Source organism: Periophthalmus magnuspinnatus, chromosome 4 (genome assembly GCF_009829125.3).
Source record: "Periophthalmus magnuspinnatus isolate fPerMag1 chromosome 4, fPerMag1.2.pri, whole genome shotgun sequence".
Classification (NCBI taxonomy): Eukaryota; Metazoa; Chordata; class Actinopteri; order Gobiiformes; family Gobiidae; genus Periophthalmus; species Periophthalmus magnuspinnatus.
This window is the reverse complement of record NC_047129.1, coordinates 13,863,157-13,935,245: the sequence shown is the minus strand read 5'-3', so window position 1 is coordinate 13,935,245 and position 72,089 is coordinate 13,863,157. Positions and strand designations below refer to the sequence as shown.

The following is a 72,089-nucleotide window of genomic DNA, read 5'->3' as shown; positions in this document are numbered from 1 at the left end:
CGACCAGACACAAAAATAAAGGGTCTGACTCAATCCTAACACTGTCTGGGCTTACATTGACTAACACAGATCACATTGAAAGTGCAAATAGATCTCTTATCAAAGCATCAATCTGCCTGACACTCTCACTGTATAAATATACTATTACAGGAATGCACGATGTTCTTTAGACAGTGTGACTGCATAAATTGTGCAATTCTGTCTCAGAAGGCAACAGCGCCTCCTAAAGGTCAGCTGGAGTGCATGCGGTGTGCCAGCTGCAGCGTGTGAACAGGACATCGTGTACAGCAGTCAGCAGATGTGCATGTGCGAAGGATCATGTTTGTCTTTGTGTTTTAGGGGCCACTGGGTTTCATATTACAGTGTGAATCATTTTATTATGTTTTAGTCAAGTGTGCTTCTGCAGGTCTATGAAATATTTGTCAATCTTTTTTTTTTTTTTTTTTAATGAGGAATGAGAAAATGTTTAGGATTCACATCAAGACAGTCCAGAGGTAAGTGACTGAATACATATGAGTTTACATATGAGACCATGAGCCATAGAGCTGTAGCAGTAGTATCCTACATCATAAAGGGCCAATATTACACTATTTTCTGATCTATGTTATAATGTTGTTCTCATCAGTAACATACCTGGAGTTGTGTTTTGTTTTATTCACACATTTAATACACAAATCCTGCATATTTTGGCAGTGTTCTTCTTTCAAACGGAAAACACTCTGTTCCACCTTTTAATGTCATGTGGTAATACAAGAAATGCCCCACTCAAGTGTAAAACTCCATTCACATTCACTAGAATCATTTGGATAATTTCAGCTCTGGAACTGCCCAACACTATAGAACAAAAGATAACTATCGCTTCATGACCTCACAAGGTGGAACAGAGCATTCTGAGCATTCTGACAACCTAATAATGCAGAATTACTCAAACATGTGTGAATGAAACAAAACAGAACTCCAGGTATGTTTTTGATGACGAACAACATTCTAACATGGCTTAAAGCTCACAGGTGTCAATTTTGCGCAATATAGGCCCTTTAGCCTTAGGCTCTCAGTTTGGTCCCTACCCCGACCAGCAGTGATGTTATTCCCTTGAGCAAGACACTTCACTTTGTATGAATGCAGTGTGTGTATTAATTATTGTTAGTGGTTGAAAGGTGCTGTATCTGTTACTCCTGAGCCACTGTGGTTACCAAATTAATTATTCTTTTTTAAGTATGGCGAGTGCACAATACTTGAGATTGTAAAGTGATTTTGAGCATTACAAGAGGAACAATAACAAATCATGTCCATTAGTCTGGGTGGGCAATAGTGCTGAAGCCTGCAGATCCACACAGTTAAGAATAGCTCAGCACAATGAGAGCAACTGCAATCAGGCATTGATAAATCCAACTAGCCTCTGTAGTGAAGGCCATAAACGATGAGCTAAAAAAACCCACACTTATGTAACGCAATTAGCAAAAAGTACAGCAGCAGCTTTAGGCGTACGCTTGAACAATAGTATCACAAATTCTACTTCAATACAGCTCCTCATATATCAGGAGCAAGCTCAAATCATGACAGCATTGGAGGATGAGCAGTGGTGGAAGAAGTATTACATTTTTTTTTACTTAAGTAAAAGTACAGAGCAAAAAAATACTCAAGTAAAAGTATAGCATGAAAAAATCTACTTAAATACAAATATTAAAGTACCCATTTAAAAAATGTACTTGAAGAGTAAAACATAAAAGTATTATGTGAAAATTTTGAGATCTAATAAGATACCTTCTCTCAAATGTAGTTAAGTAAAAGTAAAAAGTATCCACTTTAAAATCTAGTTAAGTAAAGAACAGACACCTAAAAATTGTACTTAAGCATAGTACTTTATTACTTTTACTTTGTCATGTTCCACGACTGAGGATGAGTTAGAAATATACACGTAGTTTTAAAGGTGCTCTGTGTAAATTTTCTGGAGGATGGAACAGCAGCTGGTGATAGGACAGACCAAATGATTCATCATTATTCAAATGTTCCACACAGTGAAATGAATTATAAAACTCCTCCTTGGATTGAATACATTTCTTAATTTGTCTTATGAATTTTGTGCATTTATTTTTATTTGCTCAAAGCCAAAGCTTGAACATGGTCAAAATAACCCTTCAAATCAGATGAAAAATACTTTTCAGTCCAGTCCAAAAATGTAGTGACTGCTCTCAAATGTAGTGACTTAAAAGTAAAAAGTATCCTCTGTAAAATGTACAGTATAGTACAGTATAAATACCTGAAAATTCTACTTAAGTACAGTACTTTAGTACTTGTACTTTGTTACCTCCCACCACAGCTTGTCACAATGTGCTGATTTGTAGATGTTGTGTAATTGTTCTGTAGCGCTAGTTTAGCATTATATAACAAAGTTAGCCAAGTCCTACGGCATAATTACAAAAGCAGATCCCAATGAATGTGATTTGAAAGGTTTTATTTTCACTGAGGCACAAGTAAATAAATAAGCATGTTAAATGTGTCTCAAAAGCCCTAGCCTTGAGGGTTAATTACTTTGTGATCTGTTTTGTTTTAAAATACCTATAATTTCTTCTTGTATTCTCAAAAATAGCAAGACAGTTTGTTGATCGCTGAGAGACAAAAGCAACAATCTTTCCGTCTCTTTGGAATAATGTTCAGTTTAACAGGTGCTGTGGCCTTTTTGTGAAACTGGCACACATGGAACAAAATATTCCCTGAGAGATTTGTAGATCACACTTTAGAAACAGTGTCAGTGCCTCTGTAAACACCTTCACCTGAGCAGAATGTACTTTTCATTAGACCTTGTTATCACATTGGATAAAATGGACCAGTGTAGCAGTAAAGCACCTGTCTCTTCTTTGTCTCCAGAATGTGGGTCAAAATTATAAGAGGTGACATTTTTCTGCAGCAGACGTCAACAAAGGCCTCCCTCCTCAGCCCACGGTTTGTTTTGTGACTGCCTTCTTCAGCTGTCTGTGAGTTTAATCAAGCGCTCACCTGCACACAGAACTGCCATTTAAAAGCCTGTCCTCATTCTCGCGCTGCGTCATACTCTTGTCATTCATAGTCATTCACAATCTGCTCCTTTGTGGGTCAAATTGCCAATATTGAGGAATGCGGAGGTTTAAATTCAGATTTTAAGAGTTAAAGGTCCTATATTACACAAAATCGACTCTTGTGAGTTTTAACCCATGTTATAGTGTTGTGTTTTGTTTCATTCACACATGCTTGAGTAACCCTTTATTATTAGTCTGTCAATTTCTCCAAAGCCCAAAATGCTCTGTTCCACCTTGGGATGTCATGAAGTGGTAGTTTTCAGGTTAACAGCTGCATTTTTAGTTTAGTAGCCATTCCAGGGCTGAAATCATCTAAATGATTCAAGTGACGATGTATGCAGTTTAAAAACACTCTGGAGCACTTCCTGTATTGCCACTTGACATCACAAGGTGGAATGGAGAGTTTTCTGTTTTAGGAAAGAACTCAGAACAACTACACAGGGCTTGTGTGTTAAACATGTGTGAATGAAACAAAATACAACTCCAGGTCTGTTTGTCATGAGGAAACAACATTATAACAGATCGGAAAATAGCATAAATTGGCCCTTTAAATAAAATAATATAGAAATATGTGTGTATATTCTAAAATACAATGGATTAAATAATGAATTAAGTAGAAAGGGCATCAATAGAGATCGGGATTGTGTCTTAAATTGGTAAAAGGTCACGTTAAATGCAGCACTTTTAATGCAGCACAATGGCTATGAAGTAAAATGATGTCTAGATTGATCAACTTAGAAATAGCACTTTAAATATGCACAACCTATTTTTTATAGTTCCACGGCTGCCATAGCTCCGCTTAATATTGAGGTCAATGGATATGACACAGCATTTTAGTCTTTAATCATTTTATGCAGGCCAAGTCATCGGGGAAGAGAAATTGTATACACACAAGGATTGGAAATACAGCCATAACTGCACTCATCAATATTTTTAGCCCAATCCAATGTTATAAAATGTCATTGCTGTGTTAACAACCTATTGTGCTGGCCCACTTCTTGTGAGTAAACACTCCAAAGCACTTTCCGCCTTTGTGAGGAATGGAGCCTTTGTACCAGTGATGAAAGAAATGATGTCAAAGAAGTAGATAGAAACGTAGATAGCACATGTTGGCAGTGATTTACAGACATCTTGATGACATGTGAGCTGTTGAGACAGTCCTAAACTGCAGAGCTATGACTGTCACGACTGAAGAGCTCCCAGGAGCGCTGACTCTACTGCAATTACAAAGTCATGCATGGAGCGACTAAGTAGACGTTCAGTTACCTCGGCTTGGGTATTGGTGTGCAAATCCTATTAACTCCCACATATGAATGCTTTCAAATTTGGGAATCCAACTTACAGAATAATTAAATTTATCTAACCCTTTTCACTGTTGGTAACATCTCAAGTAACCAAGATGACAGAATACAGATACAAGCCATACACATTGTCAAGGCCTGATCATATCTGACCTCGGAAAGTGAGCAGAGCTGGGCTTGGTCAGTACTTGGATGGGAGACCTCTGGGAATACCAAATGTGTCTAGCGCCTGGTCCATACTGTTATTGTGTCCTTGTGATTGTTGATGGTCGGACGAGCCAATGGGGCAGATTGCCAGCCTCACTTCCCTCAGGCTATCCCAGGGCAGCTGTGACTACAGTAGCTTACCATGGACAGTATGGAATGAATAATGCATGAAATGGCAAAGCGATTTTCAGCTACTGGAAAAGTGCAATATCGGACTTTTGCATTATTTTTACCAGCCTCATCACAGTGAGCCCAGCACTTGTCCAACACTAGTTCCTGAGCAAAAATTCAGATTAGAGATGGTGTTTAAGTTTAGGTTTTGTTTTGGAGACCATATGAAGCAGCTATAATATCTCGGACAAAAATGGCACTGAAGAGAACACAACCTGCCTTGATCAGCTGGGTCTATGAATGTTGCACATTCAGTTTGCCTTTTGACAGCCCATAGAAAATCTGTTTGTGAATAGAAACAGAAGGCTAAAATAAACACAAAATAGACTGTGGTCACAACCTATAGTACAAAGGCAAGTACATGTATCCAGTGACACAAACTTATGAGGTGGTATTCTTTTAACTTGTTTTTGTACTGTTAAAAATGTGTTAATAAAAGACAATGCAACCAACAAACAGAGAAAAATGGGAACAGAAATGACTTCTGTTGTTACTCACATGACATCAAGCTGGTCAGAAGATCCAACCCATGAATCATAAATGGTGCTCATTAAATAGTCCAAAAGTCACATTATGTAAGCACATAACAGAAATGGCAAGATGAATTTTCACCAGTTTACTGGATTAGCTGAAGCAATTAAGCAATTACCAAAAGCCTTGTGTTAAACAGTGACACATGTTGCTATGCGCTTAAGGTCATAGGTCACCAAAAAGACTGACTTAAGCAGTGTAGTGTTTACTTGTCCTTTTGTTTATTCACTGAAATAAATGTCAAAATTTGTCAAGGTTTTTTTTTTGTTTTTTTTTTTTTTGCATTACTTTCAATTAAAAGTAAAAAAAATCTACTTAAAAAGTAAAATTACAAAAGAAACCAGCAACAAGAATATTTTTAATTACTTTCAACCCCCAGTCAGACATATCTTGAAATTAAAAGTTTCAAGTCTAAATTAATTCAATTCAATCATATATAGCACATTTAAATACAACTTCAACTGTCCAAAGAGTGTCACATAAAAAGTAAAAAAAAAAAACAATTACATGATACATAGGAAAAGTACAATAAAACAACGAAACACCAATAAAACACCAGAGTATTCTGTCTAGCTAGTATTAAATGCCAGGGAGAAGAGGTGGGTTTTCAGTCCAGTCTTAAACTGCATTAAAGACAAAATTAAAACTGACAAACTCCAGATTCATATTTTGAATTCAAGTCACTTCAAATGTGTCTAAGATAGCACACTTTTGCGGTATAAGTCTTGTCATCCTAGGCCTATATGATATCTACGTCCTGTTTAGAAGCCTGTCACCCACTTATTACACTCGACATTCACATATTCCAGACACTGCTGCTGTTTGCCTGTTGCATGTGATGTACCACACTGACCTACTTTTCTGTCTCCCTCTATAGCCTATATGTCCCCATTACCCAAGTAGTTTGACACAACCTGCAAATTGTTAGCATCTCAGAAGTCGTCCACTGACCTTAAATGGAATTATTAACAAAAGGGTAAATAATAATAATAATAAATAATAATAAATAGTTTGTGAAACATTTTATATAATCGTAGTATATATCTCCAGATTGTGCAGAAAAAACTACTTTTCCCTGATGATCTCTTCTAGATTATTGTTGTTTTCACTTATGATATAATTGTTTGAATGATTTGTTAATATTCACATTATAATTATTAATTATCCATATCCATAACATCTTTAAACTGTCAGCAACTTTATTGATCGTCAAGATATAACCATTAATCGTAATAATTTTATTCCATAATAATCGTGACACCAAATTTCAACATCATCCCAATCCCTACTGACCAAAAAATGTGAAAAATGGGTTACTAATCTGTAAATGAGCTAAACGGTAGAAGAGTGAACACTATATAGCGGTTTTACACACACGGGCTCTTGGGTATAAACTGTTGCCATAGTGACATTTGACCTACATCTAAACATCTGGGTCATTCACACCGTAGTGGTCTTTTAAGGTCAGAGACAGGACCTTGTAACCCAATAAAAAGGTCACTTGAGTCTTCATTGAGTGGACAGAAAGAATAAGCAATAATCAGATTAGTGTAATAATTAAATTTTAACATTAACTATTGACGTCATTGGTCAGGCATGTCCATTGTCGCTAAAATAGGTCACTAACACCAAGTGCATGGTTAAGTGTTAGGACGACACTAGAACTAGCAAATTCAAGGTTTCACATCTGCTGGTGCAAAAAAATTAGATAAACTTGCAGATGGTAGATTTAAAAGGAAAGGGACATTTTTAGCCTTTTTACCCAACCCAAAGTTATATTTTAAGTCATGCATTTTTGAGTAGCCCTTTATATTTCTGTATCTGAGACTTGAGTGATCAGAATGTCTGTTTTCGCCTTCTCCCATCCCCGCCCACTTCCACATAGTAACAAAAAAAAAATAAAAATAAATAAAAATAAAAAATAAAAATGAAAATCCATTTGCTTTCTAGAGAGATTTGCTGCTATTAAAAGGCGCACTCATCAATTCTCTATTTTTTAAAAGGAACTCAATGGTCCCATTTCTATTATTGAGCCATTTTAGATCAATTTTGCGGTTTACAGTGAACAAGATGTTTTATTAAAAAAACAGCTGAGACAGGGAGATGCTGGTATCCACATAACCAACGATGTTCATGAGGAAGGGAGGAGTTTATTTAGAAAAGCACAAATATCAGGCACTTGGTTTAAAGGGCCTGTGTTACACTATTTTCTGATCTATGTTATAATGTTGTTTCCTCATCACAAACAGACTTGGAGTTGTGTTTTATTTCATTCATATATGTTTTACACACGATACCTGCATATTTAGACTATGTTCTTCTCTGAAACACTCTGAAAACACTCTGATCCACCTTGTGATGTCATGTGGTTATACAGGAAGTGCTTCACTAGCATCATTTGGATAATTTCAACCCTGGAATTGCCAGTCTCTACTGAACTAAAGGTAAAAAGTAGCTGTTAACTTTAAAACTACCGCTCTGTGACATCACAAGGTGGAACAGAGCTTTGGAGATATAGACTAATAATGTAAGGTTACTCAGACATGTGTGAATGAAACAAAACACAACTCCAGGTATGTTTTTGAGGAGGCAACAACATTGTAACATGGCTTAAAGCTCACAAGAATCAATAATATAAGATCTTTAAAATGCTTTAAAAGCCTTTATTGTAACATATTGTAATTACTATGCAGCTATATCTTATAAATAGCTATACACTGTCATTTAATCAAACATAAAGGAATGAATTGACTCGATATAGCTCTAAATCAGTTAATCCCCTGGTGTATATGCTGGCCAGGGCTGAACTACACAGGTTTAGTGTGGGCAGGGGCCTGGCCTTGTGCACCTGTCCTGTCCTGTAGGATTAAAGTAGGGCAACACAGAGACCTCATTTGTGACAGACACTCCCATATACTGCATTATGTGGGTTGACCTTCTAGTTCTCACAGCTGGTATTTTCCCTATCTGAATTCAGGTGAATGAGGGCAAAATTCTACAGCAGTTCTTGAGACAGTCTAGTCATATATCTGTCTGTGTGCTCTTTGTCACTGACTACATCGCCTGTGGAGTTCTTCAAAAACTCATCTCCAGCAGACCTCATGTTATTGTTCGCATGAGTATCGGCACATATTAAAGACAGGCTTGAGTCAGGTCTTGTTTATATATACAGCTAGAGCCTCTATGTGAACTACAGGTTGCATAAGTCATATAATACAAAGGATATCCCATAGCACTAGTACTTTTCATTCATAATTTCTGCTCAGTAAAGAAATAAAGAATTTAATAGGTGCACATACTTGTTTCCATGGAGATGTAAATGCTTTGCTCCACAGTTTGGCATTGAACCGCTCTCAGGAAGAATGCATGTGTTTTTCAAGGCACTTCTTTAACAATAAAAAGCTCTGTAACTGCTTGTTTTGTGGGAACATAACACTGCAATTTCCAGATCATAATCTTGACCATAAAAATATTGGTCAAGATTATGATCTTGACCAATATCAAGATTATATTTTTATAATCTTGACCATAAAAATATTTGTACATATACGTAGGTTTATAAAAGTCATTCTGAGTCATAATCTAGTTATAAAACCTACAGTACATATGTATGCAAATTACTGTTTTAGGCGTGTGCTGTTTACAAAGTGTATTTTCTTTAGTATGCTTGATGATTGTGTAATCCCTCAGTCATCCAGGTATGATCTATAGTGAATGAAAAATGTAATTCTGTCAACAAACAAACGTCCGGCTGACAGAACAGAATTTTTCTTTTACTACTGTGCTTAATGTTAATGTAATGCAATAATTTGTATTGTGTTGTATATTTTGTCATTTTGTAAGACACTAAACTAAAACTAAACCAAACACTTCACTTTTCTTTTGGTCCATTGTGATGTTGACACCCATGGCCCAATTTTGGGGGAATAAAACAAACCAGTGCTGTCGTTGCTCCCACTGTAAACACTACATGAGGACAAAACAAATGTTGAGAGCCCAGTCACCACCACAATATCACATTTCTTAATATTGGTTCTTATTAGTTTTCATTAGACCACAGGCTGAAAGAGATACATCACTACACATCTGTCCTTCATGTGCAGACTCTCGTAAAACTTCAATAAACCATTTGAAGTCAGTCACTTCCCCCATTTCTTCAAATGTATCATAAATGGTGTTGTTTGTGACTGCCGTTTTGTGCTCGGGAAGCAGCTATGGCGGATTGAGTTGTTTGGTCGGTGCGAGTCACGAGATGCACAGGCACGTGAGAGGCCTTCCCATGTGAGGCGTTTTCTGTTGTTTCCTTTCACTATTGTTGAGAGTTTTATCCAGAGTTGTCAAGAAATGATGAGAGTTCAGGTCAGTCCTTTGTGGCACAGCCAGAATGTGAGCAGAAAAGAGTGATGACAAATGTGGAACTGCCAACATAAAATTGTTTGTGTGATCTGTGAAAATGATTTATATTTGGGCAACTTCAGCAAATAGATCGGAATGGCTTTGGTTGAAGATTAACACTGCTTGGCCTAAAATAAGAGTACGCCCTCCCATTGGATAATTTGGTTCAGTAGGTTCAACATAATGTGAACCAATGAGCCAGCTGACTTAACTACAGTATCAGAGGAAATTGGGTGATTTATATGTGTTTTTTTTTCTGATGACAGAGACATGGTTAACCCCATTGAGGCCTATGTCACACTTTGCCATTATCTTTCATTATGCATACATACCCTGTGATACTGTGGCATCTGCAACATTAAAAAAATCCTTTATTTATGTAATTGTTTGTGAATAATTTGCAGTGATGTTGAGAGAGGTTCTTGCAGCTCTCTTTCAGAAGATGAGCTTAATGAATTGGCTTTATCTCGAAATAATGTGTTTCATGTTTATTCATTTTTATTGCAAGGCTTCTGTACGTCTAGCACTGAGAACAACAAAAATCACTTGTGAGACTCTTTAATACTATTCCCTGTTATTAATGAACCAATGACCAGTGGTGGATGAACTACTAAATTTTGTTACTTAAGTAGAAGTACAAATACACAGGTAAAAAGTTACTCATGTAAAAGCAAAAGTATAATATGAAAAAAATCTACTTAAGTAAAAGTATTTACCGTAGGTACCCGTTTAAAAAGGTACTTTAAGAGTAAAAAGTAAAAGTATTTCACACAAGTGTTCATTTGTTAAAGTGTAAATGCAGTGATACTTTTTTTTTTTTAAATGACACGGATTTTGGTCAACATTTACATTACGAATCGATTTCTTAATTTTTCTTATGAATTTTGTTTATTTATTTTTGTTTGCTCAAAGCTGAAGCTTGAACTCGAAAACTTTAGTCAGGATGTTACCACGAACATGGTCAAAATAACCCCCTCAAATAAGTAGAAAGTACAGATACCTGCTCTCAAATGTAGTAAAGTAAAAGTAAAAAGTACCTTCTGTAAAATCTACAGATAAATAGTACAGTACAAATTCTACTTAAATACAGTACTTTACCACTTTGACTTTGCTCCCTTCCACCACTGCCAATGATCATACGGATATTGTGTAATTTTAACAACAAGATTCCAGCTGGACCTCTACAAGTGAGATCGTTTATTACACACTCTTTCCAACCTAAGATCTTTGGGTGAATCCACTTTGGTGAACAGCCCGTTTGTCACAGGGCTAAGACGTGATTGTTATTACAACAATCAGTCACGTATGCAGATGAATCGACCCACACATGCGTGCCTAAAAGGTAAGAGCAAATAGATGTCTCTCTATAAGGCAGAGTGTGCTATTACCATAAGTGCAGCTGGGTGAGAGATGTTTCAGAACAGATGAAAGTGGCTGCTCTAAGCCTCTTATTTGGGTGACTGCGTACTGTCTGGTCCCCGCATGCACTGGGAAAGGAGGCAAGAGAACATTATGATTTACTTCGCGACCTATATTTTATGCCCAATTACAATTTGTTTTGTTTATTGGTGGTCATGACATGCATAGTTGGCCAAGTAGAGTCTAACAGCAAGCACTCCAAAAATATAAACAAAAAGTGTTTCATAATTCTCACCAGTCATATAAAACAGAAATTGAAGTGTGTCATAACCAAAGTATGTCATTCCCAATTTGTACAATACAGACAGAAATGAAAAGCCACAAAAGCCTAATTTTAACTGCTCAAAGCCATGAGTGCATTTACAGTTTTAACTAGGGCACTTGGACAGAGCATTCTTTTAAAACGGCACTTACACAACACGATTTGACCAAAATATAAACAAGAATATGCATCCTTTTGGGCTTTTCTTAATGGAAAGGAAATTGCCTATAATCAGCTGCCTGGAGGCTTAAAATTAATTTCAGTTTACAAATATCCGGGTTTGTTCTGACCCATTTAATGTCAAAAACAAAGGAGAAGAGTTTCATAAATGTATAATACCAGTCTCTGTCTGTTCTTGGGCAATTCCCCTCTTCAAATCAAAATATAGCAAAATTTCTCTAATTGAAGGGACATGCTGTGGTGCCATGTTCACGTGTTGCACATCTTATCCTACTTCTTCTCCACTGGAACAAAAAAACATAATTTGTGCTATTTTAAGTTGTTTCAGCAACTATTTCACTTTTTTGGGGATTACAGCCCGGTCACACTTTTTAGAGGTCCTTTGGTTTCATTCATATATGTTTGAAGATGTCTACATCTTCAAAACTGAAAAAGTTCCACTTTGTGATGTCATGAAGTGGTAGTTTGTTCAAGTTAACAGCTACCCTCTACATTTAGTTCAGTAGAGATGGCAATTCCAGGGCTGAAATCATCCAAATGACTCTATTGAAGGTGTATGGAGTTTAAAAACACAGTGGAGCACTTCCTGTATCACCACATGACATCACAAGGTGGAATAATTTTCAGTTTGAGAGAAGTATTAAATGCGTTAAACATGTGTGAATGAAACAAAACACAAAAGAAACATCATAACATAGATTTTTTTTTTAAATAATTAAAAAATTTGCGTCATTTAGACTATGGTTCTTGGCTTTTGGGTTTAAATTTCAAAACAAAAATATTTAATAAAGTTCTTCATGCAGTAAGTGCTACACTTTATCTTAGTAGTTTTCAGTTATCAGTTTCAGTGGGAGCTTGGAGCTTTCCCTGACTCCTATATGTTCCTTTTCCCAAAAGGTTTGTCCTTGAACATTGTCATTCTAGTGCATTCACAGGAAAGGGTGGGTATCTTGCATTTCCTCATTAGCTTCTTATGCAGCCCTTCTATGAATCTTTATTGGTAACTAACATTTCTAAGAAGTCTGGTGACAAAGCCCAGGAAACTGCCCTAACTCTGTAGGTTTCACAGCACCAGCCAGAGACTAAACGGTTTTTAACTGATGAATTTTCAGTGTGTGCTCTCAGTCTGAGTGACACAAGTGGGCCATCAATGTAAGTGCACTAACACACATGTATATAAGGGAAAAAAAAGACACAAATCAAAAATTCTTTACATGTATTTATTTAAGGAAACAAATGAATAAAAAGAGCAATCTGCTGTATGATTTCTTTTCAGTGGGACTTTGTGAAATCATAAAGAATCATTAAAAGGCCTATATTACGGCATTTTGTCATCTATGTTATAATGTTGTTTCCTCATCAAAAACATACCTGAAGTTGTGTTTTGTTTCATTCACATGTTTAACACACAAACCCTGCATATTTAGGTTGAGCTCTTCTCTCAGACAGAAAACACTCTGTTCCACCTTGTGATGTCACGTGGTAAAACACGAAGTGCTCCACTGTGTTTTTAAACTCTCACTGGAGTCATATGGATGATTTCAGCACTGGAATTGCCAATCTCTATTGAACTAAAGGTAAAGGATAGGTATTAACTTGAACAATACCACTTCATGACATCATAAGGTGGAACAGAGCATTTTGAGATTTGGAAATGTAAACAGCCTAATAATAAATAGTTACTGAAACATGTGCGAATGAAACAAAACACAACTTCAAGTATATTTTTGAGGAGTTAACAGCATTATAACATTTCTAAAATCTCACAAGAATCAATTTTGCCTGATACAGGACCTTGAAAAAGTAATACTCTGTAGAAATAAAATATATAAATCGGAATAGGAGTGGTATGCCCCCAAAACAGTAAAAACATATAGTCCCTTGTCGGTTTTCAAAGTGCACTCACAAAAAGGTAAATCATGTCTTCTAATCTCTTCTATGTGCATCCCTTATACAGATATCAAGCTTCATTTACATTCAAAGACTTGCGTACATGTTGCGCTGCTTTGATCCCCTTTTGGAAGAACTCAAGGATAATGAATTGATTTTGGAGGAACGTTTATTCTTGAGTATTTCATTTCCCAGTCCAGTGATGGCGCTGTGCATTATTTCATTGTCCCCAGTTGTGTTTGTATGTCAAAGTGAGCATCCCTCTATCCTTATTGACTGATGACTTTTCTTGGAATTGCTGTATTCGTTTAGCGATAAAGGGCAGTGTTTGTAAGAAGTGGGTCACGCTGACAACTGTGTCACTCGATCGGAAAACGTGCACTTGTTGTTCTCGCACTGTTTGTCTGACAGCCTCAGAGTAACTACAGATAGAATAGAAAAAGACATCTGTGTCATCAAATGTCTTGCCCTGATCTTCACCTACTTCCACCACACTGGTATTTTTAGAGTGGAATTTTACTTACAGGAGATAAAGAAAGAAAATCTGAAATCTCACTTGGAAAGGAAAAAAATGGCACAACAAAATTCCTATTTTTTTAAATAAATGTGTTGGGGTTACTAAAGAACACAGGATGAGATTAGACCCCCGTTAGGACCTTGTTTGGTGTTGACAAGAGGTGATGCTGAGAGAACATGGGATGCTGGAAATAAGTGTGGATTACTAAGAGGAAATGGAGAAAGTGAAAAATGGAATGGCCTTTAGACTATTGTACTGGATTATTTATACGAGTACTGCTACGACCTTGTTATAAAATCTTATTCAATGGATACTTCTAAAAAGGTCCATGGTTGCAAATTATTTTGAGTATTTGTAGGACGATAAACACAAATCAAAAAGATGTTTCTCTTCCAAAAACAGTGAAAAAGGTTCATTTCAATAAATTATACACATCTGTGCCTTTACTAGGGCTATAGCTGAAAGAAAAACTTGGTCCAGTGAAAACATACCCTGTGCATCCATTATCAACAAAAAGGGGGCAGATATGGGGCTCTAGCAAAGCTCACAAAATTATCCATTTTGGGACTGTTCCATCTCTCCCAAAACTCCAGCTAACTTATTCAGTGCTGCCAACTTTCTGCTGTGGGCTTGTGGCCAATAGATAGCCTTGTAATCCTCATAAAATAATTATTTGCCCAATAATAAAATTGGTTGACTCAAAGACACTATTGACCAGTTAAATGACTACAGCCCTTGTCTTTACATACAAAATGTAAAGGTTTTTTTCAGTTTTCATGGTATCTTCTTGTTAATATTTGCTCAGTAACACAAACGATATTATGCATTCTTATCTAACATTCTTATCCCGAGATGCAGAATTGCTTTCAGTCATTGGGTATGGGTGTGTTACAGTTGCCATGGTAAATATGGACTGGGCCCTCACAGCGGTAGTACATCTGAAACACCTCTCCGTAGCCATGGTCCCTCCACCAGGTGCACAACTGCCTGTTCCAGCCACAGGCCAGAGGGTAGAACAGCTCTGGATGCTCCATCCCAATCATGGAGAAGAAGTCCTGGTCCCCAAGATGGCCCCTGAAGCGGTACTGCTCTGCAAGCTTGGCCACATTGTTGGGCTGCAGGAGCTGGTTGTACAAAGCTGAAGTCCTCATGGCTCCCAGGTCCAGTAACATCACTCCACTGTTGAACCCTGGCAAGCCGTCAGGAGGGGGCTCGCCCACTTTGCTCTGCGGGTTCTCCTTTCGATACTGCCAAAATGTGTGCCTGAGGAGAAAAACATCAGTTAGTTAAAAATTACATAAAAAATCTCAACAAATATAATGTTGTTATTAATAGAACACCATATACATTTTAAAATAAGGGACTGCTTCATACATGTTAGAATATCTTGTTTGTTAATTATCGATACAGGAATATCTAATACAAGATCACATGATTGTGTAAGTCTAGGGACTAGCTGCACCAGAACTGAGATGGGAAAAAAGGGCTTTTGTCTGTTTTGCTTCACTAAAACAAAATATATTTCAAGGACAAGCAAAATTCGATACTTTGGTGCTGCCAATGTAATTTTATAATCTGATAACATTTATACTCACACCTGCACCTGTTTTTCATGCTTTAAATAGACTTATGTATTAATTTGTTTTGTTTGTTTTTTTGTTATTGTTTTTTTCCATATTTGAACAGGGCATCTGTAAAAAAGAGAGTCTAAGTGCTCTCCCTGGGCTCTCGCTGTAAAAAGATAAATAATAAATAACATACAACATACATTTCTAAAGTTTCATCATCTGTTAGCTTAAAAAATGTAAATGTTGTAAATATTACACAAACAAACAAAGTCAAAACTGATAAAATGAATGACAAAACATTGTGGTCTGTGTGCGTCTTCAAACATGTCATTCCTTAAAAGGTCCTATTGGCAACAAGATGCTAAAAGCTAAGAGCACCTCAGAGTGAACACAATGTAAGTACTTAAATTATGAACATGAAGTAGTGATAGGAGAGGGACACGTAAAAGAACATTAAGTCCAAAATATAAAAATGCTTGACTATCGAATTACTTTAACTCTCTGAATGAAACAAAATAGAACTCAATGCAGTTTTGATAAAAGATCAACAAAATAAAAGATGAGCCTAATATAGGAACTTCAAACATTACAGCATTGGTGTGGTGGGTTTACACGGCAGCACATAAAGCAAGAATGCAGACGAAGTTTATGTGGGAAAATGACAGCTCGTACTTAACATGTGACCCCTCACTGTGTGGTATGATCAGATCTGGTGGGAGAGGCAGATCCTCTGAGTCATGCTGTGATATTATTACTGACCTATATTCAGCAGCTGTGGGCTGCCTTTGCTCGTCCACTGTTTTATAGTGGCTGATTTAGTGACTGGGGACGAATTATTCCATAGGGCATTGTCATTTTAAAGAAGATGACAGAACTACGTGCCCCGAGACACGAGTGCAGTGCAATCTAAACAGCTCAGATGTTTTCTACTGACAGATGCAATGAGACGGACATAATGATTATATTCAAACTGGACATTTAACAAGAGTTGTCACGCACAGTTCACCATAAACCAAGATGAATTTGTTTTGGTTCATAGCTGATCTGCAAAAGCTGTGTATACCCTTTTTATTGTTTTAAAGATGGAATTTATGTTTTGGCTGTACAAAAAGTAATGCATAGTTACTAGAGTTAATAAGAAATCAAATTATTATATTTAAAAAAAGAATTCATTAGATCAGTGTGTTACTAAAAATGTTATCTGTATTACCTTACTTTGTACATCATTATTGCGCAACACTGCTTACAGTTAACAAAATAAATATAAAAATACATACAGAACAAAAAGTCAGACAAACCATTAGGCTCAAATATGAAAGAGGTTTAAATAAGGAGACAATAACACTAATATTACCTATTAACCAATGTTCACGACTTTTAGTTGTCAGCTGACCATCCAGCCATAGCTCAATACCTTGATGCTATGAGCTATGGCTGGGACACAATTCCTCATAGATTGAGTGTGTTGCACTCTTGTATCAGAACAGTAAATCCTGGCATAGGAACAAAAGAATCAGTGCAAGTCTGAGTGCCTCATCTTCAGCGCGGCAGTTCACACATCTGTGGTCTTCTTCAGCAATTTACACCATCTCCACCAGCACCACCCCTCAAACTCAAGTGTCTGTCTCCCGCACCATCTGAGCCGCTCTGAGAGAACGAGGTTCATTATGAAGTGAGGGGACATTCTGTGCTGCCATACCATACCCAATGTGTTCTTGGTTTAAGCCAGTGACAGGATGCTCTCTGATACACAAAGACAGAGGGAACAGTTCAAAGGCGACCTGTGAAATGTCTGCTCCTCTCCATGGCGACGACAAAGCCCAGTCGGCATGAGGCGCGTACATTCAAGTGTATTCTGGTATTGTCAGAAAGCAGCATGGAGGACGTTTTCACTATCAGATCATCTTGTTTGAGGTTTTTGGACAAGCTGTTTATATTGTTGAGGGTAGATAAGAATAATAATCATAATATTATTGCAAAAGCATCTCTTGGTGAATATTTTTTATACTTTTCTGTAAGAGTTATCTATAAGTTTATCCGCATTCTATCACATTCTACCGTTAGTGCCATATGAACCATCTCACACACTGCATATGACTGAAAGGTTTTTAGCTGCAGTCTTCTCTTTTAAAGTCAATTTTATGATGATTATTTATGTTTTGATTTGTTTGTTTTGTGATTGTAATGTATTTCTTATTCTGTAAAGCACTTTGAATGACTTTGTGTATAAATTGTGCTATACAAATAAACTTGCCTTGCCTATTGCACAGTTACAATAAAATGATATATTTTCCAGTCGTGCAAGTGAGTGAGATATTTTATGATTCCCAGAAAAGAGCAAAGGGATTTTATTCTTTATGACCCAAATCTCTTGAAAATTGACATTTTCCTTTATGTTCAAATTTATGATAAAGTGACTTTTCATTCCACCCCGGGGCAGCTGTGGCTTTAGAAATAGCTTACCATACAACTCCAGGTGTGAATGAACAATGAATGCTTTTGTTAGTCACGCAGCAATGCAGGAACTGAACTGAACTTTTCCCTTACTTGTGAATATTACAAAATTTGGCGAGATCAAAATCCCTTTGTTACAATCTGAAGCACGTAGGAGTTTGAATTAAGTGAACATTGCATGGCTACAGTGTGTAGTTCTGTTGTGTTTGTGGTGACACTTATGTAAGTGGGTGCAGCCTTGTGGGATTTTAAAACATTTCAACTGCAGCTGGAGGGGAAGACACAGGGCTTTTTCCAATAATGAACTTTTCAGTGGCAGGATGTGCTGTGAATGTGGCTGGTGGGAGGATGTGTTCTGCTGCATAATGCTGTGTCCATTAGCACCCAAACTGCTGAGAGCCTCCAGCACTTGTGACAGGAAACACTGCAGTGGAAAGGCTACAGGCTCATGGTCTGTGAGTATATGACAGACAGTACACAATCGCATTAACTGAATCTGGTGAATACCAACTATTCAAGAGGAAAAACGCACTGAATCAATACATTATGCAACAGGTATTCATAAGGTCACAAAAGAGGTTCCATGCAATTTTAATGATTTGATTTTCCTCTAACCACTTCAAGATAAAAAACAATATCCTTCCAATCTTCAGTGACGTATAATCCCTCTAAAAAATCATGTCAGCACATTTTAATTTCCTTATAAATCCTGGAATGTGCTGAAAAACTGCACTTCTCAAAGACTGCTCTGTATGGCAGCACCACCCTGAGTGACACTGTGAGGTATTATACAGTAACATTGTTTTGAAGGTCATGCTATGCTGAGTTTTGAACGTCTGAAGGTACACTGAAAGAAATTAGCAGGGATTTCCCGGAATGAGTGGACTTCTGTAGCTGGAGCACATGGAAATCAGTTAAGAGCCTGAAGGAGCCAAAGAAAATGAGAGAATATCTGACTACTGTGTTCATGCAGTGCAATCCAGTGGTACAGTATTGTAATATTCTCCAACTACTTCAATAAAAAAGTTATAACCTTTCTCAGATAGTCAAATAATGGTTTGTGCCTCAATGAAATAACCATGGAATGAAGAAATAGTCACTACTTGCCTAACTTAAACCCCAATCTTAACCTATTATTTTAATAATAATTAATAATAATAACAGAATAACAGATTTACGTCACAGGGACCTGATTTTTATCCTCAGAAGGGAGGCAGGTCCCCATGATGTGAGTGTGCATACATATTTTAGTCCCCGTCATGTGACAAATACCCGTCCAAACACACGCACACAATGACGTCCTGTTTTGATGCTCGACAAGAATGGAAAACGGTGGTGCCATGTTTGTATATCTGAGAGAAGAAAGGAAAATCAGTAAAGTCGCCAAGGGCTTCCGACTAAGTGGCTTGTTTACACCAATTTTCCACATGACACAAAAGGACAAATGAGTTTATTACTCATAAAATACATGTTAATATTAAGAAATGTTCACAAGACACTTTTGTGCTAGTAGAAACTGACAAGTCTCTGCTGTAGCATTGTCAGTGTGCAGTCAGTAAATATTTAACAATCTCCGTGGCAACAATACGACAAAGTTTAGTATTTTCTCAAAGTATAAAATGTCTGAGCCAAAGCAAACTTCTCACCAAGATATATATATTTTGTTTTGGCATTAACAATATGAACACAGACCTGTCAAAAGTTTGATACATTGCTGAAGTAAATATAGACGATAAACGATAATATTGAAACTAATTTACGACACAGATACAATAACCCAAGAGCAGATTTATACCACAAAAAACTATTCTTAATCTACAATACTGTTAAAATACATGAGCTGCAACACATAAATTGCAGAATAAAACACTTAAGTACTTACTTTGCATCTGTAATGAGTCATAGACGTTAATTCAACCTACTATGACTCAAATCTTATTGTATAACAAAAGTATAACATTGACACTCCCCCTCCTATCATATATTGAATGATAAGTTGGTATAATATTTGTAATGATAGGCCTATAGGAACAGTTCTAATATGCCATTATATAACTATCTTATAGCTTGAACATTTCTATCATTTTCTGTAGGCTACATTTTGCCCCCAAAGTATTAGATAAATCAACTTTTATAAAAACAGTTTCAGTGGGGATATGAACTGGTAAAATCATACAACTGGGGAAGCATGACAGATTCACTTAGGATGCATTCACAGTTCAGAAAATTGGAACTAAACTTGGACTAAATCTGGAACTAAATCTTGACCAGACATGATTAAAGTTACCAGAACAGGACCAAACCAAGTCCACACTCACCTGAAGGATTATTAGGAACACCATACTAATACGGTGTTTGACCCCCTTTCACCTTCAGAACTGCCTCAATTCTACATGGCATTGATTAAACAAGGTGCTGAAAGCATTCTTTAGAAATGTTGGCCCATATTGATAGGATAGCATCTTGCAGTTGATGGAGATTTGTGGGATGCACATCCAGGGCACGAAGCTCCTGTTCCACCACATCCCAAAGATGCTCTATCGGGTTGAGATCTGGTGACTGTGGGGGCCATTGTAGTACAGTGAACTCATTGTCATGTTCAAGAAACCAATTTGAAATGATTCGAGCTTTATGACATGGTGCATTATCCTGCTGGAAGTAGCCATCAGAGGATGGGTACATGGTGGTCATGAAGGAATGGACATGGTCAGAAACAATGTTCAGGTAGCCTGTGGCATTTAAACAATGCCCAATTGGCACTAAGGGACCTAAAGTGTGCCAAGAAAACATCCCCCACACCATTACACCACCACCACCACCAGTCTGCACAGTGGTAACAAGGCATGATTCAGTGGTTAGAGTGCTGGTCCCCCAACCCGAAGGTCGGAGGATCGAGTCCCGCTCAGACCAAGTTCTGTCGTTGTGTCCTTAGGCAAGACACTTCACCCACATTGCCTAGTATGAAAGTGGTGTGTGCATGAATGATAGGTGGTGGTCGGAGGGGCCGATGGCGCAGATTGGCAGCCTCGCTTCCGTCAGTCTCCCCAGGGCAGCTGTGGCTACAATGGTAGCTTACCATCACCAAGTGTGGAAATGAATGAATAATGACTATAGTGTAGAGCTTTGAGAGGCTTTGACAAGCCTGTAAAGTGCATTACAAGTGTAAGGCATTATTATTATTATTATTATGATGGATCCATGTTCTCATTCTGTTGATGCCAAATTCTGACTCTACCATTTGAATGTCTCAACAGAAATCGAGACTCATCAAACCAGGCAACATTTTTCCAGTCTTCAACTGTCCAATTTTGGTGAGCTCATGCAAATTGTAGCCTCTTTTCCTATTTGTAGTGGAGATGAGTGGTACCCGGTGGGGTCTTCTGCTGTTGTAGCCTCAAGGTTGAGCGTGTTGTGGCTTCACAAATGCTTTGCTGCATTCCTCGGTTGTAACGAGTGGTTATTTCAGTCAACGTTGCTCTTCTATCAGCTTGAATCACTCGGCCCATTCTCCTCTGACCTCTAGCATCAACAAGGCATTTTCGCCCACAGGACTGCCGCATACTGGATGTTTTTCCCTTTTCACACCATTCTTTGTAAACCCTAGAAATAGTTGTGCATGAAAATCCCAGTAACTGAGCAGATTGTGAAATACTCAGACTGGCCCGTCTGGCACCAACAACCATGCCACGGTCAAAATGGCTTAAATCACCTTTCTTTCCCATCCTGACATTCAGTTTGGAGTTCAGGAGATTGTCTTGACCAGGACCACACCCCTAAATGCATTAAAGCAACTGCCATGTGATTGGTTGAGTAGATAATTGCATTAAGGAGAAATTGAACAGGTGTTCCTAATAATCCTTTAGCTGAGTGTATATCAGGACTAGACCTGGCTCAAACCAGAACCAAACTAGTTCTGGTTTTAAGTGTGAACACACCCTTAAAATTCAGCTGTTAAGAGGTTATCTGGGAAATCATTGTGGTCAGTTTTAGCGTGGCTTGCACCCACCTGTACACAGGCTGCATCTCTCTGGCGATGCCGATAACAGCCCCAGGAGGAAAATGGTCAAACTCCTGGAAAAGGTCCCTGATGTTGGTCTTGTATTTAAGGTCCAGGTCAAGCTGCACAATGCGGGTCAGATCTGTAATTAACACAACAAAATTAATAATAATTATACAGCATTGAAGAGTACAAAGTTAGAGTAGGGGCCAATTACCGAATTACTACATAAATGGATTAATTCACTGACCACGAGTAAATGGCCAACAATGATACACTGTGTACTCTGACCTAAACAAAAAAGTAGCATCAAATGAGTGTCTTCAATTGCATTACACAGGTCAGTGTGACTTGTTCTTTCTTGGATCTCTTAGACCACTGACATTTTCCCTTTTACTTCTTTCAGTAATGTTGTGACTAGGTCTATCTATTGAAACCAAACCATAAAACAGATTATTATTCATAAAAAAGTGTTCTACATGTACAATGTGTTAAATATTCTTGAGCTGTATAAATAAATAGCAGAATGCAACACTTAAGTAAATTGTTTATGTAATTTTAGTTCTTATGTTATCATATTGCTGAAAAAAATACCAAAATGTCCCAGTACCACAAAGAAAAAGCCCCCATGATAAATACTGACCCCCAAAAATCATTGCAGCATTTATAATATATTGAAGTTGATATAGTAATTATCGTGACAGGCCTAGTTGTGACTGACTGGAGACTGGACTGGAAAGATTAGAAACCACATGGCAAACATTTGATCGTCTCCAAATTAAAATACTTACTACACTATGTCAGTTACTTCAAACAAAGTTAAATAAATGACTGAAACCCTCCAGCCACTATTGCGCAAACCCCATGGTCAGCTGATTTTACTAGGAGCAGCCAGTCATGCAGTCCCTTATTAAGTTGTTAGGAAAGCTTGAGGAAAAATGCCACAGAAAATCAGTGTCGGTCCCTGATATATAAAATAATGTCATAAATAAAAGGCACTTCTTGAACTGCTGACAGTGATAAACAGCATCTGGGTTTAGTTTCTGACAGTACAATAGTAACCACCAGGATGTGCAGACTCCATGTGCTCATTGTTCTAGCTTCCTATGTTTTGCTTGTTGCTATAGTGATGAAAAGATGGGAAATACTCCAGCCAGCGTGGGCATAGAAAAAGAGGCTTAACCTAATTGATGTGACAAAAACACATTATTTTCAGTTAAAGACAATAGGTTTTTGTTTAGGGGCAAAGAACACAGCTGATTTGATAGTAGTGGGCAGACGGGATGTGTGTGCGACTGTTGACAGGCAGAGTAAAGGGGGAACAAAAGACTGAAATATGATAGAGCTTAAGCTCCGCTAAGATCATAAAAGTCAATGTGATATGCTATGGCATTTCACAACCTGCGCAGCTCTATTCTACACATATTGGGCCGATGCAACTTGGAGATATTATTGCTTTCCCTGGAATTTTCCACAGCATGACATTAAACGCCTAACTCCATGAAGACAAGCTGGTGACACCACTGCCCAAGTTATAGGTCAGATCTGTGGAGAAAAGAGTCAACTCACATGAGAATGTATGGTTTTCACGGTATATTTTTAAACAATAAAACACCAGTTATTGAATGAATACAAGGCAAACACATGCAATGCCATACTGTGGTGCATTCCTGGAAAAGCAATGACATCCCCAAAGAGACAAGCAGACAAGCGGACTCTTCACCTGAAGTTACTCAGTGCACCTTTAGGTTTGAAATAAGACAGTCACCTTTATATGTAAGCCTATATGTTAGTTTACATCAAGAGGTTAGTTTATTTACTTAATCCCTCTCTGGGTTTGTTTGAATCTGACTTGTTCATTGCTTTTAAAATGTTTTTTTTAAAGAAATGCAGAACAAAATATGCAATGTGTAATGTATAATACACAAAGTATTTGCATGCCGTTTTTAAGAAAATTATCAGTGATACTGCCGTGACAGATTTAAACTGGAGTCACACTGGGGTGAGAAAAAGAGAGAGAAATTTCCCCATGACCGACAGTAGCCCATTCTCTCCAAACAAGGAAGCTGCCTGTCACCGTGTCTTTATAAAGGTCTTTATGCACTGTAGCAACAGAGAGGCTCTGCTCAGTATTTTCAAAGGGTGTGAGACATTTCTTTAGTTCAGGGCTTATCATGGGCCGGTAAAACAGGAAAGAGGGTTTATACAGTTACTGCACTGTAGTTGGTGGGCCTGGTGTCTGCTCAGGGAACAGAGAGGCTTCTAGGCACTTTGGTTTACGGTTTATGTTTTTGTGTTAACTAGTTTCCCATAAAAACATTGCAGACAACACTGTCAACACAGAAACAAAGACAAAGCAATTGTCATGGCAATATGGTGATTTCATAAAGGAAAAAACGGATTAGTCTGACAAAATCTGTAATTTTGGGCATGCTAGGAGAGGGCTGCAGTTTGCCTACAAATGTGACAAATGAAATAGTATTTGATAATCACTAGTAGATACTCTACAGTCTCTAAAGCACAGGCCAAATGACATTTTATAACAAAGAGAGCTGCATTATTAAAACATAATAAGAATACATAATTTCAGTTTTGCATCAGTAATACACTTTATTCTGTCTAGAAGCCTTTTGGCAGCATATTTTCATTTTCATCAGGTTAAAAATCAATTTTATTTAAAATATTTAATGTGCAACAAAAACACAAAAAATAATAAATTGTATTCATTTAAGTTGTACTGTAGCAGTGTAATTGTACTATTATGTTTGCTTAAGCTTACAGTACTCATGTACCTACCCGATCTCAGGCGTGTTGTTGCAACGATAGGAAAATGTAATTACCGGTACAAAACGTGACCCTATAAAAAAAAATCAATCTGTTGCTAGTAAAATTGCCATTTTGTAAAACCAATGAAAAATAAGTGGCCTGAATGAAACTGGCATCAAAAATCTGTTTTTACACCTGGCCACGTGAGATGTGAATTTGGAGGCACCATGAATACAGTGACAAATGCAAACATTACCAACCAGTAGACCTGTCACAGTAATTACTAAATTGACTCATCGTTCAATATATGAAAGGTGGAACAATATGTTTTGGTGCTCGGTATTTATCATGAGTGCTTTCTCCTTGTAAAAATGGGAGGATTTGGAGTATTTTTATTGTAATTCACTTTAATGGCTAATTATTGGTACATTCTGCCATTTATTTGTTGCAGCTCATGTCTTTTAATGAAACAGTCTATTTAAAAATGGTTTACTGTGATTATCTTGCATTATTTAAATCTTAATTAGTGTCAATATTATCAGTTATCACAATATTTCTCTTTAGCAATATATTGCGCTTGTTATTGTGACAGGTCTACCAACCAGGAACATTTGAACATCATCCAACTACAATATTTTATTATATAAAGTTTTTGCTGAAGGCTTGCATCTTAAAGTTTGCCTTGTTCACAAGATTGACACTGGCAAACTGTTGTTCCTATTATGTTTGGAAAATATTCTAGACTCAAGTTAAGACATGCTTGTACCTCTAGAGGGAGTCCAAAGACATGTAACACATTGATGTAACAGAACAATATGTAAGGTGGCTTATTAAGAGCAAAGTGTGACAGAAATATTGGATATAATATATATTTTTAGATACAAATGGATTCTTCATGTGAACTGGTTAGTCTGCTGATTTATGTCTCTGACATTTTCAGAGTACTTCACAGTTACATTACACATTTTTTTTAAATATTATAGTTATGTATAACGTACTGCCCTTTCAGTTTCCTCACTTATGACTCCATTTTGTTATTAAACATAAATAATAATTTTGGATGCGTGGCGCGCTAGATGGAAAATAGTTTTGTCGAAAATGGTTTTGCATGGTGGCTTGTGCAGCAGCCCGCTCTTTTTGCGTAATGCCCTTTTAGAGATAAAAGCCGGCTTTTAATAGAAACGTGTGGCTATCCGGATTCAGCCGACCAGTGGCACATGTGGATGATCAATAAGGATTTAAAGTCACATGTGGTGGGATTTGAGTTCAAACAGCTGTACACGTCACAGCCAGTGCTTACACAAGTCCACCTTTAATTACAATGAATTGGCAAAACACCTTTTAAATCTGATGTATTACAGACAGGTGACATGGCCATCCTTATGGAGAGTCCTAATGGAGTCACAAGAGCTAAAGAGTCAGAGCAACTCCAACACTACAAGCCTGGATTATGTGGTCCAACAGACAAGCTGCTGTACTTTAAACTGGTGGTGAACATATAAATACTGATTAATGCTGTGTCACAGTTAGTCTGTAGACAAGTGAATAAAGCATTTTAACAACTGCAATGTCATCTTAATGCTAATCAATTTTAGTGGTTTTCAATTCTAAATTTGTGTTTCTTTGTTTCAAAACTACAAAGCAATTGTTGAAGCAATCTTGCATTTGTGCTTTCTGATGACGTGTTTTGCAGTCAGAGGGCATCTTGGTACTTCAGGTAACTATTGATCCAGACTCCAAAGCCTAATTGTCGGGTCTGTTTGTAGACCAAAACACTGTTGCACACCAACTGAATTGGACCAAAGCAGCAGCACAGTGGTGCTTCTGCTGGTCAGCAGGCACACAAGGGATAGTAATGTGAGCAGCAGCAGGTCACCTCCTGCCCAAATCCCTGGGATTCTGCAGAAAGACACGTGCCGTCTGGAGGCGTGCCATACTGCTGCTGTCCAGCTGTGCACCAGCATCATCCAGCATGAGCAACACTACCACAATCTCAGTCAATATATGAACAACAAAATGTGACATCACAGTGATATTTTGCTAAATTATCTAAAGAAAGATGTAAGTGGCTAAATCCGTTCCATTGACTCCAATTATCATTCAACTATCAAACCAAAACATCCACAATAAACAAACATCTCCAGCTATAGTCCTAAACAAGATTAACATCTAGAGATGGGTCCATGGCACTGAAGGATGGAGGTCAAATGCATGTTTTCTACCACAATACATACACAGTGGTCTGCAGTTCTGGGAAGAATCAAAACCTCGCATATCAACACATTCTAAAATAGTCTTTCTTCGTCTTGACCACACAGTGAATATTACAGCTTTATGGTTCTTACTTTCAGGCATGATGAGGTGCATGGCCACAGAGAGGAAAAAGATGGCATCGCTGTAGTATGCTCCAGACCCAGCGCTGAAATACTTCTGCATGGCCTCCACAATGGGGAACAGCTTGTGTGTGAGGTCCACCACATCGTGAAATAATACCTATGGAATGGAGAACATTTTCATTGCTGCCTGTTGAACCACTTTTAACATTCCGACATGCCTTGCCAAAAAACACAACAGCAGTGTGAAATGCCACTAGTACAAAAACTGGTACCACCTTATAATAACTACACCTTAATTAACCTTAGCATGAACAATAATGGACAGTTCTTCATTATTATTACAATTATTAAGAATGATTCAAAGAGGTTGGATATTAAGCAGGTACTAAGCTGAAATCATTCTTAAAAGGCTATAATGTTGTTTCCTCACAAACGGAAAACACTCTGAGTAATCCTTTTGTATTAATCCATCTACATCTCCAAAGCTCAAAATGCTCTGTTCTACCTTGCGATGTCATGTGGAAATACAGGAAGTGCTACACTGTGTTTTAAAACTCCAAACACCTTCACTAGATTCATTTGGATAATTTCAACCCTGGAATTGCCTAGCTCTTTTGAACAAAAGGTAAAAGGAGCTGTTAACTTGAAAACTACCACTTCCTGACATCACAAGGTGGAACAGAGCATTTTGAGCTTTGGAGATGTAGATGGATTAATACAAAAGGATTACTCAAACATGTGTGAATGAAACAAAACACAACTCTGGGTATGTTTTTTTTTAGGGGGACACTACATTAGAACAGCTCACAAGAATCTACTTTGTGTAATACAGAACCTTTAATATGCTGTTATTATAAAGTGTTACAAAAAAAACCCTCACATTATGCTTAATGGCTCTACTTGCTGAATTATTGTAACACGAATTCACCAAGGCATACAAGACTAAAATAACAGCTTGGCATGAGATGGCACAAAATACAGAATTTTTGCAGATTAAGAGGGATTTTTATTGAGCAAGCAGTAAACGCAGATTTTCAAAGCCTTCCAGAGGAAAATGAAAACACATGTTCAGAGCATAAAGAAGTGCTGAAAGCTACTGGTCATTCTTGGTTAAGTCAGAAAACATCAGTATGTGTAAAGGGCTTTAGATAATCCTCACAATATGCATGTGATTTTATAAAGTAGGTCAGAACTTAGACCTGCCTTTGCTCTGTCTGGTCATCTGTGGAAACCTGCACCTCTTGATATATACTATACTATTTAATGTGGATTGTTTATGTATTTTTATTTATTTATCTTTATTTATACAGGGGAACCCAATGAGAGCAATCAGACTCTCTTTTTCATTGACACCCTGTTTAAAATATAATAGAACAGAAACAGAAAAAAGAAACAACTATACAAGTCCATATAAAACATAAAAAAATGGTGCAGGTGTGTATAAAAGTTTGTTATCAGATTATTAAATTCCTATTATGTCACCAATGACTCTAATTATGCCTTTCCTTTGAGTATGTACCATTTTTGTGAAGCAAAACAGTTAAAAGCCTCTTTCCCATCTCAGTTCTGGTGCAGCTAGTCCTTAGACTTATGCAGTCATGTAATCTGGTATTAAATGTTCTGGTACCAAAGGTTAACAAGCAGGTGAGGTATAGATAAATCTGATTTAAAACCATCGGCTACTACTGCCTGGGTTCTGTGAAAGATCATTTTGAAACCACTTACATGTAGCATTGTCAAATCCAATGCTTATGCTTCAGATGCTTCAAGACGACTATATGATCCAGTGAATCAAAAGCTTTAGTTAAATCAATAAGCAGATCTACACAGTCTTTTGTGGTTGCAGTGACAGTACTATGTCCTTTACTGAAACCTGGTTGATAAAGACTTCAAAAGAGAGCATTTATTATTTATTACTAAAGGTAAAACATGTGCCATTTTCCATAATATTGGTATAACTGCTTTTAATTGATAAATTAAACATATGTAAAAGAGGTTGAATTAAATATGTGGCAGCTGGTAATAGAAGTTTTGGACCAAGCTCATCAGCTCCCATGGACTTCTTTGGGTCTATGGAGCGGAGAACGTTTAAGACCTCTAAGTAAGTGAAAGATCTTAAAGAAAAAATGTGATTATCTGCCCAAGGTTAAGACTCAATCAAGATCAGAAGGACCACCATTATTATCCAAAACGTCACATGCAGAGATGAAATGCCCATTGAAAGCATCACATATTTCCTCCATTTCCATTTACAATACAGTTGAATCTAATAAAATATCTGTTGATTATGTGTGAACACTAGGTTCTGAGAGTAATCTGACTGTCCTCCAGAACTTTGCCGGATTTCTGTGACTCTTTATAAACACAGACATGAAGTAAGATGTTTTTGCCTTTCAAACTGCCGATAAACATTTATTTCTCTTCTGGCAAAATGTCCAATCCAAATCCAATCTAGTTGTGTGAGCAGTTTTCCAGGGAGCATAATTTTCTCAAATTAAACTTGCCTTGCCTTAATCCTTGGTTCTACTCAGAAACTGTAACAGTTTTTCATTCTAATTGTTCTTATACGCTCATGCCAGTCTACAGTTTCATTAAATGTATTAATAAAAGGCCACATTAGGGTCAGGGAAAAACACCATTTGCCTCATAATTATGGGGTTTGTTTGTTAAGATTACATCAACTAGGGTCAGGTCTAGTCAGAATAGAAATTAACTGTGTGAAATTTAGGCCATTGCGTAGGTCTTTCAAAGTTTCGGACTCTTTCTCCAGCCAGTTAATATTTATATCACCCATTATCAGGGCCTCAAAATTTTCCAGTTTAGAAAGCATCATGAACAGATCATTAAGAGCATTTTTAGGAGCTGAAGGGGCATGATAAATACCAGCAATGGCCACTTTTTTATCAGGATCATTTGCATAACTAAAAGACAGACAAATATTCAAAACATTTAGGTTTTGAACAGGAGAATAGAAGGTCCACAGACAGGTGATCTTTGACAAAAATGGCAATGCCATATATACACTGAACTCAATTACCTCAAGACTAGCCTATTTTATCAATTGTAATCTAATCAAAGTGCAAACAGATAGTATATTGAAGTTGTAATTAAGATTGTAAAAAGGAATTGCTAAAAATAACTCGACTTGGCTTCAGACAATGAGCACCTGCATTTCAGAGGGAGTGTTAAAAGTTATACCTTAAACAGATTTCATATAATTTATGAGAAAACCAGGGTAACAACTTTTAATGTGGAATTATAAATACTGCATCAAGATAACCTGATGTTCATTTTTGTTAAAAATTAAGACTAAGTCTGCGAAATAAACTGCATACGCATTTTCTTTTAACAAACAGAAGGTAAATTCATGCCAAGGATTGGTGATGTCTGGTATTGAAGAGAAAGTTTATGCTCTGAGTACTAAGCAGAAGGTTCTTTGTGAAGATTTTGGCAACTGTTGTTTGAGGGTTGCACTTCGAGAATCACTAAAGAAAAAGTTGGCAAGAATGAAAATCTAAACCCTTGGTTCACAAACTTTTTGTCCTTGAGAAAAAAAAATATGGCCCTCTTTCAGCCAGTTTTCAGTTTTGTTGGATGTTTGTCTATTTCCCATGTGAGACAATTATGCCACTCTAATATTAATAGTATAAAATAAGAGATTAAAACATAAATAAATAAAGTCAAATGATCTGCTTGATAAAATGTATGAACTTGACAATTTCATGGCCTAACATATGGCACCTTGAGGCTTAAAGCATGAAGCATGTGAACTTTTACATTTTACATAAAACTATGTTTTGTAATGCTCGAACAATTTCCTGTTCTTACATAAAAGTAATGTTTTGTTTAGCATAGCCAGAGGCACTGATTTTACCCTGACAGTGGCATCCACAAAATGACATCTGTGTTGTATCGAGCCTACAGCAGGGGACAGAACAGTCATGAACATTCCATGAACATAAACTTGTGTGAACTGGAATGTCTAGATGCTGTTTTTGTAGTTCAGATACAGATATGTCCCTACAGTGATATCAGCATCCAAGAAATGACTCAAAAACATAAACCTTGGTGGTCAATACATAATTAAACTATAGGCATTATTACTCAAAAGGTCAATAGTTCATCTGTTTGCAAATAAAAAAAAGACAAACATTGAACAAAATAGTAAAAGCAAAATGTAAAATCTGTCAACTAGACAAAAAGTTGTCCACGTGTGAAGCAAAATGAAATATCTGCTAGCTAACATCACATTGCACTGTCATACAGACCTAATATTATATTTCAAGCCTTATTTAAAGTATGAAGTCAAAACTATGTTAAATGCCCCCATCTGAATAACTGACTCTATTCACCACTGGTCTGTAGCCCTCCATGTTGAATATTTTTCAAGATATGGCCCTTGGTGAAAAGAGTGGGTACCCCTGGATTACACAGACATTGTATAAAATATTGAACAAGTTGCACTGCATCACTGTGTTTTGTTGGATTTAGATAAGGAAACAGAGCAATCATAAGTAAAAGGCCGTTAGTAATGAAGATGAGATGGGATGAGTAATCTCTAAACAAGTTGATGAGCTTGAGCTTTGTGAACCACACAAAGCAGAGAATTAGGACAGAGCATTATGCAGCAGTAAGAGGCGTCTGATCCTCACAGACTAAAGAAGACCAATACTGCCCTCTTGTGTTCATTTCTACTACTGTACTGACAGCATCAGCGATGCCAATACTTTAAGCAATTATTTAGTTTAAGGTTCAAAACAATGCCCTGAAAAACATGCATTCTTACTGTGAGCGGGGGTCTCCCTGTCCACAAATCTGAACATCACCTACTTGTCTCCATAGAGATAGATAAGTTAAACACCATACTGTGGAACATTCTAATCCAAAGAAATAACATCTCCATGGAGTCAAGAAACTGGAGTGTCCTCTACCAGAAAGGTTACTGTTAACTCTAAATTAGCTAGAATAATACATACAGGGTGTCCATAAAGTCTCTTTACAATTTAAAAACTGTATTGCAAAAACAAATGATAATATATCAAATGTTTTTACCTCATTTCATTCACTTCTATATGGGCACCAGTAGTCACATGAAGGATTTCAAGATGGTACTGGATTGCTTGCCATGTTTGCGATGTTCGCTGCCTCATCAATGGTTGCAGTCACATCTGTTATCTTTTGCTTTAGGACAGTAATGTCCCATACCTTAGTGTGATACATGATATCTTTAACATAGTCCCACAGAAAGAAATCCAGGAGTGTGATATCTGGTGAAATAGTGGTCATAGAATTGGTCCATCCCTTCCAATCCAACGGTCTAGAAATGTTTGATTGAGAAACTCACAAACATGCAGACCCCAATGTGGTAGAGCACCAGCTTGCTGGAAAATGACGGTTGGTTGAAGGTCCCGCAGTTGTAGTGCCACATATTCAGTCAAAAGATCAAGGTTGTAGTGGAAGAAAAATGGACCAATAATTCAATTGCACATAATTAATGCAATGTGATTAAAAATGTATATGACCATTGTGTACAACCAAACAAATCATATTAATTTGTAAACAATGTGTTGTAACCAACTTTATATGCTGAACAGGACCTACCTCATATTTGAATACTGCATCTTTTAAAAATTCCTGAAGCATACTTTTCCCCAATTCCTGGCTCGCTGGGTCACTGACAAAATGTAGGACCAGTACTTCACCTTCTTCGAAGTGTGCATGTTTCACCATTGACAACATGGCCACTTTGAACTTATCCTGCAGACTCCGACTCTTATCCACCTTAGTAAACATCATCAGTGCATGGTAATGTTGACTAGCCGACACGCTGTTCCTTTTTCCAGTTATGGTCTGTGGATTTCTTCCTTCTTCATTGTGTAGAACTCCTCCGTGCTCCACAGATTCTGACAAAGGGGTGAATTTGGTGTCCACGGTTAGATCTGCATCGTTCCTGTTGGTGTTATGGCTTGCTTGGGTTTGCTTAATTCTTTTGGTAGTGCTGGAAAAGTTCTGCCTCTCTGTCCCAAAGTAGTAAAAGGCTACAACAGCCAGAGCAGCGGCCAGAAGAACCACAAACTGATAGGATCTAAATGTACTGATCCTGCCCATGATTCCGGCCACAAATCTGAGGATGCCCATTACGTCTTTGTAGATGTCATGAGAAAGGTGGAATGTAAGAAGATCGGATCTCCATGTTCTTTAAGTCAGCTTTGTAGACATTTCCACCCATTGACCTGCAAAACACATTATATATTGTAGACTTGCATTTTAAGTACAACATGGTACAAGAGAAAAAGTCATTTTGAAATCATGCACATGCTTATTCTTACCATTACTTGGAGATGCCTACTTTTCATGGGCACCTTTATAGGAAAAATCAAAATCTTCTTTTACTAGCAAAAAAAGATAAGTAGGCTCGCACAATATAACCTGTTGACATGCACAAGGCTCCAAAGGATGCTAACCGAGGATCTGCGTCTAGGTTTAACCCCCGTCAGTTTATACTATGTCAAATGCAGGTCCCAACCCAAATGAATGTTACCTTTGGAGGACTAGTTTTGGTCTGTGCTTATTCATTGTTATAGATCCAAACGATGGCAAACAGCTTTATAAAACCACTCACATGATACTGTCTACAGCATTAGCAACCTAGCATTCTCTGACACGAATATGGCCCCGCCCACGGAGGTCATCACGCTTATCTTCTTGATTTTCTTTTTCCTCTACTAGAAAAATATCTTAGGTCATTCTGTCATTGTATATATGTATTATTATTTAACATATTAACCCATGTAACGAAACGTAAAAATCGATAAATTGCACAATCTCTAAATTTGACGCAGGATGAACCTGTTGCCAGGTTTGTTGTGTTTCTGTGGTTCTGTTTGTTCTCCGCGTCTTGTCCTCCAGTGACCTCTTGGCTGAAAACTGTCACGCGGTATTGGCAACCCCGCGTACAGCAGAGGCGGAGGCCTACTAGTCCGCAGCAGCGCATACTGAGTGATTCTTGATGCACTTATTTAGCATTTTCCTTTACAAAGACGACCAGGTGACCGCTTACCCTTTCACTGCCGAAGACTGCGGCTGAAGACGCTGGTAAAATGAGTTCAAACACACACGTCATTCAGGTGACCAACGTGTCTCCCAGCACCACCTCCGAACAAATGCGGACGTTGTTCGGGTTCCTCGGTACCATAGAGGAGCTCAAGCTGATCCCACCCGAGTGAGTATCATAGTCATTTAAGTATGTGTGGGTCTGTGTCACTTAAGCATCACATTACAAGTCAAAGCTAGTCTCCGTCTGAGGCCTGTCGTCAGACTCAGCCTCATGCTGTATCCTTTGCTAATGCTAACCCTTTGGTTTGTTTTTAGTCCGCCCCTTACATCCCATATACTGCACGCACGTGCAATGTAACTGGCTACATAACACGGGTGTCACAACTGTTTCAGAAGTGGGTGTGTATTTTACAAACTTGGATTAACAACTGTTAATCCTATTTTGTAAAATAACTGTATACAGTAATTTCAATTAAAACATTGCACAGTTGTACAGACTTGTATGGAGAGCCCATTGAGCAGAAGAGAGGTTAAATCCTGCTCAGTAAATACACATTGTAACTTTTGAGGGTCTGACAGTCTTTTCTCGAGTAGATGACAACACCGGACCAGAAGTATTTAGAATTTAAATATTTAAAGTACACTTTAAATGCAAAATATACCTGTTTATACCATACTCTGGATCATTCCAGATAAAGCCATATTATTTTCATGAGACAAACTGGTGGCAGTGCCTCCAATAGAAAACTTTCAAATAAGAACCCTCCATGATAAAACGGAACACTGCTGGTGCTTCAGTCACTTGCAGCCTATAACTGAATGTTCAGTGTGATTTCTTTCATAATTTAGGCAAATAATATTTATTTATTTATTTCATGTTTCATGCCAGGTATCATGTTGTGACAAGCCAGCTGGCTATGAAAAGTGTGTGTATTTGTGTGGGTTTGGGTGTGTTAGTTGGGTGGCTGTTTGATATCACAGTCTGATCTGTAGTGACCCAAGTTTTGAAGTCTCCAGCTCCAGTCCTGCCTAAAACCCAAAGACGTGCAGCTGACACTCATGGTAGATTCATATTGACACTAAACCATGGAATTGTAATGTGATATTATTATACTTCCATACACTAAACCTGTGGTTCACCTGTTGGGGGACATATCAAATTAGATGATATAACTAACTGTATGGAAGAAATAAAAGCTGCTTTAATTTTTCAGTCCATTGCATGGAGTTTAATGGAAATATTCTTTATACAGTCTATGGGGGTGACACACATTTTGTTTCTCTTACACATTATTTGCTAACGTTAATTTTAACTGAAATGGCCTTGAGTCAACTCCTTCCAGCAGATGGCCTCTTGTCGGTTGTTTCCCTTTGCCCAACATGTGTGTGTTTTCTTCCAGTGACTCTCCCATGCCTGTGACCTCACGTGTCTGTTTTGTAAAGTTCCAAGAGCCGGAGTCGGTGGGAGTGTCCCAGCACCTGACCAACACAGTCTTTGTGGACAGAGCCCTCATCGTGGTCCCCTTTGCAGAAGGTGGGAGTTTTATTTTTCACTCTTTTTTACTCTGCAATTCATTTACACATTTTGTCAGCCATATTCAATGTATTTAAACACTTTATTTATTTTTCACCAAGCAATAGCTATATCATGCCTCAAAGTAGGTCAGTTATTAAAAGAACGATACATTTGTGTCCAATGTCTTGCAGACTAGCTGTAAACCTCTCTCTCTCTGTTATTTGTGTTTCGGTTTTCATAGTGGACAAGTCCTTTGCAGAGAGCCCTTCCTTGCTGGCTGAAAGTGGTCCTCTGCTGCCATCAAGAGATTAGAACAGAAATATTGCCTTCAGGGTTGCAACTGTCTTCTTGTTTTCTCCAGTAAACAAAAGAAAATGTAGTATTGTATTTTTGGTTTAGGACTGTTTATAATCATTAATGCAACACATTTCTAAAAAATAATGATCACAAGGTATACAAATATACATCTTGGCTGTTCCTGGTCAATAAGTGAAGTCATCATGGAAGAGTTAGACATTTTTCGGCAACAGGTAAAATGTCTGTATTTGCCTGTAGTGCTTCACTAGTTACTTTATGCAATAATGAAGAGTATTAAGCTCTTGCATACTTGTACACTAATGTAAAGGGAAAAAAATGCCGGGACATCATTCGCACAGTGATATGCATCAAGTGTGCGTTGAACAGGCATCCAAAGACAAACACAAATAATAACAAATCTCACTTCATGACTTTTTAAAAATATGAGCTTTATTACGCACAGTCATCACATCACTTTTTATTGAGTCTCTCCAAAAGAAGAAAAGTGAATCTGACATTTAACAGTGGTGTTTTTTTTGTTGTTGTGTTTTACAGTTCTTTTTCCTGGTTCAGCCAACCCTATATACCAGGCCGCTGACATTGCCACCAACAGTTTTTTCTACTGCAGCCTTATCCTGTTTCTCAAGTGTCCTTTCTGTTGGCTGTGTGTGAGTGTGTGAGCGCGAATGTTTCTCCCTCTCTCTCTCTCTTCATCCCCCAAAATATAATTTTCAGATTCCATATAGATGACTATCGCCTTAAAACAGACTAATATTTAAATGTTCATATATTGTTTTTTGTGGCTTAGTAACTGTAGAACTATAGGCCTGTTAGAGTGACTTTCTGCTGTTGTGGGTTAATCTTGGGTAAGAATTACATTATAATCTGGTATTTTTGTGGTGGACATATTAAATACTGACCACCAACAAACTCCAAAATATGATTTGCTATTTTTATGCTGGTAGTAAGAGATATTGAATTGTGCCCTACTGTCTCCACCTAAATCAACTTTGTTTTTTGTATCTCAATGTTTTTGTGTGCTTTATAGCGAAGCAGCCGGCGTGAGTCGATTGTTCATAAAACATCTAATGAAAGTTGAGAGCACATCCCGCGGGACAACTGGCTGTGCTTGCATACGTTTGGTTCATGACTTAAAATACAAGTACAGGTGATAAAATCTTGGCAGTGTTGACCACAATGTGTATTGTGATTTAAAACATAACTGCTAATCCTACAATGATGCTTCACACAAAAATCAGGGAGCAGGATTTACAGACAAGACTCAGTGGATGTCCTTAATGTTTTACAATAGAGTAGTTAGACGGGGTTGCTTGTCTGCAAGAAAGTTGTCTATGTTGTCTTGAGGCCATTTTGAAATTTTCTTGTGTTCTCCAGGAGTGATTCCTGATGAATCTAAAGCTATGTCCCTGCTCGCTCCAGCCAATGCTGTGGCCGGGATGATGCCCGGAGGAGGACTTCTCCCAACGCCTAATCCTTTAGCAACAGTGAGTTCTTTTTGCTGTAACAATATCAGTGATTTAACTGCATTACTTGTACCACACAAAATTTGTTCTAGATGGGGGCTTCAGCATTTGGTCTACCAACCATTGAACAAATGGCTGCCATGGGATTGCATGGTCCTAATATGAACCCACAGGTAAAGACAAGTTTAGGGGGTGATAACTGTGCTTCATGAAAATGAAATATTACTTTTTCCATTTTCAGGCTCTGTCTGCAGATTTCCTCAAGCTTATGCAGTCAATTGACCCAAAGTAAGACACTGTAGCCTCAAAAATAATAGAAGAAAATATTAACAACCCTTTTAACTGATGCCATTTGCAGATTGAATCCCTTAGCTGCAGGGCTTGGTTTAGCTCCAGGCTTAAAGACAGATGCCTCCAGCAAAGAGATTGAAGAAGCAATGAAGAGAGTGCGAGAGGCTCAGTCTTTGATATCTGCTGCCATTGAACCTGGAAGTAAGTACTTGTTCTATGCTGAATTATCATTAATGTCTTACACAGAATTTAACTACAATACTTCAGTTTCAATGTATCCTCATTTGTCTTTAAAGGCAAGAAAGATGACAAGCGTAAGCATTCCCGCTCCAGTTCACGGTCACGCCGCAGGAGGTCCAGATCTCGCTCCAGGCACAGGTGAGAATTTTTTTTATATACACCCCTCACACCCCTCCCCAAGAGAAATTAAATTCAGTTGTTTTTTAATGACAGACTATCAAAGAGTCGGTCACGACGCAGGTCTCATTCAAGGAGCAGAAGGAGGTCCAAGAGTCCACGGCGGAGAAGGTCACATTCACGAGACAGAGGCCGTCGCAGTCGTTCCAGGTACTGCTCTCCCGTGTCCTTGTGGAACTGTTTTTACGTCACAAACAAAAGTCCTTAACTTATTTTTCTCATCATCATACCTCAATAGGGACAGAAGGAAAGAGGAGAAGTCAAAAAAGCGATCAAAGACACCTCCTAAAAGCTACAGCAGTGCTAGAAGATCCCGAAGCATTAGTCGGTGAGTAGTCGCGCATGAAATGACAATATCTTTTCAAAAGGGAATGTGTTTTTACACATTTTAAATATCGTCCATTTTAGGAAGCACAGACGAAGCCGTAGTGCATCTCGCTCTCCTCGGAAAAAGCCTTCCAGGTCGCCATCCCCCAGACGGTAAGTAATTGCATTAACAGTATAGAAATTCAAGCAGAGAAATGGGTGGATTGGTTAATCTGTGGGAAAACTGTAAAAACAAAAATGTTACAAGATAGTTCTCCATCTTCTGCGATTGTATTCAGCCATAAAAAAGAAAAGAAGAAAGACAAGGGGCGTGAAAAAGAGCGAGACAGGAGGGAGGACAGAGACCGGAGCCGAGACGAGAGAGAGCGCTCAAACAGCAAGAAGAAAAGAAGTAAAGACAAGGAGAGAGATCGAGAACACAAGTCCGACAGTGAGAAGGGAGATGTAAAGGTTTGTACCAGAAATGTCATTTATTTTTCCAAAGACCAAATGATAGAAATAAATGAACATGCCTTGACGAAGTGTTAGACCAAAATTATTCTACTTCTAGTGTTTATTGACAGGTGACCCGTGACTATGATGAAGAAGAACAAGGTTACGACAGTGAAAAAGAAGTAGAGGAGGATGACGAGGAAAGAAAAAGTGATTCAGACTCAAACTCCTCCCCCAAAGGCTCCAGCGATGCCCACAAAGCTGAGGCCTCTAAAAAGTCCAAGTTAAATGGAGACGATCACCAGCAAGAGGACATGGACATGAGTGACTGACTTACCACTATCCATCTACTGCTCTTTGATATTTTTTATGGATTACTTTTGTGAGGTTATGATTTAAATTGTAAAACTGTCTTGGAGAATGGGGAGGAAAAATAAAAATGGGTTTTAAATAGTTATTGTATTTTTTTATAAAGCAATTGGTATTTGTTGCTTTTTGTCCACCAGCCAGAACACACATAATGGTGTCAGGATAATATGTTGTCATGTTGGGGCACTGTACGTGCTCACCGTTTACTCAAATTGAACAGTTTGCTTTACTGTAATGCACTGACTTGTGCTGCAGCTCCCTTTTGTATGTTCAAGAATTTGTATTGTCCATGTAAGCTTGTTGAAATGCTGCAATGAAATGTGTTCTAGTTTGGTTTTTTTTAATGAAAGATGAATAAAAGTAATCTTTATGTAATGTAAGTTATTTTTTTAAAGAACAGTGAAAACTGAAACATAGTTTGGATGTAGGGTTTTATTTTTAGTATTATATATAAAAATAGTGTAGCAGACTTTTACAGCTTTGCTGTACAACTGACATGGTTGGTGATTCACTCTAGAGTAAATGTAAAAACTAAGCTGAAGCTATAATGAACAACTTTTGAACAATAGTGTGGAGGCACATACCCAACATCTGGGTCAGAACAGACAAAAAAACAAAAGAGAAATGGATCAAATGTCAGTAATTAAATACCTTGTTCTTTGTGGTTGTGCCTTTAGTTTTAAAAAGACATAAGGAGCGTCTGAAGAGGAACCTTGTATCCACACAGTGAGGCTAAAAAGCCATAGCAGCAGATGTAAGGACACAGTAGAACCAATGTTATCTTAGATTTTAAATTGACATTTCTTTGTGCTTTTTACGTTACTGTAAATACAAACTTTGCACCCACGCAGTAAAAGTTTTCAAATAAAGGGACATAAACATTGTGAAAATAATACAAGTCTGTACAAAATAGCAACAGCTCACTAATTAAAGTAAACATAACCTACATAGAAATCCATATTTTCCCTCAAAAAAATAAAACGTAAGACAAGTTATCCCTCACAAAATATGTACCATATTTACATACTGTGTGCAGACCAAACTTTTTGTAAAACAAACAAAAATTGAATGATGCAAACCTCAATGACATCTGCAAATGTATTGCAGTTGCAGGTCAGTTTTCACTGCTGGACTGAACTGTTATAAAACATGTGGAGTTCTGTTACCTTTGATCTGAAGCATGACCAAGATTGGCTAAATATACTGACAATGTAAAAACATAGTCCGTAGTTCATCATGAAGTGTCCAGGCACTATGCAATGCCCTGTCAACTCAATTTTAATACAAAGAGTTTATGTGATTTTGTGAAGTTAATTTCTCATCTATGAAGCATCTACTTCATTGAAGTAGTAAAAGTCAGCATAGAAAGAGCCGACACATCTTTGGAAAATCACTAACGTTCATAAGATTAAAATAAAACTTTAAATTAAACCCCATTCTTTTTAAACCTGAAAAATAGATTTTTGTTATTTTTTTCTGCCAAACTCTACAAATGAACTGTAACAATGTATTAGTGGAATCCCTCTTGTACACTTCAGTGATTGACTACAGTCACGTACTTACAGTCCCTTTATGAACAATACATATAAACTTACATACAAAGCATCGACTCACTGCTCGTCCTTGTCCAGTGAACGTTTACACGGCACAACTGCAGTCAAATAGAGATTTTCAATGCCCTTAGCTACTCTGGTACAGACACAGGACTGCTTGGGCTTTAGAGCAACTCAACTCTTCACAACTGAATGTTGAGTTTTTATTTCACCGGCCCAAGTGGTTAAGAATGTTCATACTTATTAATGCTTCACTGTCTTTTTCTATAATTTTTGTGAAGTAAAAGAACTGCCCTCTTTACATGCTACTTTGATCCAAAGTTAAAGGTCAGGAAAGCGACTAGGGTCTTCTTTGTATTCCTCGGGAATGGTAAAAATAGATGGCTCAAACTCATCGTAGCGAAACTCCTGAAATGTGACTGTGGCTGTGATTGTAGGGAAAACAGGGATGTCTGAAAGGAACACAATACATAATGTTGTCATCATATTTTTCTTCTTACTTTTTAATAAAACAGTTTCAATGTTTACTTACCAAGCTTGACTGGAAAGCCTGGAGGGAGCTTCATCTGAACAAACTCCCTGAGTTTATTAAAGTGCTTGAACGGTGCAATCACTTCCAGGACATTTAACAACCTGTGACAGAGGAATTGCTTTACATAAAGAACATTACAACATCTCATCTGAAAATGACTAGATCTGGAGTGTTCAAACTTTTTTTCACCAAAAATGTAAAAGAAATTGAGATTGAACAGTAGGATAGATTTACATTTTTACTTCTTCACTGTTTCTATTTCATGTTTTATGTTTTTGTGTGTCTTGTTCTGTTAAATAAATAAACAAAACCAAATGACACTTAAAAATCCAAATACTCACGATTCAATGCCCAGTGGGAAGTCTTGACTCATTGCTATTGTAGCTTTAAAGTTCTTCTTGCTTTCTTTACACACAAGCTCTCGTCCAAGATGTGGCGCTCTAAATGAATAATAAAACAAAGAGAATGCATTACTGAGATTACAATCCAACACTTATAAATCCTTGCTTTGTGTGCAACTCACTTTCCATTGTCAGCTGTGATGTATTCCTCCCAAGATATAGTGTTGGGCATTGGGGGGGTTAAAGATTGCCTTCTTGTTGGCTGCAAAACATGTTAACAGTTAGAGGTGAAGGCTGCACATCTCTTGAATTTGAAATGGATAAACCAAAAAAAAAAAAGAACCACTAGAGGGGGTCAGTGCACCAAAAAACAGACACCTATTCATACATAAAACATATCTATTGATTGTATCACATACATTTGCAGAGAATTTTGAGATAAAAATATATTCAAGTAAATGATTATTAAGGTCATGTTAATATGTCTTTCCAATTGATTAACTTTAATTCACAGGCCTGTCAAAATGATTACTATACTGACTGATTTTTCTTTTTTTTTTTTTTTTTTTTATCTTGAGAGCACTCAGACTCTCCTTTTCATGAGTGCCCTGTTTAAAATACAGAAAAATACAAACAAACTAACAAATTAAACAAATATATAGGTCAATTTAAAACATAAACAGGAGCAGGTGTGATTATAAATGTCACCAGTTTATTAAACTGCATTAGTGGCACCAGCGTATCCAGTTTTACATGTCCTTGAAATGTATTCAACTTCTGAGAAATAAAATAACGAAAAGCTTTTTTCCCCCATTTCAGTTCTGGTGTGGCCAGTTTTTAGACGTTGATAATCATGTGATCTTGTATTAAAAGTTCCTGTATCACCAGTCTATCAAGTATTCCCTATAATTACATTCTATACAGTGTTGTTCTCTCCTGACAGACAGTGATGGCCAAATTATTTTTCATAGTGCACAGTGATGGGTTTTAAATTCATCACCTGTTATGAAATGAAAGCTGAACAATATTTTTGGGGCTCAATTTTAGTGTGTACCCCCTTTTTGCACATTTTTACATTTTTATCATTCATTAATATATGAGCTTTCGAGGGCTGAATAATTGACATGTAACTTAATAATGATACTATCCAAGTACGCAAGTCTTTCTGTGCGGTGTTCAATTTTTTAAAGATACTGTTCATTTAAAGAAGGGTTAAATGGAATTACTTTGGGGTTATTGTATCACTGACTTAAAGTAGTTTTGTTTATTGTGATATTTTTTGTAGCAATATACCGTACTTCAAATATATATTTCAAAAATATATATATTTTTTGCAACAGCCAGCTGAATATTGAGGGTATAATTCCAGCTAGAGGATGAACTGCTCTTAAAATAACTGTCTAAAGTGAATATGAACTGCCTGACCTTGCTTTTTGCTGAGATAAATAAAGCAACTAGGACAAAAACCAATGGAAAGGTGTAGAGGTTGACTTGAACCACAGAGGATTCTTCTACACATAGCAAATAGGACTTTCTGGAGACACAAACACAGCCCTGTTTTGAACCTCGCCTTTGGCTTGTCATCACAGACATGTTTGGAGCTCTCTCACTCACTGCTGTTGTGGTCCAGACAGAAAACACTGCCCTGGTATGCCCCTCCGCCCCTCCATCATTCCACAGCACCGTCAGCTTTGAGCTTCAGTCGTGCGATCAATTTTGGAAGCCCTGTTTGAAAGTGTCCACAGGCTCAGAGCTAAGCCAGTCCGAGGTCAACACATCTAGGCTAAAGCTACTGTGCCTCAGCCTTGTAGACCTTAGGGCTACAACTAATAATGATTTTCGTAGTCAACAAGTCATTATTTTATTTATATATATATATATATATATATATATATATATATATATATATATATATATATATATATTTTTTATTTTTATTTAGTTGACTAGTAATATATAAAAACTGCCTTCTTAAATAATAGTCACCAATTAAATGTTGAAATAGGCTGACTAATACTTCTACATAGCATATTTATGAATACACTGTAGTAAATAAATAACTACATACATAAACAGTTTATACTTTTTAGACATTTTGATGTAATACTACTGGTGTCATTGTTATAAAAGATCTTTTTGCATGTGCTTTAGGTCTGTGTAAGATAAACAATGATCAAAATCGGATTATTTTAATAGCTGACCGGTTACTATTTTTTCTGAAATAAAGGCCTAGTGGACTTCATCTTTTAACAAAGCAGACTTCTTCAACACTGAATACAGATGTTCATTTACAACAAAAGCAAAGGGCACAAAAGGACAAAAGTAATGCCAACAACAAAAAGAGCAACAATAAAGTCCAGTGGTGTAGAGAGGCTTCAGTGAGAGTGGCTTTGTGCTTTGTGCTCAAACACTAGAAACATTCTGCTGAAAGTGTAGCTGTGTCTGTAACCACATGGTGGCAGTGTTGAGACTCTCTCGCAAACAAAGTGGCATGGGCACTGAGTGAATTGTATAAACAAAGGTCAAATACAGTACATAGGGCAAGTAGGAATGTGTAGATAAATGCAGTTGACTGATAAAGGTCCATGCCACTTAAATAGCCATAAGAAATGTGAGGTTTGTTTTGAATGTGACCACCCTACCCCAAGATTCCACCGGGACAGGACAGTTTCAGGACTGGACTGGAGGTTGTGCTGTAGATATATACAGATAGACCAACACTTCTTTTATTGAGCATATACTCCAAATGATCTTAGTACAGCTTAAGGATTGTGTGCAAAACTGGTCTAAAATAAGACTAACTTTTAGCTAAAAATTGCAGAGTTTTAGTTTATTGCTATATAAACTGGTGTTACGGGAAGAACGAACAAAATCAAAACTCAATGAGATAATCTTCAGAGTTTATATCATGATGCATTAATTAAGTTGGTCTGTTGCTTGTCCTTCTAATCCATACACATCACATACTGTACAGACATTTGTACTTCCTGATTAGATTCATTTGATATACCAAACATCTTGTTCCTTTTTGTTTCCATGGAGATGTTATTGCTTTGCCTGGAATCTTCAACAGTATAGCAATACAAGTTGGTGATGACAATTTACAGGCCATGTCATCTATGGAGATTAAAGCCTGCTCATTGTAAGAATACAATCTTTTTAAACATTCAAACACCTGTAATCAAATAAATGCAAGACAGACACTTTTAATGCCACACAGTGGAACATTCCATGAAAAGCAATAACATTACCATGGAGACTAGCAAGTAGCCAGTAGGTAGGTACGTTCACTTGAAGTTACTCAGTGGACCTTCAAGTCACATAATCTAGTTTTAGAATCTATTCTAATTTGTGTTTGGTCCTGAAATATCAAAGTAAAAGTACAAATGAGAGTGTGCTCTACCTCAAAGTTCTGCTCGATGAGGTTTCCTCCTTTACTCAGACTCTCCATGATGGCTTTGTTCCTCAGGATGTCCTCCTCACTCAGATGTTCTCGTCTCTTGCGGGACTCCAGCACCAGTCCGTTAACGGAGTAAAAATCTGCCAAAAAGTTTCCTACACGTTCCTAAAGAAAAGACAAATGGTACGGTAAGTAAGTCATTGCAGAGTCTAATCTAGTTCAGTCTATTTTAAACAGTAAATTTCACCACAAGGCACAACAGACTGTAGAGCAGGACATCGACGGTTTCTATCAAACACTGTGCCTCATTCATTTATATAAGGGGCATTATGTCATTTTATTCAGGTGGAGGGTCTGGAACCCCATAGTCTCCATGGAGAAGGTGCAGTTTTGCCTGGAAAATGACACAAAACTTTTGCCTGGCAAATCCCAAATCTCTCTCTGTATTTTTTTGTACAGATTGGAATCAGTCTGGTCCCCACTCCCTCCGTCGTGTCTCGAGTCTGACCAAACGTAATCGTGCAATCAGATTTGTTTTTTTCAGTGACCCATGTGAAACCAAAGAGCTCATCAGTCATCCATCATTTACAGACAAAAATTACATTTCCCTCCCTTCAGATTAACAGAGTTTAGTGCTTTGCTCACTGAGTCTGCAAAAATCCTCAGTATTTCTCAGTCCCTTGTGATATTTTTTGCCTGTCTTTTTTAATCATAGCAGCCATATTTGTTTTGATATGGACCTTGCGTGTCCCTGATTGGTTAATCCTTCCTTCAATCACGCCCATCTGAAGACAGACATTCACCGGTGACCAGACTCTCATCTTCGTAAAGTATTGAATAAGTGTGTATTTTGGATCCCAGGCAAATAAAACACAGTCATTTCGGGCAATAAAAACACATGCTATTGAATTAGAATGTTTATATCATACTGTGGAAAAATTACCATCAAAGCAGTAACAATTTTATGACACAAGCAGGTTACGCACCCTCCACTATAAAAATTACATAGTGCATAGTTTAATTATGATTTGATTTGATGATGTTATAATTTCTGTCTATGAAGAAAGTAAAACATCAAAAGTACAAAGGTGGAAAAAAACAAAGAAACATACACACACACACACATCTGGGGACTTAATTTTTCATTTGTCAGAGGATATAGGAAATTCCTTAACTTTCTGTCTGGGGCTTAAGATCCCGGAAATTTACCCATGAGACCCAGACAGAATGGTTCAAAATTTTGGGGTGGCAACAGTCTGGAAACAAGATCGCTCAAACTCACCGTCTTGTCTTCTCTAAAGAGCCACCCGGTTTGTGCTCGCGAAAATGTAATGGACTTGGTCGACAATGTGGCAGAGTAAACGTCACTGCTCATCAAAATGTCCACCTCTTCCTCTGTTTCCATTTCGGACTCCTGAAAAATACATGGAACAGAAATTTAATAAGGTTAAGTACATTAAATTGAGGCATGTACAGTAAATTCAATCAGATGTTAGATAGGTGATACAAGTGCCCTTTGGTTTCTTGTATCAAGTAGAAGAGGGTTGTAGACAGTGTAAGCACGTACATGTAACAGGACCTGATCTGACACATAATGAAATGTATCTAGTACAGAGGAAGCATGTTGAATGTCTAACGAACCCAAAGATTCCTGGAAAAATCTTGAAATTAGTTGAGTATTATAAATAAAGTGAAGGAAACATAAATGAAATAATTTACAAATGCACTATGGTCTGGTTGAGGGGGTCCGTCACTTGTGTGTCTCAATGGAGAGGTTATTGCTTTTCCTGGAATTATTTAAAATATGGCATTAAAAACTACCGTTGTTTAGTCAATAATTCATTAAAGTGCATTCGTAGAGTGAGCATGGTTGTCTCTCCACAGATAGAAGATGGTAAGTTTAATGCTGTACAGTGGAACATTTCAGTTAAAGCAATAACATCTCCAAGCAGACAAGCAGGGGATATTTTGTAAATAATACAAAAATGCCTTTAAGATTAGAATTTTCAGTATAATACGATGCTGTCATTAATGTTGAAAATGGATTAAGATTGCATTTCAGGTGGTAGGCGTTGCTGACCCGCTGGACATTTTGCCTTTGTTTTCACACAAACCTCATGATGTATTCGCTGATAAACCTTTTGTTCATTGTCCAGCACCACAAAAGACTCGGAGGGGATCGCGTTGCCATTGAAAATGAAGCTGAGGTCTCCACGTTGGCACTTCATATCACTAAAGTCTATGAGAGTCGTGTCAAGTCTGAAAGCACCAAGAAAGACAAAACATGAGAAACTGTTTAGTGATAGTGGATCTGATCAGACAGTGCAAATCATTTAGTGCTAAATAAGACTACTAGCACTGGACTTTTCATGGTCCTGGAATGGGGTGTGACAGCAAAGAGACAAGCAGATGGAGCAGTGTGTAGTAGGTTCAGTAGAAGTCTGATGGTATTATTGTCTGAATACAACTTGCAGGGACAGTACTAGGACTAATGAGTTACTTCCACCATGTAAATCCAGGAGACAATAAAGACATTTTGAATACCAAATCAAGAAGGGCGGCCATCGAGAATAATGATAGCACGTCATGATGTAAATGTTTCAATGGTTTTGGACAGTTCTTTAAATTGAACTACTGAAATAATAATTCAAATCTATCAACTGGACAAAAAGTTGTCGGAGTGAAGATGTTTCACTACTCATTTGATTACTTGCGGACACTGATTTATATCTATGTGAAGGGAGGAGCTAGCTACACTGAAAGTAACACACTTAATCTAATGTCATCTGGAGATTAAAAAGAAATGTGCAGATGAGTCTTATATTATGAAGAATAATACTGATTAAATAATAACTGATTAAAACTAGGTTGTCACAAATGCTATATTTCATGCTCTACACTAAATTTTAAACATCGTCAGTGATTGTGATGTGAACCGATTGTTGTGTCTTTGATTTTAAAGTAGCACAGATTTCAGATTCTGATCCATTAATAAAACATTCTTCAACTCTTCAACCCGAGTGTAGCCTATTGTATTTTTAAACAACAGCCAATGAAAAGTGCCTGTGCAGTTATGGATTTCACACTCTGGTTCACTAAAGAAGGTTTGAACTGAGGTGGTAGAAAAGCAAAGACAACAGAAAACACTGACGTTGACAAGATTCTGCTGTGGAATATTTTATGATCCAGACTTCTCCCTATAAACTATTTCTACAGGTACACATTTGCTGCTATAACTTGCCTGATGTTAATTCCTTGCTTGTAGATCTTGCATGCATCCGATGGCAGTATTCGTGACAGCAAAGGCACTGCAATATGAAAAAATAAAGAAGAAACACAGGTCAACCTAGATGTAGAAACCCTGCCCAGTAATAAAAACTAACCATTGCTTTAACAAAATCAAGACCGCAGAGGTATGTACAGGACGTGCTATATAAGAGAAAGGATTGCTCAATATTTTATACTCCACATAGCGTGACTAATTTGAACCAACTCAAAGATATCCTTGAGCATTACTAAAATGAACCAAAACAGATTTAACAGCACAAAGTGATTTAGTCAAGAAGCTAAATTTAAGTAATCCCAGTGGAGCATCACAGGGAGTACAAGGCCTTAAGGAAAACACGGCTTTTTTTCCCCAAATAACCATGTGATACTGCCGGATCAAACTGGATTTCTTTTACTTTCTTAATGATTAAAAGTGACCAGAATAATATACTTTTGCTGTAGCTGGTCCCACACTCTGGAACAATCTTCCTCTGTGTATTAGAACAGCCCAGTCTTTACATATTTTTAAATATTTGTTAAAAACTAATGTGTTTGGACTGGCTTTTAACATGAGCTGTATGAGTGTATATTGTATGTGTATTGTTTTATTGTGTTTTTGCACATTTCATTTTATAAGATTACATTTTCTATTGCCTTTGCACAGCACTTTGGGCAGCTGTGGTTGTGTTAAATGTGCTTTATAAATAAATATGACTTGACTTGACTACTACATATGCATTAAGCCTGGGTGATATGAACAAAAATGGACCATCATTTTATTTTTATTTTTTTTCATATTTATGGGTACTTTTTGATTAGATTTTGATGTTGTCTTTTGTCTTCTTAACCAATAACCATATACTTTTACTGACTCTGTGGACCTCTCCATTAAAAAGGCCCAAGCTGGACATGTACAATTACAATAACTGAATCTCAGTCTCACTTAAAATGTGATTATTTGCAGAGTTCTATTCGCACAGTCTATTATGTATTATTTATTAGTAGATGATGGTGGACTAGGCAAGCTCATAGGTCAGTGAGTTTCTAGCAAATGGCTTTCTGTATATGGGCATTGTATATCAGGTCATATAATATGCCTAGTCTGGCCCAGTCCGACCGCTGTACATTAACAGCACAGCATATGTACTATTATTGACATATGTAAAAGCCTCCTGGATGTCATTTCAAAGTCAAAAACATAGGAGGTGTTTATCAGCCCTGAAAGTCCTTCATGGCAGACATAAGGTGAAACTAGACAGTGATGAATTCTATCAACAAAGGTTTTTGCTTTATTTGATCACAATCTCTTTGCAGCAAGGACAATTTAGATTCCCTTAGAGCCATATGCTTCAAAATATCAAAGATTGAACGTTATAACAATTCCACCACTTTGAGAGGGGAACCAGTTTTCATATTTCATTTTTTTCTTCCTTTGCTGTGTAATGACCTAAATTAGAGTTCAGCGACATTTGTTATTATTTTATTTTTTTCATTTCTAAAAGACTCTCATTAGTAAAAAGAAATATAAATGAAGGGATGCCACCAATATACATGAGATAAAAACATACAAATAGACATACATTTCAACACATTTCAAAACTAACTCACCCCAACTTTGAAAGTCCCAATGTAGCTCCAAATAAAAGTCTCCAAGCTGTAATGGAAAACCATAAAACACAGTATTTAAAATGATTAGGCACTCTACAAAATGAAAGTAATAATTAATCTTAACAGTGCAAAACAAGAACCCGGCTGCTTAAATATTACAACATTAAATAGCTCTTTTAGGCTTAAGTGAAAGTACAGGTTCAGCTCAGCAGCTCAGATCTGAAGTGCTTAAAACGCACCACGGCTGACTGCCACAGCTCAATACAGTCCAATTATGTGGTGAGTTACTGAGTAAGAAGAGACCTGCAGGGTGGGGATCTGCACTACACCAGCACTCGCAAAGCATGACCAATACTCAAAGAGTGATTATGAAGTCCTACAGACAGTGTATGCTAGGATTTACTGGGATTGTGAAAACGATTTAAAGGAATATTTTTAAAAGTCCTATGCAGCCATGAATGAGTCACAAAGCAAAAAAAAATGTAAGATTCGGAACAAAAGGAAAACCTCAAAACCGCAACAACTGCTGTGGGTACCCACAGTTAATGCCACAGGTCTCAAAAGTTTGCTTCAAAAAGACTATTAAGAATTTCAACTGCTCCTTCTTTTGCAGTACTGTGGGGGTGGTGGTGATGCTTAACTGACCTGAAGACACATGTATTATAATATGACGCTATAACACTGCATTTGCCAACTTTAGAAATTGGGAGTTCACTCTTGCACTGTACAAATCTTTGCCCGGTAATCCTAAACACTATGAATGCATCTTGCTTTTGCACACGTCTATGACACATATAATCAATGAGCTATGTAATTATGCCTCAATAACATGCTGCTCACACATTAAATACACCGTATGTTTGGGACCCATGCCACGTGTGTCCATTTGTTAATGTGGATTCCCTGTTCTCTGACTTCTCATCCTCTTTCAAAGACATGAGAGTGTGTTTGTGAGAGTGTAAATGGGACATTGGATGGAAATTAGCCCATGGCTGCAATCTGGCATGTTTACAGCATGTTTATCATGTATGTCCATTAACATACACTGGCCTGACAAAAATAAAAATAATAGAGAATTCAAAACCTTAAATGTACTGTAAACAATTTGTGTCCCCACCTAATGTCCATAGGAGCTGGGTGAGAGTCTTGCCAATTATGTATGTGAAGTTCAACGTTCAATGCATCAGGATATATCAGGAGTAGTTCACGTGTTTTCTAGTTAAGGGTCTCAGGTAAACGGGGCAAGCTACACCTGCTAGTCTCAGACAACCATTCACTTTCATGTATAATCCCTGCTCCCTTTAACTGAAGCAGTATGCCAGTGATGGGTGCAAACAGCAGAAACATTTTAGCTCAGCTTTGACAGATATCCATGTGAACTGAATATTGTGCATTAATAAAAGCTTAAGTCCACATTAAAGTCATAGTTGAAAGCATCTAAGTGGCATACTTCTTTAAGAGCAGTGAGCAGCTTGGGCCGCTTGTCCTCCACGCTCTCCCTGGACTGCTGCTTCAGCTTCCTCAGCAGCGCCGTGACTAAAGAGGACACAAGAGAAAGAGCTGGAGATTAGAAGCACATGCAGCACCGGCAGCATTAGTGATGACCTTCTGGCCGTGTGGGAAAAGTGGCGATGGCACTCAAACAGGAAGTGATACGAGTGTGCTCTTAGCTGTTATCATCAATGTAATGCAGTCTGCTTTTCTGGACAGGAAACCACTGCTAATTGGAATTTCAGCACTTATAAGTAGTGATGGGCAACACCAGTGATTTTTGTTTCGATCTGATACCAAGTAAGAAAGAATTTTATTTTTCAATATAGAGGCGGTCAATAGTTTCACTCCACCCCAGTTTGAATTGATAACAAATTACTGTATATGTGTAGATAAAATACAATCTAAATCTGTACTTCAAAAAAAAAATAAAAATTGATTTCAGGCAAACATTTTGGCACAAAGTGCATATATTTTTTGATGCCTCAGTTGGTATCAATATTGGTATCAATCTGTCCATCACTGCTTATAAGTACATGGAATATACAAGGAAAAATCTTCACTACTAAATCTGTTTGTGAAATTCAATGTAAATTTACAGCAATCGTTTCAACATTTTCTTTTGATTCTTGCTGCTATGTTGGTGTCATTATTAAGCAGCAACAACCACGACAAAGTAAGGCAAGTTTACAGTAATAATGACACATTTTGCTTGGTTACATTTACCTCCTACGGCCACATGGGGCTCACCCTTTGGCAACCCTGCCAATCATGTTACATTGCCTGCAGTGATCATAAGAGTGCCTGGCAATTCAAACAAAACAAGCGTGAATGATAAAGGCGTGTGCAAGTTAATGAGCTGTTCTAGTAACCTCGTTCATGACCTGAGGGAGAGGCAAAGTCACTGGAGATTTCAGTGCGGTTCACATTAAGCTTTTAGTTCTGGCCATCAACTGAAAAAATGATTTGATCCTTTTTCTACAGCAAATCAACAAAGGCTTCACCATTTTAGAAAAAAAAAAGTTAGGTTTTCACATAGCAAGTTCACTTCTGTTGTGCCTTTAAGTCATTAATATTTGAATTTGACAAAAAACTCTGAGAAAAATGAATGGGACATTTACCTCCAGACCATCAGTGAGTAAGAAAGTGGGCAGTTGAGCTCCATACATGTAAAAGTAAAAGTATAAGCTCTTAAACTATTAAATAAATAAAATCAAGTTACTCTAGCTAATAAAATGTTGCTATATCTGGGTCTGGGATATGAATAGGCATTGAAAGTACATCTTGCTTGTCAGCTGCTGTGGTAGGTCTTTATTATATTGAATATTTTGGGGTGCTGCTTAAGTCCAACATGGGATCAGAGGCCTCAATTCTCAATGTAGGTCAGGTCAGTCATGCACGCACATACAGGGACCACATCAAGACCCAGTGGTTTAATGAGGGTTGAAGAGATCTGTTGGGCAATGTCCCAATCTGTGCCGCTCGCCAGGACAAGCAAAGAGCAAAACACGACCACCCAGTATAAACACGACCACCGCAGAAACCAAAACAACCTCAAAGTCACCTGTCGGGACAATTAATCAACCAAGAGGCACCATGCAGCCATTAATCAAACAATAAAATAGAACAATGATGGTTGGAAGCTTCACACTAAAAATGATTTGTCAACTCGGATTTGACTTGAGGTAGTGAGCGCAGTGAAACATGGGACTGGGCGATTTCAAAGATAACAATAAAAATGGATTAAGTATGGATTTCATGACCATAAACAAAGCAATTCAAATTCAGTGCCATTTAACCCAAGTCTGAACACTGCTCCAAATGACACATACTTTTATTGACAGACGACTGGCTATAAACTTCTTGGTTTATAAGGCCCAAGCTGATCATTGAAGCTTAGACATGACTATAATCTAGAGCTAGATTCAAATTTGATTAATTGCTCCCTAGCCCTGGTGAAACTGCAGGGCTGCTGTGTTAACTTTTAGAAAATGAAAAGTGAATTTATTTTTATCATTGTTAGCCTCGGGGGTTGGTACACTTTCAGTCACTGAGATCATTAGTGATTGCCTGTCAGTGCCACCCACAGACGCGGCACATCACTGGCACAGCTATCGTCATGGCAGCTGAATTCTTTACCAATTCCAGAAAGTGGCAATGGTAACGTGTCCGGACAGGAATAGTCCCCACTGAACACAGCAGGGTTCATTGTTCAAACTGAAAGAAAAACTGATAAAGGTGAATTTCAAAGTTCTGAATAAACACAGATGCCTATTGTGGTTGCTGTGAGGTCAGGGCAGTCAGACTTTCGCCCCTCTGTAAAACAAAGTGTACTATTACTGTTCCCAGTTAAAGCTGACTCAGCCTATGCAGCCAGCAGCAGACAGCTCTCAGTTTGCAGTCCTATCATTCAATACCCTGGAATATAAAAATGGCACTCTATGATTACAATTTTGCAGTCACAATGGAACTGAAGTACAATATTAAAAGCCAGATTTTGACTTCTATAATCTCAAGAATCATAATTACTGTTACTCGATGCTTGATTAACATATTCTCCTGAAGCCTGTTTGAAGAATTGCAAATAAGTGCACTATGTAACTTTTCTAGTGAGTAGGTTTGTCACCTGCTCTGCCTGGAATGTTCTACAGTATGGCATTAAACACATCCATCTCCAACTCCTTGGAGACAAGAAGAAGATGGCATCACCAGGTTGTTGCAAATCAGATCAGTGGAGAGGCGACACCACTCAAAGTAAGGCATATTTTTAAAAACACCTGTAACTTCATAAGAAGATAGAGGTTTAATGCCATACTGTGGAACATTTAAGGCAAAGCTTCAACATCTCCTTGGAATCAAGCATGTGGCGGAACCTCTCCAGAAAAGTTGCATAGTGCACCTTTAAACAAAATGGTGTAAAACAGTTAACACAACAACCATGGTTAGTGTATCTAAAATCTGGCCACAAGCAGAGTAGCTACATCGTAGTCAGTCACACTGGAGCACACAAGCATTAAAGTAAAGGATTTTTAAACTGAAATGAGAGACCATAATTTCAGACTGCTATGTAAAAACATCCAGAGTGCACCATTAATGAATCAACCCTGTACTTGGTAAACACTGTGGCAAAAAAGATACATATAGCCAATGACTGCTGCATGGGCAAGGCTGGGGTTTGAGCCTGATCAGCCAATGAAGAGCTAAAGAAACAACCAATGAATTTAAGCTTTTCATGTGAACACAAAAGCTATAGGGACTTCAGGAATGTCTCCCCTCAGCAACACAAAGAAGCCCAGCCCACGTCATGGCCTTTCTAGGAAGCATCAGGCTGGAAGAATGGGCACAGACATGTGTTGATTTGTATTTGATTTGGTCATTTTCTCCCCTCATCACAGTTTTCACACAAGCACAAGCAAAACTCCATTAACGTCACAATGTTTGTTGAAAATCGTTCGCTGGACCAGTGGGATGTGTGTGTGTGTGTTTGTGTGTGTGCAGTGGATCTGTTGGCAGACGTGCAAAGCGCCCTCTCGGTTTGGCAAAAAACAAAGCCACTCAGAAACTCACTCATCTGACGGTCACCATAGCTGATGGCCTCAGCCAGGGGGCTCCATCCCTGAGCGTTCTTCACTTTGACTGGTGCATTGTGGGCCAGCAGGAGATGGGCACACTCTGCAAAGAACATGTTTAGAGAGAAAAGTAAATATAAACCACTGAATGTACAATACTTTAGCTTAACACAGAGAAGAACAAGAATGTATGGTATAGTACATAGATGTGACTAACATTCAAGTGTTTTTGCTTCGAGTGCATTTTTAAACATGTCTAGGAGCATTAACATTTGGAAGAAGACTGAATGGTTAGATAAGACACAAATGGACTTCTGACCACCTTTGTATAGGTCTAAACTATAGGGTTAGGGGTTAGAACTAGACTAGATATTTAATTACTTGCAGAAGATTTTCCTAAAGTGGTCACTCGAATTACAATGTAGATTCAGTTGTGATTTATGTTGCAACTCTAATCAACAATGTCTTCAAATACTTTTCACCAAGCACCACAGATACTGTTTTATGTCTACTCTACCGTGCATTCATCATCTTTACAGATTTTAAACTGGAGTTGGCAAGAGCAAGAGCAACCCTCTTTCCTTTTCTGTTTCTACATCAGCAGTAAGTGCAGTACCAAATCCCTTTTACTGTTTGGGTGGACTGTCAGTAAACTACCGCCTGCCAAAACTCAAGCCTGTTGTTCCGGCTTGGTTGTCAGTTTTGTTGTGGGTGACATTATTCATTAAAACCTTGGCACCTGGACAACTCTGAAAAAACAAAAGCAAAGGGTTGGCCATGGACACTGCTCGCTAACCGTCTATTCATACAGGATGCATTTAAGAAAGTAGGCTTCATATATTTTTCAATATTTTAATCGTCTATGCTGCAAAATCCCACACAGGTGCTTGCTTTGCAAGCTGCCTTTCACTCAGTTAACACAATGAGTCATCCAAGCATACCCAGACAGGTTCTGCTCTCCAGTTCGGACCTGTTTTTCAGCAATTCTATAAAAAGGATTTCCAGTGTAATAAGCAGTCAGTCCTGTAACTTTAACCACTTCCAAGAAAATAAACTAATTTCCACCACATCTTCAATAAAATGTTGAATCTTTTAAGAAAATATACATAGGCCCTAGTAGCAATATGGTTTTACAATATGAAGAAAAGTGACATGGAAAATAACTATGCATAAATCCATATTTCAGAATTCATGTGTTAGTTTTGATTACTGTGCTACAAAGAATTTGTTCAGAAAAATAATAAATTCACTTTGTCATGTAAGTGTTGTGTGGCAATGATGTTCTGTGAAGCTTACAGCTCTTCATAAAATTATTTCTGTCAAATATTGGCTGAATACGTATAATTTATTTTCTAGTGTTTGGTGGAAGCTTACTACTTAAATCTGTACTTAACTGACAAACAGGGCAGAGCCTCATACAAACTTAGTGTGACACATTTGGAAATATTTCCCAAAATAAACCCAACAAAGGGACAGAAATACTGAGATCCTACAGTGACAGTTGGCTGGCCTGTCTCTGTGCTGCATTAATCATGAGCTCTAGTGTTTGATGTGGAGCGGCTTTTAAAAGTTTGTTTGTAGGTATAAAAACCTAAACAGTCATATTCACTAAATGTAAAAGAACAGGCTCTCATGATATCATTCAGGAAACACAATTATTATATTTTGAAAAAAATAAAAATAAAACAAAACATAATGCTACAATGCGTTGCACTTTTTGTCTTGATGTTTTTGCTCTTGTCTCGAAGGTGTCGACATCTTCTATCCTGCTGTGTGTGTAAATAAAAGAATTTTTTCATTCATCCAGTCTTCTTCTCACTGGAGTTCAATGTTTGTTTTTTGATCTCTTTTACATTACTTACTAGAACTAAAGCCTCAACTCTAGTCCTATCCATGGGTTTTCAACTGATGAAAAAGTAGCACCTTTGCCATCAACAGTTCAAAACTAAAAACTTTTTGTTTTGAGTGGAAAAGCTCTTCAAAATGTCACCTTTTACAGAAGACATATTGTGTTTGTGTCTGCTATATAGCAACAATCTATGACACCCATGGATCATTACGTTATAATTTGCACATTTTAAATCTTAATATTCATTTAAACAACTTAAGAAAAAAAAGGCTGGCGTCACCGTAAACGTCAGCACAAGAATGATCCGTGAAGTTGTCAGCCCCTCCTATGGATAGCTGCAGATGGATTTTTTTTCATTTGTACCAAAATGACTACACAGCGCTGCCTAATCCTACACATATTGACGATTAAGAAAATGCAATTTGTCACTTGCTTCTGTTTGTAGGTTTATGTGAATCGGGTTTATTTTGGGACACTCGTGGTTTGGTTATGTGTCCCTTATTTTGTCTCTCGTTTTTAACCTACGTGACTAGTTTTTAAAGACACAAATCTTGTGATCTGTTAAACTTTATTTTTGATATCTTAGTTTAGGTTATTTTGTTTATACATTTGCGTGAATATTTTATACCACTTTTGTTACTTTACCTTTTACATTCCTGTTCACTAAATTACACCTTTATTTATAGTAAACACTGAAAGTAAAATCTGTCAACTTTGTCCAGTTGACAGATTCTACTTTTGGCGTTTACTATGGATCAGACCTGGACGACTGAAGGATTACACAGACAACGTTATTTATACCATTTTAACATCTGGTTTACTGTTACTTCCCTCCTCCCTGGCTGAGCCGGTCATAACAACAACTATAACAAGTATAACACAGTTAAAAGCTCTAAATAGCTCTGCTTTAACAGGAAGTTAAAACTCCTGAATTGGCAAACAACCTTTATGGTACTGCTATCAAAAATAAAACAATTTTAGTTAGCAGCAGAAGTTAAAAACATTGACCCTTAATATCAAAATGACAGGTTAAACACGAAAGATGACCCAAAACATTGTCCTACACAGAAAATAAAATAACGTTTGCAGTGACTATTGTATTTTTTTGTATTTGATTTGATTTTAATATTATATAAAATAACAATAAAACCTTTCCGGATTACTATTACTATTGCAATTAGATGTATGCCTAAAAAGCAGGTTTAAAGAACATTCTGTTGCTTAAATAGATGGAGTCTTTGGGATTCGATGGCAACTCCACCTACTCAAATAGCGATAGCAATATTTTGTGCAGACATACAAAGAGTCTTATTTGCAACTGCACAATATTCATCTGTTTCCCTGCATTACTCTAATCCAGGAAGAGAGAGAATCTGATAAAAGGGGAAAATGGGGATGGCCAAATGTAGTGGTACTTAGTGACTGACGCAAGTTCACATTCCCCGGAGTCTGTGGCCTATATATCACCCTGCTAAATCCAATGATTGTGTAATAATAATGACAACGTTTAGCTGATATACATTATGCAATCATGTGTCGGGAACAGGAGGGCACAAGTCAGGCGCAGTGTTCATCTGAGTTTCCCGGCAAGCTGTTACGTTGCAGGTAAAAAGCCAGCCAGACATACACTGATCTAATGGGGGATTTAAACTAAGCCTGCACAGTATTAGACACAAACAACATTGATGTTAAATTAGAGATTAAAGGGCACACCAGGGGAGAAAAAAAATGTGTAATGTGTAGTAAGTATTTAATTTGCAATGTGGCCAGTTACATTTTCATTTGGTTCCAGTAAATAGAGTAAGTCTTAGATTAGGGTGAAATATGACAACTTTTAAGCTGTTTTAATAGAGGATAATAACATAATAAGTCATATTTTAGTAGCTTTTAGTTGCAGCAGTATGCCATTTTCATGTTGAGTTATTTTTAATCATAACATAATTTGATAGAGGCTTGCTGATATAGACATCATATCAACATTTAGCCGATATGCTGTTAGCCACAGTTTGGAGCTGTATTGAATCTATTGATATTGTGCATTTCCCTGTAGCTCTGCAGATTGACTTCATGCGCATGAACTGTAAAGAAAACTCCAGCAGAGGAAAGAGCAGGATGGAGTGGGACTGGGAAATAAAGTGCTCATCTAATACCCCGGGACGTGCTCAAACTACAGATGGGGCTCTGATCATGAGGCAGCTGTGTGAATACTTAATACAGAATACATTTACTCCAGGTTCAAAACTACCATACAACATATAATGACAAAAAAATAGAAATGCAGCTTTTCTTTAAAACTGTTTTAACAATGCAAAATATAACAAACTTGCACTTGGCTGATATAACACAAAAGGCTATAATTTTTTTCCTTCATATTGACCAATCTTAATGTTCTATTTCAGGGATGGGACGATATACGATAATATCGTTAATCACGATCAAAAAGGTCCACAATTAATCGTTTGTGGTATTTTTTTAATAACCATGATCAACGCAAGCGATTCTAATCGATTTTGCGGCACCAGACTGCCTCATGTTTCCGGTTTCAATGCAATGTTTAGATGTTAGTTCTGGTGTTTGTCCACAAGTGGGTCCTATATCATAGCAATGAAACTTGTTAGCTTCTGTGCCTATGTCTCATGGCTGGTGGGCAGGCAGGGGATCTGCATCCAGGTGACACCACATATTTATATCCTACACTCAAGAAGGTGAAGTCTGATGTGTGGAATTATTATGACTTTATTATTTAGACAACCATCCTTTATTGTTTGACAAACTTGAGATGAAAATATCAATCGTAAGTAACATACCATGTGAAACAAAAGATTGAATGTAGTTTGTGTTATAATAATAATAATAATTGTACATGTTTGTGTCGACTATGCTCTTGCTAGGTTAGCGCTAGCTGAATAGGATTTTGCACAGCTGATGGCTGTGATGCCAGCATATTTTTTATCATATCCTTTTTCTGGGGGCTTTCTGGGGGCTATTTGCACCATATTATATATAATGGTTGAAATGATTATCATATTATTAAGGAGGGTTCAAGTTACATTACTAACAATGAGTCAGTATGGTATTAAGTGTTCCCATTACATGGACAAGCCCCTTGTTCTCAAGAGACATAATCAATGATTCATCCATGCAGCTTCCAGGGCAACAACCAACATCACGCTTGATGCTGGATCAGTTCTTTACAGTCATTCTTGTTCTTGTATCAAGATTATGCCTCTTATCACTAGTGATACTGACCCCACACAACACTACAGTGAACAGAGCTAAAATTTAGGAGCTATTTGGATGTGTAGATATTGAAAAACTGCTCTTTTGGTGCTCTTCAATATATCAAATACATCAAATACAAAGTTGAAAAAACTAAGGCTATAATGAATAGTCTGTGAATATGAGGCAGTAAAACCTATACACCTGTAAAACTAAGGGTGGCTGATATCACAAAACATTCATATTATGGTTTTCTTACATAGCCTATATTATGATTATAATTCCTCTTGATAGTAAACCAAATATTGTGAGAGTTCACACTTCACTGTGGTTATATCCACCTGTCACTCACTCAGAGTCAGATGGCAGCAGACCAATAGGAGGATAGGATGGGGAAAAGTGTCTGTTTGACCAAAGATCTGCATTTTAAAAGAGCAACTATATAATAACTAAGCACAACATAACAAGGACAAAAATAACATATTTTCACTCACTTATATCATGAATCATATCATGATTCTATTCACTGTTGGTGTCAGGCTTCATGAAACATTTTTTGGGAGTTTCTCATTTTTGGACTTTTGGTGTTATTTAAAGCAGCTGGAAACTCCTTCAGCTACTTCACTGTCACTGTAGTTTAACTTGAACCGTAATATTGATCAGTCAGTTAAGTATTTCTAGGCAAGATCTAACTTAAAGATTTATTTTTATCTTCTCAGTATTAAGTACTAAAACTATAATCATTTGTTAACAGTTGTGTGACAAGAGCATTGGGATTTAATACACTTTCTTCTTCCCATGCATTTTCAAGCCTAAATTAGAAAGAATATGTTAAATATACATTAAGTGTACTGGATAGATGTATATTTTCTCCTGTATTCACCCATCAGCTCAAAATAAATAAATAAATAAAAGAACATGGTGTGTATTGTCTACCATAAGAGTGGAAAGATCTCCAATGGTTTGCCTGCATGATTTTGCAAGATTTTTAGTTGAGGCCCAATTGCTAAACATATACAGACATATAGTTTTGACAAAAAATATTTTTGAACTCTGAGATCAAAATATCACCATTCATTTTACTATTTTCAGCATCTCATTAATCTCATGTTATTACACGTCCTATTACACAGCCCTAGTTTCAGGGATTATAAAATAAAAATCAGATTATTCTACTAAATGCATCTGTCCCATTGCTACCACAGTAAACAAACAAAAAACCCTGTGCTGTGTCTTCATCACAGCAGGACTGCCACACCCAAAACTATGATCTCATCTCCAGCCTTCTGCATGCCTGGTCTGAATATCCCTAGAGGACACTGAGCCAGTTCTGTGGCAAAAGACAGGCTACCACATTAGCACAATCAATTCCACTGTGTCCTATCGCTTGTAGCCCTGCATGTCTGCATTGCTAGTACTCATGGGCTCCACTCCAGTGACAAGGATCGCACAGTGCAAATGTGAAATCAATCGAAACTATGCTCCAGTGGCAGACGTTAAACAAATAAGACACAGAGCAGCACGGGTAACTCTACGCCTGACTTGCTCACAGAAGATCCACTGCCAAAAAAAGTCAGATTAAAATTTCAGAAGCGTGTACTAAAGCCTTCTTGAATGTAAGCAAAGATTCTCAAAGAGGCAGGACATCAATATTTTATCTGTTGCTTTTAGTTTACCAAGTGCAGGTTATAGTTAGTTGGAAACTACGTAACAATACAAACTCATCCAATTCTTCTGACTCATCTGATTCCTCTTTCCAAATTATTATTATTAGCCAAACTTGGAAGTAGATATTTTAAGGTATCTTTTCACTTCTAACGTGGCATGATTGGGGTGGTTTAGAGATAGAATGAATGCAGTAAGGTCAATTTATTTATATAGCTCATTAAAGCTGAATATTTTAACAAAGAAAAGGCTGACAATTTCTTACAAAACAATTGCAAAAAGCCCAATGGAATGCTGCTGCTAACTGTGGCAATAAAAAACCACAATACATGTTTATAGGGATCAACACGGAGATACAAAAATAAACCACAGTGACAAGCAGCGATTAGTTGCTCACCTTTGTGCCCCATCATGACAGCAAGATGCAAGGGCGTGTTTCCTGCAGAAGAGAAAGCAAAACAATTTAACCAAGTAAAAACAGCATTTATAAATAACATTTGGTGACTTAAAGGTAACAGGAAAACACAGCTTCCATTTTATTCAAAGCCTGTTCAAACTTATAAAGCTACAAGTGCATTTGATCCAATTTAGTGTTGTATCAAATATCACCTACCTCTACAGAAAGTGTAGAACAGTGTTGTTGCAATACTAAAATTTCGATACCAAGGAATTGATTCAGTACTTGATACTGATTACAATACCACAATGAAGTTAAAACATGTGCTTTTTTAGTAACATAATGTAATTTCCATACACAAAATAAATCATACATTCTTTGTTACCATGCGATGAGTTCTGATAAAGCTCAAAATTACACTAAAACTGTTTAAGTTTTAATATTTGTTTTAGTATCAATCAGTATCTGTTTTTCATTCTTTTGACAAACCTAGTGTGGATTGGGCGTTACAAGCTTTTAGTGTGTCCAAGGGGGGGAAACTGAAGTGCTAGATCAGCACCACCAAGCCCCTCCTGAGAAAATATAGAGATAGTATCCGGAATTGTTGTTCAGAAGCAATATTCTGAAATCTAGGCTAAAACTCAAGTAAAAAAGCTTGGTGCAAAACTGACACAGAAATTTGGCAGCTGCACTAATAAATGTAAGTGTCTGTATCTAATGCCTTACACTGTTAGAGCACATGCCAGGTCTTTGACTGAAGGACTTTTGAAGTGGGTGGGTTACAGTTTTCTTTGAAGCTGCTGGGTTTACACTTCTTAGAAAATGCAAGAAGATTTACGTGGAATAAAGTTATTGTGTAGTAGTGGACATTTTTGGCTGTGCCCACATATGCCACACCTGAAATAAGAGCCGAGAATAATAAAACTACGATTAGAGTGAACAGCTGGGAAACTTACCATGGACATCTTTCTGAGCGATATTCTGCGTACGAATAAGAGAAGACAGTCTCCGGACATCTCCCTTAAAAACACACTCGTGCACGGGATAGTCCTGCGCGGCTCGGATCACTGGGTTCTTGTTGTTGTCGTCTATGACATCGGCCGTGGACAGGGGACTAGTGTTGGCGTTGATCTGTGACTGCTGGTTGTGCTGCTGCTGAGTGGAGGATGACCTGGTTAACTTGTGGTTGCTGAAGATTTTACTCGTTCTGCTCTTGTTATTTGCCTTGGACGCGGTAAAAGTCCCGGTGGCAGCTTCCTCGTCGGGCTCCAGTAAGTCCCCGTCTTTGCTGGGCCTTTGGTCCTTGCGCAGGGAGCGGATCTTCTCCCCGGTCATCTTCTAAACACCGTGGCGGCGGCGGCGGCGCAGGCGGAGCAGAGGGTGCCGCCGTGGAGAGGACCCTCTGCGCGATCAAGGCGATCCGCCTGCAGGAACTCCGAGACACGGAGAAATGCTCCACATGAACTATCTGTGTTCAAAAGTCACGGCTTATTAAGAGCACGTAATGACTACGTCGTCCTGAAAACACATAGACAGCTCGCTCCCACAAACTGTCCCCGGTCACGGCAAACATACGCGGCTCCAACAAGACTCGAAACAGAGCAGATTGGGTGATGTCTTCCGCCGTGAACTATCGCGAGAGTTTGCTGAAGGTTACTATCGGATAAAGTGGGAAAGAGCAAAACATGAACACATGTTGTAGGCATGAGTGTGGCTGTAGGTCCTAGCCATGGTCCCTAGAGTCTACTACAGTTTGTGAAGTTATAATGAGTATACATTTATAAAAAAAAAAATAAAAAAAATTATAACAAAAAAAAAGTATTATTAAAAAAAAAATTAAAATCTAGATTTCTTATGACTACTATGAAATGAGTTTTTCATTGGTAAAAGTGTTTAGATCCAAGTAAATTAATTGATAACAAGTCAAGATTTAAGGTAGCTCAGTTTTAAGATAAAACTAGTAGGCTACATATATACGCAAAAACTGGTGATTTGGTGTCTCAAAATAAATGGCAAAATGTCAAAACCTGAAATTTGGCACTCGAAGGAGAGAAATATAACATAAAACAAGTTATTTGGGATAAGACTCTATAGGCCTCTATGTGTAAAGGAGCAAGTTCTCCCTCTGTGGTGTAAACAATGTATTACAGTACAGAGTATCACAGGAATGAATATCAGCACACCAAGTAGGACTGATGAGGATATGGAGATTGCCAAATCTTACAAAGTATGGCATCATAAGCATAAAGTATGTCGTCGATATACGCTGTGGATTTTCAGTATATATATATATATATATATATATATATATATATATATATATATATATATATATATATATATATATATATATATATATATATATATATATATATATATATATATATATATATATATATATATATATATATATATATATATACTGAAAATCCACAGCGTATATCGACGACATACTTTATGCTTATGATGCCATTGTAAGATTTGGCAATACAGTTCCCTGCTTGATGACACAATATGTGGACACGTGTCTTTACAGTTTAACTGTGTAGCATTTCTTTCTCTCTCTAGTACAGAGTAGATACTGTAGTATTACACATGAGAGACAGTAGTAGTACGCTTCCTGTATGTGGTGGATTGCATCAGTGCCTCTCCTAAAGCCACCGCACATACATAGGAACGCAAACAACGTGCCTCCGTCACATGGTCTGGACGCCCCCGCTCGTGCGCCAATCGCAGCCGCCTCGCGCTTGTTGATGCGCGCTGATTGGTCCATAACCACTGTGACACATGGCTCCGGTAAATGGCTCTTCCCTTTAGCGTACAGCTGTACAGTCTTTAGTCCATTTTTCTTTCGCCTCAGGACTCAGAAGAGCACTGTCATGGAGCCCAAGAAGGAGAATCAGAGCGACCTGTTCGCTGGCTTTCACACGGTCTTTAAATCGTTTGCTACAGATGCCATTCACATCGGTCAGGAGCCAGAGCAGTGGAAATCAATGGCCGTGGTGCCGCCAATTTCTCTTTCTACCACGTTCAAGCAAAACGGACCAGGAAACCACGCTGTAAGTGATATGCTGTGGTTATTTATGGTTATTATGTGTGTGCTGTAGCAGAGAGAGAGGGCGACCATGTGCTGAGTATGATCTCCCCCAGCCCCAACGGAAATGACAAAGATCAATAATATGATTTTACATACTTGTTTGGTAGCGTATATCTGATATCCTACACGAGGTATCCACTCCAACATTCTTGTATTTATTATTTCAAGTCATCCGTGTCTTACTGTGCTGACCCCTCTTCTTCTTATAGCTCAAAACAGCTGCACCTACTGCCATTAGATGAACTCTAGTAATAATTATGGGATTATGTGAAATACTCTCTGCTGGTGAATGTTTACAGATGTCCTTTTTCACACAGAGTTGTACAAATAGTCTCAAGGCCATGTAAGGTCTCTTGATGAGCATCATGCAGACTTGTTAGAAGTGATAAGTCCTGTCCAAACTAGACTTTTCACTGCAACCTTTACCTGTAGATCCTATTTGATTGTATAACACTAAAGTAGACTGTGTGATTTTTGTTCACTTGTATTATGTAGGGGTTTGAGTACAGCAGAAGTGGAAACCCAACCAGAAATGTCCTGGAGAAGGCTGTGGCAGCTCTAGATGGAGCCAAGTATTGTAAGTGAAGACTATTTTTTACTTTTTTCTTATCTTTATCTTCACTATTAAATCCAAGCAAGGAATTGTTACATAATATAAGATGAAGGGTACAATGTAAAAAAAAAAAAGTCACATCAAAGGAGTCCGCACTAGTTTTATGCTCTGGTTAGACTGGTCTGATTAAGACGTTTATTACACTTGAAACAATGATCTTAACTGTGTTTGACATATAAGTACATTTCACCAGGGCTTACTGCCTCCCCTTAAATAGGCTAAGGGTTAGATTCCTTATAGCAGAAGACAAGAGTTATGCTATGGTATTATGGTTATTATGTGTTACAGGTCTTGCTCTTGCATCTGGACTTGCTGCTACTGTTACCATAACCCACATGCTCAAAGCTGGTGATGGGATAGTTTGCATGGATGATGTGTATGGAGGTTTGTCGTATTTCTTTTTACAAAACAAGTGTATCCAGGATGAAAGTATTTTTTCAAATAATGTTACTTTTTTTCCTAGGAACAAATCGCTACTTTCAAAAAGTTGCTGCTCAGTTTGGCCTTGAAATCAGTTTTGCTGATTGCACTAAACCAGAGCTGCTCAAGGCTGCTATTAAGAACAACACAAAAGTAAGACGCAAACTTTCTCCGTCAGCATGAATAATCGTATTAATTGGGTGTGTCCCTATTCTGTTAAGCTATAATGGAGTTTTTTGCATTGCTTTTTTTTTTTTACTACTTCCAGTAATCACAGTTATCTCTAGTCTTATTTTGTACAATCCTAAAAATATATATTTTTTTAATTTTATAGATGGTGTGGATTGAGACCCCAACAAACCCAACAATGAAAGTTGTGGACATCAGAGCCTGCTCAGATTTAGCCCATGAACATAACAAAGACATAATTGTAGTAGTGGATAACACATTTATGTCAGCCTATTTTCAGGTGAGAGATTTTTTTCAGTCCATGTTCAACCTGTTGTTTTGTTGTAATTAAATTCCTATAAATGATGCGACAAGTTGCCCACTACATCTTGTCTCTCCCCAGCGGCCATTAGCACTAGGAGCTGATATATGCATGTATTCTGCTACCAAATACATGAATGGTACAGTAGTCTTATATTTTCATACATCTTTGTTATTTTACTTATTTATTTCATTTTGCCTTCATCTACTTTACAGGCCACAGTGATGTAGTAATGGGTCTTATCTCTGTCAACGATGAGGCCCTGTATGATCGGCTTAAATTTCTTCAGAACGGTGTGTAAAATAAATAATGAATGTAAAAAAGTTATTGACTTTGAAGTCAAGTTACTCATATACTCATACTCATACTCATATGTAGTAATAGTATCCAGTATTGTAATTCAGTTGTTAAACATTAACAAGTGATGTAGTTATATTGTTACAGAAGTTCAGTTTCTATTTTACAGTTACTTCATGTTACAAAAAGTCTTTTTTTTAAATTCAGCACTTGGTGGAGTGCCATCTCCCTTTGACTGCTTCTTGTGCAACCGGGGCCTCAAGACGCTGCACCTTCGCATGGAGAGACACTTCAAAAACGCAATGGCCGCCGCCAAATTCTTGGAGGCAGATCCTAGAGTGGAGCGCGTCATCTTTCCAGGTGACAAAATATATTAAATGTGGTAGGGGGATACTTTCAAGATAAACATTTGTAGTGCAGATTATAAAATGGTTAAAGGGGACATGTTATGTACAATCTATTTACTTTTAACGATTATACAATCAACTTGATTAATTCAAACATGTCTGATTAACCCTGCATTGTTTTGCTCTTGAGGCTTGATTACTCAGAATATGTCTGTTTTCACCAAACCCTCATCCTAGCCCACTCTGCTGTATGTAAATCACACAAAATATCCAGGCTCTGGGTCATACATGTAGGGCTCAAAAATGAAATGTAGCTATAAAAACATGTAAATGCTTGATGACTGACTCTGTGAAGATGCAGGACCTTCCGTCTGTTGTGGAATTTTGCATCTTACACGTAACACTGCACGGTAGTATCGGCCATTCAAGTCTCACTATGCTTCCACCCAAGGAGTTTAATTAGGAGCCAAGGACAAGCCTGGAGACAAGCTGACCGAGATAAAATGAGCAGTGCAGAGCAGACTGATTCTGTGAGATGAGTGACCAAAGAAATTGATAAGATTAAAAGACCAAATCTGTAACAGTTGGATGACACCATAACCACAGAGAAATGTCAACCATGAACTTTGTGTGTCATTGCTAAGATCATATGGGGGATGCAAAATTCCTCAACAAAGTCATTGCAATCAATCCGTAATATTAGGCTATTTTAGATCAATATTGTGGTTTTCAATGGACAAAATGTAAAATAATGATCCAAGTGTGTTATAGGACAAGTTATAGTTAATTTATAGACAAGTGATGGAAATTATAAAAAAGCATGTGGCAGGTCATCTTTGAACTTACAGTTCATACTATTAAAATGTTCTGTGTCTGTCAAAGCTCACATAATTAATCCATAAAAGGTTATAGTTACATCACTATCACTGATGACGTATGATTAACTGAATAATAAACCTGTCGGTATGTTTGTCTGCTTGTAACAGGCCTCCGTTCGCATCCTCAATATGATGTTGTGAAGAAACAATGCACTGGATGTCCTGGAATGATCACCTTCTACATTAAAGGCAAACTAGAGCATGCCAGTACCTTCCTCAGCAACCTCAAAGTAATTTGTTTTAGCATTTTTAAACCATTTCATTTAATCTGGAGTTATTACAATACTATTATTTGTGTTTCAGATGTTTGCTGTAGCCGAGAGTCTTGGTGGATATGAAAGTTTAGCTGAGCATCCGTAAGTTAACTAAAGCTCAGTGTGCTGTTTACTTTTACCACATGGGGGCATCAGAGTTAAGCAAATAAAGCACATCTCCGACGTAGTACACAAGCTCCTTACAGAGATGTTAGGTTTCTATGATCTTTGGGTACAAGGCATTTACAGGCACATTTCTGCATATTCTTGATACATTGTTAAAATTATATCTGAATATTGTTTCTGATATACCCATTTTAGGTATGATATAACCATTTTTTGTCAATATCTTTCACCCCTAATTCATGGGGACCTGATGTTTGAGGCAGGTCATTATAAAGTGAACGTGTATACAGATTTTAGTCCCCACAGTGCCATAAATACCCACGTATTCTTCTGTCCTAGGTCCACAACAGTATTTTTTTTTTTATTATTTAGGGCTATTATGACCCATGCATCAGTACCTGAGAAAGAAAGGGCTGTACTTGGGATCAGTGACACTCTGATCAGGCTGTCCGTGGGGCTGGAGGATGAGGAGGACATCATTGAAGATCTTGCTCAGGCACTGGCTGCTGCTGTAAGTATTTGAGCTATCATAAAGACAGTACATCCATAAATGCATATGAACTGTTTCATATTAGTGGACAAACACCCAAGCAAGCTGAGCAATAAATTGGTTTTAAAATTATACATTATGTTAACATATATATATATATATATATATATATATATATATATATATATATATATATATATATATATATATATATATATATATACATAGGAATAACTTCATCTAATATTTAATCAGTCTTTTGATTAGTAGAGACACTAAGCAAAAAAAAGAATAAATTAATAAATGTATTCCTTAAGGATTGCCTGTGCCACCATAGTCTAAACAGTATAAATCACTGCATAAGTAATGGAACGAAAAAATATGCAACACTACCCACGATTCTAAGTCTAAATCTAGCTAAATTAACAAGGTGACTCTGGTATGTGACTTGTTAGATTTTATTCATTAATCAAAGAATTAATGCACTCTCTGGCTCTGTGCTTCTTACCAAAGCTTTGTAAGTGTTGGTGATGGTAATGACAAGGGCTGTTAAATAATGTGCACTGGTTTTCTGTAAAAGCCACATCTGTCACAATGAAGACAGACGAGTCGTGAGGTGAATAAACAATAGCACTGGAAGTTCTGACCTGACATTCAACTTTCTACCATAAGCCCCAATAGAGGATGAATCAGGACAGAGTGCATGCAATGAATAATTTGTACTGTATATAATGTGGTGTGGTTTGAGATAGACTACATTATCAATATTAAATATACTCTGTGGCATACTAAATTACAGTTGCCTACAAAATGAACAGCTTTCTCCTCTTCCTCTTCCCTTTTCTCTTTTTCCTATTCACAGAATCAGTTTGTAATATGACTGGTCTTGCACTTGTATTGCATCTGCTTTACAAGCCTCTCAAAGTACTACATTATAGTCATTCACTCTATTGTCTGTGGCGGTAAACTATTTCTGTAGCCTCAGCTGAAACTGCCAACTGTGCCATTTGTCCCTCAAACCATCAGTGATCACTCACATATCACATTCATACAAACACAAGATGGACGAAGTATTTTGCCCAACAACAGTATGCATTGGTCAAAGTGAAATTTGAACCTTCATCCTTCGAGTTGATGGAGGAGTGTTCTAACATTTGCTGCCCCTCTTTCACCTTGGAGCAGTTCCCAGATCTGCATATAAGATTTGGCTAGATTTGCACAGACCTCTGCCTCAAAGAGAAAATGACCTCCAAATAATTATATTGTACCATTTCTATGCAATTTTCTTAAATTGTAATTGTAATATGATTTTTGGCTAATTCCCAATTACTGGTGATTTAAATTTCCATAAGCTTTTGGCTGCTCTTACTGCTGTATCCAGTGCATTGGTCTGTGCGTTATCTCTCATTTAGCATCTATGCAGGCTGAATCTAAAGCGCCTAGCTGCCAATCTGTAGCAAATGGAAATCAAATGGAGATAGATACCCCTATTGACTCCCAGCAATCTCAGGAAAATGCATGCCTGATGGGCCATGAACCTGATTGTTTGGGACAGCAGGTTGTTGTGGGACAGACCTGTTAAACTTCCGGTCATGTATTTAGGTTAGTTTTAGCCACTGGCAACATAACGTGTATAGTATTGGTGTGGAGGAAAAACAAATCTAATCTAAATCTAGTCTTGCTTCCTTGTTTCAGGATTATTGATTATTGATATGTCTGTTTATTTGTGCTTGCTCTCTTTACGTAGCATCCAGAGAAGAAGTGAAAGTCTATAGGGAGTCACATCATGACTGGAGAATATGAGACCGCTCCAAATAAAAAGATGAATTAAAGGGATGCACCTGCGGTCAAGACTTCTGATTGTGAGCTCCATAGAATCAACAATCAGGGAACAACTATATCTTTACTTGCTACTACTTGCATTTTTCCATAGAAGCTTTTTAACTTTGGTAAACAACAGCTGTATTATTATTTATCTCATGATTGCTTTATTTTTTTCACGTCTATATGTTATGTAATATTTTGCGTCAATTTCAGGAGCTTCATCAATTACACAAATCAAAAATAATTATAATTTTATGAACCCTCGGACAACATGTGCACACAATGAATCTGTTGTCCTTCAATGAATGTATTTTTCAGTTACAATCAATGGATTTTCATTCCAAAGGGGGTGTTCATGATTTTATACCAGAAATGGTACAACAAAGTGTACAACAGTTAGATAAAAAAAAAATACTGTACAAGCAACCAAAATCTGTGCAGCCAACATTTCATATTGTTAAATAATAAAAGCTCTTTTATTTAAAAATAAAATAACAATAATGACTGAACAAAGATCTACTATCTTCCAAAGGGCAATCTCCAATAATATGTGACTTGTGCCATCGAGCTGAAATAAAAACAATTAAAGTAACAAAAAAACACTGCTATTTACCAATAGAAAACCAACTTGTTTTTACTGGTGAATTCTTTTGTAAGGATGAAAGTTATACTCTTAATTCCCTTTTCCGCTTCATTTTGGACAACACATGTTAACTGTCTTTTGTATTCCTGACAAAACATTAAAGTCAGTTTGAAATCTGTTTGCATGTGTGTCACTTCTAAACAAGGTAACCCTGGTCCAACTTAAGTACACATTCAATTCAATTCATTTTATTTGGGCAAGTAATGGACCACAAGTAATGGACCACATTCAGATTAGCCCTGGCTGCATAGATGGTTTAAGTTGACGGATCCAATGAGCTATGTTAATGACTAAACTGCCATTAACATTTTCTGTTCAAGTGTGACATTTTCAGAGGAAAGACCTGTTCTGGCAATGGTCCACTGCAGGTCTAATTTGCACTTACCTAGAAGTGTGCAATGATTTAACAACCAAAGCTGGTATTGTGACTGATTAAAGCAACACCCAGACAAGAATTCTTTACATATATTGAACCGATGC

At 37.5% G+C, this 72,089-nt stretch overlaps 4 protein-coding genes across 7 annotated transcripts; 2 read left to right on the top strand and 2 right to left on the bottom strand.

Annotated features, from left to right (window-relative positions):
- Positions 1 to 12,734: 12,734 nt before the first annotated feature.
- Positions 12,735 to 33,727, bottom strand: xxylt1 (xyloside xylosyltransferase 1). The gene is made up of 5 exons (XM_033965390.2): positions 33,380 to 33,727; positions 32,652 to 33,283; positions 27,060 to 27,207; positions 21,958 to 22,090; positions 12,735 to 15,192 (listed from the first exon to the last, which is right to left on the bottom strand). Exons 2-5 carry the CDS (start codon positions 33,186 to 33,188, stop codon positions 14,796 to 14,798), a joined length of 1,215 nt encoding a protein of 404 aa, XP_033821281.1. The 5' UTR covers positions 33,189 to 33,283; positions 33,380 to 33,727; the 3' UTR covers positions 12,735 to 14,795.
- A 200-nt stretch (positions 33,728 to 33,927) lies between these two features.
- srsf11 (serine and arginine rich splicing factor 11) lies at positions 33,928 to 39,478 on the top strand. Of its 4 annotated transcripts, none has more exons than XM_033965386.2 (12): positions 33,928 to 34,272; positions 35,507 to 35,640; positions 37,315 to 37,424; positions 37,496 to 37,576; positions 37,645 to 37,691; positions 37,762 to 37,895; positions 37,991 to 38,072; positions 38,148 to 38,261; positions 38,350 to 38,439; positions 38,520 to 38,591; positions 38,717 to 38,888; positions 39,002 to 39,478. In XM_033965386.2, the coding sequence occupies exons 1-12, from the start codon at positions 34,151 to 34,153 to the stop codon at positions 39,200 to 39,202; spliced, it is 1,359 nt and encodes a 452-aa protein (XP_033821277.1). In that variant the 5' UTR covers positions 33,928 to 34,150; the 3' UTR covers positions 39,203 to 39,478. The 4 variants fall into 4 exon arrangements, with proteins under 4 accessions (XP_033821277.1, XP_055077113.1, XP_055077114.1 ...); XM_055221138.1 differs by having other exon boundaries at positions 33,989 to 34,272; positions 38,989 to 39,070; XM_055221139.1 differs by lacking the exon at positions 33,928 to 34,272 and having other exon boundaries at positions 36,968 to 37,424.
- Positions 39,479 to 39,868: 390 nt separating this feature from the next.
- On the bottom strand, positions 39,869 to 63,765 carry ankrd13c (ankyrin repeat domain 13C). The gene is made up of 13 exons (XM_033965383.2): positions 63,087 to 63,765; positions 62,131 to 62,172; positions 54,999 to 55,103; positions 51,391 to 51,476; positions 49,941 to 49,986; positions 48,307 to 48,373; positions 47,180 to 47,324; positions 46,348 to 46,479; positions 45,069 to 45,230; positions 41,848 to 41,927; positions 41,666 to 41,764; positions 41,325 to 41,425; positions 39,869 to 41,244 (listed from the first exon to the last, which is right to left on the bottom strand). The coding sequence occupies exons 1-13, from the start codon at positions 63,463 to 63,465 to the stop codon at positions 41,114 to 41,116; spliced, it is 1,575 nt and encodes a 524-aa protein (XP_033821274.1). The 5' UTR covers positions 63,466 to 63,765; the 3' UTR covers positions 39,869 to 41,113.
- Positions 63,766 to 64,915: 1,150 nt separating this feature from the next.
- LOC117370041 (cystathionine gamma-lyase-like) lies at positions 64,916 to 71,566 on the top strand. Its single transcript, XM_033965389.2, has 12 exons — positions 64,916 to 65,189; positions 65,723 to 65,804; positions 66,129 to 66,224; positions 66,304 to 66,413; positions 66,595 to 66,729; positions 66,832 to 66,889; positions 66,966 to 67,043; positions 67,255 to 67,407; positions 68,381 to 68,502; positions 68,576 to 68,628; positions 69,025 to 69,163; positions 70,890 to 71,566. Exons 1-12 carry the CDS (start codon positions 65,010 to 65,012, stop codon positions 70,905 to 70,907), a joined length of 1,224 nt encoding a protein of 407 aa, XP_033821280.1. The 5' UTR covers positions 64,916 to 65,009; the 3' UTR covers positions 70,908 to 71,566.
- Positions 71,567 to 72,089: the final 523 nt, after the last annotated feature.

Excerpts from the sequence above, each read along its gene's own strand:
- srsf11 (XM_033965386.2), top strand. The coding sequence starts at position 34,151 with ATGAGTTCAAACACACACGTCATTCAGGTGACCAACGTGTCTCCCAGC. Across the intron at positions 37,425-37,495 it reads CGCCTAATCCTTTAGCAACA|ATGGGGGCTTCAGCATTTGG; the intron begins GTGAGTTCTTTT and ends AATTTGTTCTAG. Across the intron at positions 38,262-38,349 it reads GGCCGTCGCAGTCGTTCCAG|GGACAGAAGGAAAGAGGAGA; the intron begins GTACTGCTCTCC and ends ATACCTCAATAG.
- xxylt1 (XM_033965390.2), bottom strand. The coding sequence starts at position 33,188 with ATGGGCATCCTCAGATTTGTGGCCGGAATCATGGGCAGGATCAGTACA. Across the intron at positions 27,208-32,651 it reads ATGCAGTATTCAAATATGAG|GTATTATTTCACGATGTGGT; the intron begins GTAGGTCCTGTT and ends TCCATTCCATAG. Across the intron at positions 22,091-27,059 it reads GCACCTCATCATGCCTGAAA|ATCTGACCCGCATTGTGCAG; the intron begins GTAAGAACCATA and ends TGTTAATTACAG.
- LOC117370041 (XM_033965389.2), top strand. The coding sequence starts at position 65,010 with ATGGAGCCCAAGAAGGAGAATCAGAGCGACCTGTTCGCTGGCTTTCAC. Across the intron at positions 65,190-65,722 it reads ACGGACCAGGAAACCACGCT|GGGTTTGAGTACAGCAGAAG; the intron begins GTAAGTGATATG and ends TGTATTATGTAG. Across the intron at positions 67,044-67,254 it reads GCTTAAATTTCTTCAGAACG|CACTTGGTGGAGTGCCATCT; the intron begins GTGTGTAAAATA and ends TTTTAAATTCAG.
- ankrd13c (XM_033965383.2), bottom strand. The coding sequence starts at position 63,465 with ATGACCGGGGAGAAGATCCGCTCCCTGCGCAAGGACCAAAGGCCCAGC. Across the intron at positions 47,325-48,306 it reads AAGCAAGGAATTAACATCAG|ACTTGACACGACTCTCATAG; the intron begins GCAAGTTATAGC and ends TGGTGCTTTCAG. Across the intron at positions 41,245-41,324 it reads AGGCTTTCCAGTCAAGCTTG|ACATCCCTGTTTTCCCTACA; the intron begins GTAAGTAAACAT and ends TGTTCCTTTCAG.